At 32.8% G+C, this 69386-nt stretch overlaps 12 protein-coding genes and 1 long non-coding RNA gene across 17 annotated transcripts in view; 4 read left to right on the top strand and 9 right to left on the bottom strand.

Moving 5' to 3' along the window:
- Positions 1-1426: 1426 nt before the first annotated feature.
- LOC105108405 (acyl-CoA--sterol O-acyltransferase 1-like) lies at positions 1427-3014 on the bottom strand. The gene has a single exon (XM_011002703.1). It carries the CDS (start codon positions 2670-2672, stop codon positions 1515-1517), a length of 1158 nt encoding a protein of 385 aa, XP_011001005.1. The 5' UTR covers positions 2673-3014; the 3' UTR covers positions 1427-1514.
- Positions 3015-5516: 2502 nt separating this feature from the next.
- On the bottom strand, positions 5517-6953 carry LOC105108406 (acyl-CoA--sterol O-acyltransferase 1-like). Its single transcript, XM_011002704.1, has one exon. It carries the CDS (start codon positions 6717-6719, stop codon positions 5559-5561), a length of 1161 nt encoding a protein of 386 aa, XP_011001006.1. The 5' UTR covers positions 6720-6953; the 3' UTR covers positions 5517-5558.
- A 2811-nt stretch (positions 6954-9764) lies between these two features.
- LOC105108404 (anthocyanidin 3-O-glucosyltransferase 2-like) lies at positions 9765-11530 on the bottom strand. Its single transcript, XM_011002702.1, has one exon. It carries the CDS (start codon positions 11452-11454, stop codon positions 10012-10014), a length of 1443 nt encoding a protein of 480 aa, XP_011001004.1. The 5' UTR covers positions 11455-11530; the 3' UTR covers positions 9765-10011.
- A 5654-nt stretch (positions 11531-17184) lies between these two features.
- Positions 17185-24277, bottom strand: LOC105108403 (anthocyanidin 3-O-glucosyltransferase 2-like). Of its 2 annotated transcripts, none has more exons than XM_011002700.1 (2): positions 24198-24277; positions 17185-18806 (listed from the first exon to the last, which is right to left on the bottom strand). In XM_011002700.1, the coding sequence occupies exon 2, from the start codon at positions 18789-18791 to the stop codon at positions 17364-17366; it is 1428 nt and encodes a 475-aa protein (XP_011001002.1). In that variant the 5' UTR covers positions 18792-18806; positions 24198-24277; the 3' UTR covers positions 17185-17363. The 2 variants fall into 2 exon arrangements, with proteins under 2 accessions (XP_011001002.1, XP_011001001.1); XM_011002699.1 differs by having other exon boundaries at positions 17185-18800; positions 24192-24273.
- On the top strand, positions 23997-24766 carry LOC105108447 (putative UDP-glucose flavonoid 3-O-glucosyltransferase 3). Its single transcript, XM_011002766.1, has 2 exons — positions 23997-24252; positions 24390-24766. Exons 1-2 carry the CDS (start codon positions 23997-23999, stop codon positions 24764-24766), a joined length of 633 nt encoding a protein of 210 aa, XP_011001068.1.
- An 8910-nt stretch (positions 24767-33676) lies between these two features.
- Positions 33677-35221, top strand: LOC105108402 (anthocyanidin 3-O-glucosyltransferase 2-like). The gene has a single exon (XM_011002698.1). The coding sequence runs from the start codon at positions 33709-33711 to the stop codon at positions 35134-35136; it is 1428 nt and encodes a 475-aa protein (XP_011001000.1). The 5' UTR covers positions 33677-33708; the 3' UTR covers positions 35137-35221.
- A 1770-nt stretch (positions 35222-36991) lies between these two features.
- Positions 36992-41503, bottom strand: LOC105108401 (U4/U6.U5 tri-snRNP-associated protein 2-like). The gene is made up of 10 exons (XM_011002697.1): positions 41352-41503; positions 40761-41125; positions 40022-40266; positions 39734-39818; positions 39373-39558; positions 39106-39273; positions 38808-39005; positions 37869-38040; positions 37612-37783; positions 36992-37534 (listed from the first exon to the last, which is right to left on the bottom strand). Exons 1-10 carry the CDS (start codon positions 41422-41424, stop codon positions 37441-37443), a joined length of 1758 nt encoding a protein of 585 aa, XP_011000999.1. The 5' UTR covers positions 41425-41503; the 3' UTR covers positions 36992-37440.
- Positions 41504-42035: 532 nt separating this feature from the next.
- Positions 42036-46574, bottom strand: LOC105108399 (DEAD-box ATP-dependent RNA helicase 10-like). The gene is made up of 12 exons (XM_011002696.1): positions 46173-46574; positions 45872-45941; positions 45202-45267; positions 44832-44906; positions 44624-44743; positions 44047-44088; positions 43891-43965; positions 43396-43542; positions 43115-43252; positions 42645-42759; positions 42453-42544; positions 42036-42325 (listed from the first exon to the last, which is right to left on the bottom strand). The coding sequence occupies exons 1-12, from the start codon at positions 46451-46453 to the stop codon at positions 42215-42217; spliced, it is 1332 nt and encodes a 443-aa protein (XP_011000998.1). The 5' UTR covers positions 46454-46574; the 3' UTR covers positions 42036-42214.
- A 3564-nt stretch (positions 46575-50138) lies between these two features.
- On the bottom strand, positions 50139-53129 carry LOC105108398 (rho GDP-dissociation inhibitor 1-like). Its single transcript, XM_011002695.1, has 5 exons — positions 52137-53129; positions 51944-52010; positions 51205-51423; positions 50981-51105; positions 50139-50453 (listed from the first exon to the last, which is right to left on the bottom strand). The coding sequence occupies exons 1-5, from the start codon at positions 52413-52415 to the stop codon at positions 50370-50372; spliced, it is 774 nt and encodes a 257-aa protein (XP_011000997.1). The 5' UTR covers positions 52416-53129; the 3' UTR covers positions 50139-50369.
- Positions 53130-55829: 2700 nt separating this feature from the next.
- On the bottom strand, positions 55830-58272 carry LOC105108397 (uncharacterized). Its single transcript, XM_011002694.1, has 3 exons — positions 58045-58272; positions 56495-56716; positions 55830-56406 (listed from the first exon to the last, which is right to left on the bottom strand). Exons 1-3 carry the CDS (start codon positions 58219-58221, stop codon positions 56185-56187), a joined length of 621 nt encoding a protein of 206 aa, XP_011000996.1. The 5' UTR covers positions 58222-58272; the 3' UTR covers positions 55830-56184.
- A 3275-nt stretch (positions 58273-61547) lies between these two features.
- On the top strand, positions 61548-64868 carry LOC105108396 (SWIB complex BAF60b domain-containing protein). Of its 3 annotated transcripts, none has more exons than XM_011002693.1 (6): positions 61548-62255; positions 62700-62811; positions 62913-63084; positions 63185-63372; positions 63626-63770; positions 64476-64868. In XM_011002693.1, exons 1-5 carry the CDS (start codon positions 61690-61692, stop codon positions 63749-63751), a joined length of 1164 nt encoding a protein of 387 aa, XP_011000995.1. In that variant the 5' UTR covers positions 61548-61689; the 3' UTR covers positions 63752-63770; positions 64476-64868. The 3 variants fall into 3 exon arrangements, with proteins under 3 accessions (XP_011000995.1, XP_011000993.1, XP_011000994.1); XM_011002691.1 differs by having other exon boundaries at positions 62697-62811; XM_011002692.1 differs by lacking the exon at positions 64476-64868 and adding an exon at positions 64112-64442 and having other exon boundaries at positions 62697-62811.
- Positions 64869-65351: 483 nt separating this feature from the next.
- LOC105108395 (uncharacterized) lies at positions 65352-66018 on the top strand. The gene is made up of 2 exons (XR_839060.1): positions 65352-65859; positions 65909-66018. It is a non-coding gene; the product is annotated as an uncharacterized LOC105108395 (long non-coding RNA).
- Positions 66019-67229: 1211 nt separating this feature from the next.
- LOC105108394 (probable beta-1,3-galactosyltransferase 20) overlaps positions 67230-69386 on the bottom strand; it is a 6341-nt gene continuing 4184 nt past the window's right edge. For both annotated transcript variants that reach the window (XM_011002688.1, XM_011002690.1), the window contains 4 exons: positions 69264-69386; positions 68957-69130; positions 67921-68028; positions 67230-67780 (listed from right to left, as the gene is read on the bottom strand). The exon at positions 69264-69386 is cut by the window's right edge and continues 6 nt beyond it. In XM_011002688.1, coding sequence (XP_011000990.1) covers positions 67574-67780; positions 67921-68028; positions 68957-69130; positions 69264-69386 — 612 coding nt within the window. In that variant the 3' untranslated portion in view covers positions 67230-67573. The remainder of the gene's footprint in view (positions 67781-67920; positions 68029-68956; positions 69131-69263) is intronic.

Below are 69386 nucleotides of genomic sequence, written 5' to 3'. Positions count from 1 at the left end.
ATAAGTATTATATTAATAATTATAAAAATATAATTTAGCTAATAAATTTTAAATTTATTTTTTAAACGTTACTGACTTAAATTTTATAAATTTCAGAATTATTAAAGAATTATATTATCATTAAATTTAAAAATTATAGGATTAGTTGGAATATATATAAACTAAACAAAATATCAATATTAATCTAAATTTTTTTATTATTATATCAATATTATTCTCAAATAGGGTTTTCTCAAATAATTCATTAGTCTTAAGAAAAAGAAAAAGAAAGTCAAATTTATATGGAATCTATGATCAATATGAATGGAAACATAATATTTCCAGATTGCTCTGAGATGGTAAAGAATGGACGAGACAACTCCATTTTCTGCAGCTTCATGTCCTGACCTTGAGAGGATTCCATCTGGTGTTGCTCTTGCGAGGAATTCTGCTAACACCATAGAAGGGAATGCAGACCTACCGGAGGTTGAAGACAAAGTCTTCTTCTTCTTTTTTAATCCACTCCGTTCAGACTTTACCTCCTTTGGAGACCAAGAAGAATCTCCTTTGGATTCATTTTCAAATGACCTATTTCATATAGCTTTTTACTCGTTGAGTATTTGATATGGGTTTAAGAATCTTAAATGAATTATTTCTTAAAATCCTATATTCTTAATTAATTCTACTCTTATTATGTTTTGTTTTTAATTCAATATAAAAATTATGTTTTGTTTTTAATTCAATATATAAGAACATGGTGTCTTTTATTTATTTTTTAAATTAGTTGAAATGTTTTTAGAAAATATTTGATTACTGTCTTCCAAAAGAAAAGGAAATAATAAGATAAAGAGGATGATTTCCTGCAAAAGAAAATTTATTTTAGATACATATTATTTTATGTATATTTTTTAAAAAAATTAATATAAATTATATCTTGAAATTTTATTTAATAATTTAAATTTTTATATTAAATTAATTTTTTAATATAGCATCAGAATTTTAATAATTTAGTGGTTACAAATTCAAATTTTATTATTTTTATTTATTTAATAAAAATTAAGTATAAATTAATATAAATTTGTATAAATTTTAAATTTTTTTACTTGAGAAATGTTTTAAATATTAATATAACTCAATTAATAATTTAAATTTTTAGATTTATTAGATTTTATTAGTTCTTTCATAACCTTTTCTCTTTCTCCCGACTCTATCAATTCATTATTTTATTTTATATCTTTATATTTATATTTTTAATTTTTTTAACTAACCATATTTTTATCAATTCAATATAAACTAAATGTTATTTTTTGATGCTACTTAGACGATATCCTAGGGTATGTTGGAATAAAGTACTGGAGATATGAAATAAATATCTTGATCATAGTTTTTATCGAACAGCTGTTATATTGCCTTAAACTATCGTAGCAATTATTAAACAAAACTCCGTACCAGTCTAAGATTTTTATAAATGTGCTTGCCGATACAAGTTCTGGCTTCAACTACTAATGATTTTTGTGACAAAATTACTAGCTAGTCTAAAATTTATGATCATTATGATCTATGAAAACATCTTTCAAGTAGATATAAACACCTTCCACAAAATTAATGAAAGCAATAGTCTCCATCCGTGCCTCAGCATCAATCTTGCAACGAACCACGGTGGGCATGAACAACCACATGGCAGTAACCACCACAAACCCCACCACAAGAGGTGCTGCCACCACTCTAGGCAACCCCCATGTACCCTTTATTACTCTCTTAATACCTATTTCAATATCCAAGCAAAAACCATGCAAGAGAAAGAAGCATGTGACCTCCCACTTTGGCTTTTGGCGTCCAATGTGGTAGAAAATCAGCTCGTGCATGAGACCAGAGACCAAAAATGTACCCATCACAGCTGGTAATGAAGCCCACGTTTTTGCAATCCAATGGCTAAAAGTTGACCGGATTGGACTGTATACAGTTGGATGCAGGATGCTAGTGACCATTAGGTTCCATCTCTTACCCCAGAAGTCTTGCAAAGAGCTGGCGAGGTATGGCTCATCAAATTGTGGCTCGAGTTCTACACCGAGACAGGCTCGAGCTAGGGCTCCAAACATGGCCAAGATTAATTCTAGAGCAATATAAATGTGGATAACATAGAGGAACAGTATAAATTTTGGATGGACATAGTCTTCCTTGGTATAGATGAAACCAAATATGACTAGTAGGAAAAACTTCAAGGCGTAGTTTAGATGAGATTTAAGGCCTTTTGGGGCGATTTTTTGAGATGGGGTGTCTTTGTTTTCAACATTCACGAGCTTCTCAAGATCTTGATTATCATCAACATTTACAAGCTCTTGATCATGAGGTGATACTGTTGGTGTAGGGTCTTGTTGAATCTTGATAGGAAAGCAAGCAAAGGCAAGGAAATGTGGCAAGGAGAGGGGCGGGTTGGATGATAGAGGGCCTTGATCGAAGACAAAGAGAAGGAGCTTGAAGTTGGCAAGCCAACAAAATAAGAAAGAAGTAATAGCTCTTAGACTCAGATTAAGGATACTGAGAGGCATGACAAGAAAGATGCATACGACTGGCAAGATTGCAAGAAGCCTGGTTGTGCCTTTGTGGGCTAATTGACCTATCTTGTGACAGTAGCAGAGTAATGCCACAGCTGATACCCATACCAAGAGAAAGCTGCTCAAATCAGCTCCCATTTTCACTCTCAAGATGTGATTGTTAAAGGAGGCTCTTGCATTCTATATTTGTGAAGTTGCCAATGTTAAAGGAAGTGGCTCAACTCACCTCTCAGACTCTCTCATTAAACACCAGCTACCACTCCCAGTCTTTCTAAATTCTTGACTATCAGTAGTGTCCCTGCCTCAACCATATCCAGCGATATTTTGAACCACCTTCTTTAGCCGTCAGTTCCCTGCTTGACTTGGCTGCTGCTATTCGCATGGTCGATATTATTATAGCTAGCAATATAGGTGGAGTACTAATTGCTCTCGTCGACTGAGTTATGGCTGAATGAGACAACAGGTCAACCTGTACGACAGGCAGCCCAGCCGGGAATAGCTTGATGAAACGTACACGCTGCTGCTAATGCAAGTGATCAAACAGAACATGTGAAGCGCCAGTGAGCAGAAAGCCCAACACGTGATAGGGAGTTTTTAAAAGTTTATTTCCATTTGTTTTTAATTTGAAAATATTCTATACTAATATTTTTTTTATTTTGATATGTTAATATAAAAATAAAAAAAATATATATTTTTTAATATATTTCTTCTAGTAAGTTTGGCATTCAAGTTTCTTATTTGTTTGTGAAATTAACAACAAAAAGGGATAAAATATGAAGGCTTGTGCGGTGTGTTATTTCTAGATCTTTTATAGAAGCATTATTAGTCAAAGGAAGAAAAAATGAATTCTTGAGCATTTTTTTTCTATTTACAATAATAAGTTCTGATAGATTTAAAAAACTTAGCCAATTTAATTCCATTTTATATTTACTGATCAATTAAAAACAATAAAATAATGAATGAAAAAGTCACCTCATAATATTACCATTCAATACACAAATATGTTTTAAAATAATTTATTCGAATTTAGTTATTTTGTATGTTCAAATCCTAAGTTTCCATGTTCATGAACCGTCAATTATATGCACAAAAGAAGTTACTAAGTAGGAACGAGCGATGGAATCAATAAAGTCTAGATGGCTTCTAACAAGTTTTCCTTTATATTTTTCTTCCTTGATTATTATTATTATTATTATTATTTACACATAAATATTTTTTTTCCTAGTTAGTAATGACAAATACCAAAATATTTTTATACTAAAGCACTCCTATCATCTTTATTTAATTCGAAATTTATGCATCAATCAAAACTAAATCTCTATTCTAAATTAAATGGTATTAAAATTACAATCTCTACATTAACTCAATATATTTTAATAAATAATAAAAAATACACTAGAATTTTAAAATTTCAATCCCTTTTTCCTTTCCTTTCCTTTTCTTTTTTTTTTTAGAAAAGACACAGAATTTTTTTTCATGAATTCACCCTATTCATTTTTTTTAGTTCTATCCTCTTATCTTTTTAATGATGTGGTCCATGTTTGCTCAAATTATAAAAAAAGAACTCTAAAAAGAAAGTGTTTTATGATAGATTATGAAGTAATTTATTGTGGACGATCACCGTGTAATTATTACATTGCTATTCTCTGCACAGAGTGTTTGCCTTACTGGTCAAGGTAAAATGATATTTTTTCAGGAGTTCAAAAGTCATTTTCAAATTGATTGAAAATAATTTAATAGTTTATATTTTGTTACACAATTGAACTATATAAATATTCTTAAAAGTAAAGAAAAATGAAAGGCTAGGAGGTATATATTAGTATTTTCCATATGTTTTTTTTTTAATTTTCATGCTCTAATTGGATTAGGAAAAAATTAGTATTTTCATAAATAAATAATAATAAAAATAAAAATAAAACGTGCATGGGCTAGCAAGTGCATGCCACCTTTGTCATTTCAGGCATTATATGTCAACTAAAATTTTTTAACCATCGTGTCGTCTGAAATGTCTAGTCGAATCAAAATTGTTGGGGTTGTGTATGCTGTTCAAATCTTGATGAATGGTGGTTGGATTTTTTCTCACCCTTCTGTGAAATTCACAACAAGTCAACCAAAAATTCACATTATGGTTGTTCTTTTATTTATTTTATTTTTTAATTTTATTTTTTATAATTAAAAATTTTATTCAATATCTATTATTTTTTATAAGATTATCTTAATTTTATAATTAAAATTAATAATTTTACATATTAACTTAATTTGACTTTTTTTTTAAAAAAATTAATTTTATCTTATGACATTAAACTATGAAGTCTTAAGTTTTTTTTTTTTGTTTTTTATATGGTTATTCAGGTGTACGGGTTAGTTAAGTTACTTCAAATTTCTTTAAATTTATTGTTTTTTAAATTTTATTCTTTAACAGGTCTGGAGATTTTTGATTTTTTTGATTTTTTATTTTTGTAATATTATTTAATACTGCAGATTTGTTAAAATAACCCTACAACATACTGTTTTTTTCAATACTATTTTATTCATTTAACTTTCAAATTTTATTAATATTTATTATTTTTTTATATCTATGTGTTTTTAAAAGATACTTATCCTAATTTCATGTAATAGATAGCACGTGAATAAAGTAAACTCAATTTAACTTTTTAATAAATTTTTATCCTTTTAAATTTCATCTTTTAAAACTAATTTTATTGAGTAGCTTCCTAATTTTTTTGTTTTTGAAGTTATCCAGTGTTACATGTTAATTAAAATATTCATTGAAATTTTTTTTATTCAAGGCCAATCATTAAAAAATTATTTATTTTTTAAAAAATTATTTTCTTAAAATTCACTTTTCAATAAAAATTACTTTTCACTATGCAAATATAACCTAAATATTTGTTTAGATTTTGTTTTTTATGTTTAAAATAATGACAAGCCCGACACTACCGGAAAAAAATAGAGTACATAAACCATACTACAACGACCATGCTTATTTTTGTAATTTCATAATCAGAACCGCTATTCAATCAATCAATCAAATCTTTGGATATTTACAAGCCAACAGATTTTTTGAAAAATCCAAGGAAAACACGCATGACCAGCTTCCTTCAAATACCCGCGTACAGCCGCGTACTCATCAATTGCCCTAACACCTGCTTTACACGCAAGAAATGGTGGAAAAAACAGCCAAAAGCCGGTAGCTATCACAAATCCAATGGTCAATATAGTTTGTATCGGCCTGGGAAACTGCCACCTGCCGTTAACAGCCCTTTTCAAAGCAATCTCGACCGGTAAACACACTCCATGTAGCAAAAAGAACCAAGTGATCTCCCACGTGGGCTTCACGCGTCCTAGGTAGTAGAAAATGAGCTCATGCATGAGCGCAGACACTAGAAAGGTCCCCAAAATTGCTACGCCCTGGGCCCACCTACGACCAATGAAGTTCTTACACGTGTAGATGATGGGATCGTACACAATCGGGCGCAGGATGCTTGTTACCATGAGGTTCCATCTTCTCCCCCAAAAGTCTTGAAGTGAAGTCGAGAGATAAGGGTCATTGAATTGTGGCTCTAGCTCAAGCCCTGAAAGGGTTCGAACCACCGATGCCAACATGGCTAGGAATATTTCAAGAAAAAAATATATGTGGAAACAATACAAGAGCCACATGATTTTTGGATGGATATAATCACTATAGTCATATGTAGCTACCAACATTGCCAAAAGAAGACCTTTGGTTGCATAATTTAGGAATGATTTATGAGGGCCCTTTCTAGAGATTAATTTTTGCCTATCATGGCCATTTAGATGTGATTTTTGAGATTGGTTTCCATGGCTATGGCCATTTAGATTTGGTTTTTGAGGTGGAATTTGCAGGATTTTGATGGGAAAACAAGCAACAGAAACAAAACGACCAAAAGAGATTTTTGGGTCTAAACACAAAGGGCCTTTGCCAAACGCAAAAAGCAAGAGCTTGAAATTCGCAAGCCAAGCAACGAAGAAAGCTGTCATGCCTCCAAAATGAATAGAGGTGAGTTCTAGAGGAAGAACAAGAAATAGACAAACAATTGGTAGCACGCAGAGAAGTCTTGTAAGACCTTTCGGGATCATCTTTCCTATGATATAGCAGTAAGTTAGAGATGCAAAGATTGAGAGCCATACCTTCATCATGCTGTTCATCTCCCCATCTTCCATTTTTTTGTTTCTTCCCTTCCCTTTGATTTTTTGCACTCTTGTGCTCTGTACAAGAAGAGAAGGAGAGGCCAAACCTTTTTGGATCGACCCTTTAGATGAATAAATATCTAACTGAGTACAGAAAACATGGAAGGCAAAAGGATGTAAAACGGTTGATCCACGTTTGTCTACAGGCAAGCGTTTACATTTACATGAAAAAGGCGACTCTTGGAAGAAAGAATATAGTGGCTTCCACTAGTTTCTGGGAAGCACACTGTTTTCTTCTCCGTTTCTGTGCTTGAAAACCAACTGCTGGATGCCAGATGCGGTGCTCCACTCACTTTTGAAAAGGAATAAAGGTAAGGAGTCTTTTAAGCTGAAAAGAAGAGATGGACACGACGATTCATGTGCAAAGTGGAGATTGTCTATGAGCGACAAAGATCACAAATTAGCACTTGTGTACTCTCTCCTATTTGAGTCATTAATGGCCATGATTGTGCACCGACAATAGTCTGTTTCAGAATTAATTAAGAATTATTATTCCCGGAAAAACTAGAAGAGGTATTTCGTTTCACGGATTTTTTTTTTAGAATTTTCAAGTTGGTTCTTTTAACTTCTTTTTTTTTTTCATAATTAAATCTTTTTGAACCTAAATTACATCCAATCATTTTTTCTTTAAAGAGTCGAGTTGAAAGATAAAGAATTAAAATAACGAGACTTACTGGATTCGAAAATTGATTGTGAAAGTTGTCATTAACTGTAACTTTAATTATTAAAATGATTATTTAGATACATTTAAATTGAGTGTTTTTTCTTTATTTTAAAAACGCCCAAAAAACAGTTTTGGTCTTGAAAATATTTTTATTTCAAGTTAATTTAGGTTTTAAAACTTTTTTTTATGTTTTTGAAGTCATGAATTAATTTAGCAAGATTTATAATATATTTTCTAAATGTTTTGGGTCAAAATAAATTTTATAACTATAATATAAGTTTTTTAAATGAAATATCATTTATTTTTTTCAAATAATTGAGACGGATGAATTATTATTCACCCTATTAACTTAATAAGAAATTAAAGCTTGTATGTGTAGGCCTTTTCTTAATAAGTCAAACACTAGATTGACTTATTAGGCCGACAGTATTTTATTTTATTTTTTAAATGTATTTTATATGTATTAAAAAAAATTTAAATAAAAAATATTTATTTTTTTATAATATTTTTAATACAAGTAGTGTTGCATAGTATTTTTTTTATTTTATTTAATAATTTTATGTGTATATCGATTTATATTACAAATTCATTTTAATAAATAAATTTATTAAACATAATAAAAAATTAAAAAAATCAATAATTTTCTATTAAAAGAAGAAATAGCATGATTAAGATTTTCTTAGAGATACCCTGTGAAGAATTACTTCATGGGAATTTCTTTTGGAAAAAAAAAAAACATAAAACATAAAAAATGGTTGGCCAATTTTGTTTGTCTTGATTCATGATTAAGGAAATTACCAGGCTGATGTCACGCAGTCATAGTGGGAAAGGAGGAAAATGTACAAGTTTCCATTTCACAAGGAAAAAAAATTCATTGATAACAAGTTTGAATTCTTTTATAATTACAGGAGATTTAAATAATTTTTAATTTTAAAATTTAATGATTAATTATTAATTCAAATATTCATATTAATAAAAAAATCCATGTATTTATAGATTGGTTTGTCTTTATTACTTGAGTGCCTACATAAATAGTCGACCCATCAAAGGAAACACGTTTGTATTCCACATGATATGATTTGACTTTGGAACCATAGCTTGCTCGAGTGGTTCATCTATCTTTATTTCACAGTGGAAGACATCAACTCTCGGTCTAAATTTAGCCGTTGTCTCCTGTCGTCGTTGTAAAAACCTGATGACTTAAAAATTGTTCTTTAAAGGGTATGAGAACCGCCCGGTTTTAATTAAGGTGCTGTTTGTTTACGCGGCTACGGCTGCGTTTTAATTAAAACGCAGTCTGCAGTCGTTTGGTAAAGAAAAAAATCAGTTTATTGTACATGGTCCTATATAACTTTTACGTTTAAAACACAGTTAATGAAAGACTGCTTTTCATTCACTGTACACGTTAATTGTACTGTTCAGTGAACAGTGCAATTAACATAAACAGTGCAATTCACTGCACTGTTCACAGTGAATTGCACTGTTCACGTGAACAGTGCAATTAACGTGTACTGTTCATATGGTTTTTATTTTTTTTTCATTTATAATGTAATTATAAAGAGTTTAATAAAATAAAAAAAATATTTTATATAAAGTATTATTTATTTCATGATATAATAGGAGTAATTAATTCTATAATAGTTAAATTTAAAATCATCAATATTAATATATATTTTTAAAAATTATTTTATAACTTCAATTTAAAAAAAAAATTTAATCAAACACATTAAATTACTTTTTTTTCAACTTCAATTTCAACCACAGTTTTAATCAAACATCTATTTTTTCAAACCAACCTCAATTAAAAGTACTTTTTACAAAATAACTTTTTTCAAACCACAACCACAACATCTACCGCAATACCAAACACACTCTAAAAAGAAAATCTTCGGGTTTTGAGTTTCTAACAAGTCAATCTTAAAATTAATCGAGTTAACAAGTTAATCTGATACTTTAATTAGAAAAATTAGATTTTTTTTTATTTTCTCTCTACCCTGAACTGATCAAGACTGGCTAATTAACTATTAGATACAACTAAAGTTTTACAACTAAATTTTTTTTTTTCAATGAAAGCTTTAAAGGACGGTGGATCTAATATGGATGGTCTTATACATTATTTAATTATAATGGTGAAAGAGAATCTTACCTTATTTTATATAAATAAATAAATAAACAAATGGATACAGAATTGTTCAATTAAATCTCCTGTTTTTTGGTAGAACTTAAATAAGAAAAGATTTTCATAGAGGAACTGCAATGAGGTTTATTTTAGTGATTTTTGTACAAAAATAAACAAGACAACGACTGCCCCCCTTCCCCGATACATGCACAGAATAAAATCTGAAACAACTCCCTTTCTTGATAACTAAATAAAGAGAAAATTTTATTGTAGGCTATTGAGAGAACAAGAGGGGGAGGCATTTGGGACCGACCATGAACTCATCATAGACAAAAAAACAGGAAAAAAAGGAAGATCGACGAAAACCAAATCTAATAGGGTTGAAGCATACCACTAGCATCATCACCCAAAAGAACCATGACAAGAGGTAACATACGTAAGTGCAGAATCAACCTCAGATTTTAACATGGTGTGTAAGTTCTTCAAGCCTTGTTCCCTGACAAAACACCAACCAAGGTTTCAAATGCCACATATGAAGATCCACCCTCCAACAATGCTTTCCTGCCAGTTTCACTCATTGCTTTAACCTTGCTTTTCACGTCACTAGCACCTTCAATCACATCCTTCACTGCTTTTGCTACTTGGCCTGCCTTCACAACCTCACCGCCATCCTTCCTGTAATCCATTTTCATTTCAATTGCCACTCCGGCGTCCTTTACCAATTGGAATGCATTGATTTGTTGCTCACCATACAAGGGCCATGTTACAACAGGCACACCATACCAAGTACTCTCCAAAATTGAGTTCCATCCACAATGGGACACAAACGCACCTGTGGCTTTATGGGCTAAGACTTCAACTTGAGGAGCCCACCCACAAATAAACCCTACATTTTTTGTCCTGCCCAGAAACCCTTCTGGCAAAAGCTCACTAAAATCATTAACTTCACCGGGGTTCAAAGATTCTTGAGAAGGTGGCCTCCTGATAGACCACAAGAACCGTTGGCCACTTTGCTCAAGCCCAAGTGCAATCTCTTTCAATTGAAGCACACCGAAGCTCCCTTGACTTCCAAAGCACAGAAACACCACTGATTTCTCTGGCTGAGCATCGAGCCACTTCATGATCTCTTCACGTTGGTTCCCATCAGCTACAGGACTGTTTCCCTTGTGATCAACCACTGGCCCCACAGTGTAAACATGGGGTACACCTGCCTCGCCATTAAGATAGTTAACAGCATGGGATTCTAGCTCTGCAAATGTATTGACAATGATACCCTTTGCCTCCTTGAATTTCCTAGCATGGCTTACGAAAGTTGAATACCCACCATCATGGAACAACAAACTTGGCAACACCCTGGAGGGAACTGGGTTGATGTAACTAGGGATAATAGAGTCAGGATCGGTTGGTTTGTAGGTGACTCCTCCCTTGTCAAATCTATCAGGAAGGTAAAGCATGGAACCAAGAAAAGCAGCACCAGAAGCAAAGAAAATATAAGAAGGGACACCAAGGTCTTTGGCAACATCAACAAAGGCAGTACAAAACAAATCAAGAACCAAACCAGCAAGTTTAACTGACTTGTTGGACAAAACATGGTTGACAATCATATCCTTAACATGGTTCTTATGATCCGCAATGAAAACTGACACAAAATGTTCAGGACAAGCAAGAACATCTTCTAGGGGTGGTGGGGTTACAGTAGGAAGACCAAGGAATTGAAATTCTGGGTGAGATGCATTAAGTTTCTCAACATAGGTCGTAACATCATGTGCAAATGGTGGGGACATAAGAAGCATTGTGATGGAGAAACTGTCATCTCTTTCAAGCAAACGTTTTGCAAACTCCATGACTGATACAAGATGACCAATTCCTGGTGCTGGGACGAAGACCAGTGCATTCTTGGTTGTGGTGGTTTGAGCGGGTGCCATTTTTGGCGGATAAGGAAGGTTTTTGGCTTCTGTGTGATTTCTTTTTTTTGGATAAATAATATGGGATTGGGTTATGGGGCACTATATATAGTCGGAATTCAATGCTCGTTTGCTCTGAAATTTGGTTGAGAATATATTGATCTTCAACAGCTCAGTGCTGCCATGCGTTGACGGTTAGGTGAAGAAAAAATAGGGTCCCTAGAGAGATTTTTTTATTAATTTATTTTACAATAATTATGTAAGGACTCTATCATATAATAATTGTTTTTGGAAAAGGTGACTGTAATTGATATTTAACCAAGGAGAAGCTAAAAGGTGTTGTCCCCACTTCAAGAAAAATGAGGATAAATAGCTGTGAATTATGTATTCCAAAAACATAATAATTCTTAAATACGAGAGTATAAAATTTAAAATATTTTATGAACTAAATTATTTTTTTATTGTTTCATGCTTCGAGATAAAAAAAAATTAAAAAGAAAAAAAAAAAAGCAAGAGAATGTAGCCCTGACCAAAACCCAGGCCACCAACCCAAGAGGTGTCGTTTAGCTGGGTTATTACCCATCAATTATAAAACGACAACTTGGTAGTGGTTGCCTCACTTACCATGTCAGTCTTCTCGTAAAGGCAAAAGATTTGTTTCTTGTCGTTGCCCCTCCTTGCATTTGCGTAACAAAATCATATTCTTAGAACTTTTATTTATGCGTTTATTCTGCTAAAAAAATAATAAATTATGATTTAATTCTTTTTCAAGATTTCTATCTCTCTCTCTCTTTTATGTTTGACCTCCTTTAATCTTACAATTTGATTAATCAAATTATGTTAGGATTACCGTTAAAAAACAGTAATTTACTATGGTATAAATTATTCATCAACTCCTGCTCATTATTAAAAACTCGGCCAAATCTACTCATAATTAATTTTTTTTTTTAAGATTTCAGTAATGATTTAGACAAATCAATTCAAAATAATATTATTTTAAAAAAATTAAAAACTTAAAATGATATTATTTTTTATTTTTTAAAATTAAATCTTGTTTGATCTTAATTTCAACCTGTAGTACTCGTTAAATAAATTAAATTTAATAGATTCAATTTAAGATTAATAAATTAAATTATTAGCGCTATTTCTCATTGTTCATAACAAAATGTTTCAGATTAAAAAAAGAACTTTAAAAACTTTTAAACGTGCATGTTTTGCAATCCTAAAGACAATAGTTTTTATTGTGTTTATAGAAATTGAAAAAGTAAACATTAAACGAGGTTGATAAATGTTGTTGGACTAAATGAGTGAAAAAAGAAGAAGATATATTAAAGTTGATGAATAATACCCTCAGTATTAAGCTATTGTGCAAACAAATAGCTTAATACTTAAATGAACAAATTGTGAGGATATGAATATTTAAATAGAAATATAAAGGAAAGACTCTCAGGTAAAAAGGACTTAAGAAAAACAAAGTTCTTTCAACACCTTATTTTCCTAAGAAATCATAGTTAATTAACCTTTAATTAGAACTAAATCATTGAAAAATAAAACTAAAAAACTAATAATTTATGAAAATGAACAGTGCATCAACACAGTACCATCCACAATAATACATAAACAGTACCTGCCTTTATAGTAAAAAACAAAGCCCACACGTTTTAAGTTATAGTATAATAATTTCGAGTAACTTCTTCAAACCTTGTTTACCAGCCATTGACTAATCAAGTATCCAAAAGTAGCATGCTCTAGCAGAGCTTGCCTAGCCTTCTTACTCACTTCTCTAACCTTGTTTTTCACTTAACTAGCGTTTTCTATCAAGCATTTCACTGCTTCCTACATCATTTTCCTTCATAAGGTTACTTTATTCCAAATCATATTTAAAAAATTTAATTTTGGAATCGAAGTCTTTTTTTTAAAAGGTTCAAAGTTAAGATGATAATTCAATAATAGATAAATATAGCTTATATTTATATCCAACATTTCTAAACTTGGTAAAATACCAAGTCTAAATAACATCTCTCACTTTTAGACTCAATATTTTTTAATGTAGTTAAAAGTAGAGTTTTAATGAGCATGAGTTTAACAAGCTATCAGATCCAATATCATTAATTTCAGCTAAATAATAAGTCTAAGTAAACATGAATCAGATAAAATGTCAAACTCAATATCTTTAAATTAGGCTATGCGTTGAGCCTAAGCAGATATAGGTTTGATGAGCTACCAAACTAAATATCCTTGGGTTTCGTTACACATTAAACCTAAGCAAACATGAGTTTGATAAGCTGGGAGATTTAATACATTGAGTTTAACTATGTGTTAAGTTCAATAAATTTAGATCTGATAAGCTGTCAAACCCAATATTATTGGGCTTAACTACGTGGAGAGCCCAAACAGACATGAGTCCGATAATCATTATAGGTCTCATATTAGGCCATAAGACTTTGATTATTTATTCTTATGACTTTTAATATAAAATATTAATGTCAATGATATTCATTTCTCTATATTTTTAGATGTATAAAAGTCTTCTAAAAACCTATCATATTTTCTTTACCATTAATATTGGCTAAGAAATATTTTATTATTTATTAATGTTGTGTAAATGATATTTATTCTTTATTAATATTGTTAGGAGAAAATGACTTTCTAGTATATATATTCCAATAAAAATAACAAGGTTCAATGGGTTATAAATAACTATAAAGTTTACAATCTCTATTTTGTACAAAAATATCTTTTTAATTTTAAAGCATTCATCACATCAAAACTAAGAATAAACACTAATATTTTTAGAATAAATATTTTTTTTTCTCATTTATGATTATCATTTGTTTAAAGATTACTTACCTTGTCATCTTTAGATCTCTAAATCTCAACAATTTTTCAAGTTATATGTTTTTTACAACAAGCTACAAATTTCATAAACCCATGAATAATAGAATATTTTGCTAGAACTTATAATTAACTAATAATTCAATTGCTAAAAAACCATATTTCTAATTACTTTGAATTTTGTAACACCGTCACCCAATTTATAATCCATTTTCAACTCAATAGCTAATCCCAAAAACTTGACCAATCTAAATGCATTAATTTATTGCTTATCATACAATGGCCGAAGTTATAAGAGGCACACTGTTACAGTGTTAAATGTGCACGGGGGGAATTGGGGCCTGCACGCAGATGCGAATTCGGCAGCGCAGGAATTTGGGGCCTGCATGCAGTTGCGAATTCGGCAGCGAAGGAATTGGGGCCTGCACGCAGATGCGAATTCGGCAGCGCAGGAATTTGGGGCCTGCATGCAGTTGCGAATTCGGCAGCGAAGGAATTGGGGCCTGCACGCAGTTGTGAATTCGGCAGCGCCAGATTTGTGGCCCGCACGCAGAAGCGAATGGGGCAGTGCAAGATTGGACAGCCTGCACGTAGATGTGCATTCGGCAGCGCAGACATGGGGGTCTGCACGCAGATGCGGATTTGGCATCGCAGTATTTGGCGACCGTACCCAGGGTGCGCACTCAGTAGCGCACGAGAGCTTGCGTAAGTCAGGGGCTTGACTTAGCAAGATCTAAAACTTGGACGATGGATTGTCCAAGGCATGTGGGTGATTTAGCAGCAGATGAAGCTAGGGCTGGCAGATGGAGCTGCCAGGCGAGCATGCAGAAAGTGGGAGCATAACTGGGGTGTTTCCAAGTTGCTGAAATCATGAAGCACATGGGGGGAGGAAGTTCTCCACTATATCCTAGAAATGGGGATATGGGTGAGCCACAAATGATCATGGGGATCATGGGGGAGTAAGTACCTATTATGTCCTGAAATATGGGGATCATGGAGGTGCCCTGCAGCTCACATACTTGGCTATAACTGATGATGGTAATTCTTTGCTGTATAGGGAGAATACATAGAGAATAGAATGCATAGAGAGAAAATAACGTATGTAAACTTGTTGGTGTAGCATGCGAATTCTGTGCATAGCACACGTTGTGTAATCCTTTGTTGATGAGATAAATAAAGGTTGAGAGGTATTCTTGTATTCTTAGTGTGCTTGGTTAAGAGCAATTCTACTTGTGTATTCCGCTTGTCTTTAACATGGGAAAGTGGGGAAACCTCTCGGGTGAGAGAAACACTTAGTTAATAGGTAAACACGAGTGGATAGACGAGGGAAGGCTGAGTCTAGCGAGGGACTAGGCTGCCGCACGGGTTTATTCGCGTGGCGAAAAATTACCCCGTGACACGCACCATACCATAAGCTTTCCAAGATTGAGTACCATCAGCAATGCGATACAAATGCAGCTATTGCTTTATATGCCAAGAACTGTACTTGCGGTGTCGAACCTCATATATCACGCTGACATTTTTAGATCTTCTGAGGAATCCTTTTGACATGATCTCCTAACAGGAACTTGCCCTTGGATGGTGGTTTCTAAATGGATCATAAGAACTTGTGTGAACTCTGCTTGAGCTCATTTGGTATGTCTTTCAATTGGGGTTCACCAAGGTATGTGGTTTGCTAACTCAGTTGTGGACACATGGTGGCCAAATTTTGCTGCGGGAATTAACACTAGCTATGGTTTCTTCATTCCAGTAATAACCGTAGGAAAAGGTGAATGTTAAGTTTATTGGTATAAGAGTCAATCCAATTCGACAGGTTAGTCCAGTGATCTATTTATTCAAAGTTCAGCTTGATGGGTTAATTTGATGATCAGGTCATCATCATAACCCACTAACTCGAAGCCTGGCTTTGCCGAGTTAGTTAAAAAACCAGTTATATTTTTACCGAAACAACAAAGTTGTTTAAGTTTTTATTTTCTTAACAAAAGCTTTGGATGAATTGAATCAAACCATCAATCTATGACCCTGACCTTGAGTAGAGTAGAATCCTGAGTCATATATTATAATAATGGTTATGTGTGAATTATAAAATAGAAAGCAATGACAAATTGATCTCTCGAGAGAGAAAAGGAAGATGAATTGTCCACGATAATGAAGAATTCATGTATAACTTATGCTGGTGGTTTGAATTAGGTGTGGATTTGTTATGACTAGACTACATGGATTGTCTACCAAAGTTGTTTATTGATCAATAATTAAGTTCAAGAAGAGGCTTGATTAAAAAAAAAAAAAATCCCATAACTTTTGATGTTCTTGTACACACTATCAAATTTGAAAAGAAAATTCTAAAGATCGAGACCCAAAAGGCCTCCAGAACTTTTAGTTTTTCTTTCTTGTTATGTTGATTTTTATCAAGAAAAAATATTTAGTAAAAAATACAAACTATTGAACATAAAATATTTAGTAATAAATTTTTAAATTAAAGATTAGATGTACTTGTGTTTCTTTGGTTTTTTTTTTTGTCCGCATCACATACTTTCAAGTAATGGCGTCACTACGCATGTAAGCAATTTGCATTAGGTGGTGTGATAGATTTTAAGGCCAGTGTTGGGTCCCTTGATTTGTTCCATCACTTTTTGTTTGTCCATCAAGAACTATTGCTTGATTTGAATTCAACTCTTAATGTTTCGCTGTGCAGTACTGAATGATTTTTAAAATATTTTTTAAAAAATACATTTTTTTATTTTTATTTTTTATATTAACTCATTAAAATAATTAAAAAATATAATAATAATTTTGACTAATCTTTATTTATATGGCATGCCATTAAAATAGTTTCCTTTCATGCTTCCGGGGATATATATATATAAAAGATGAAAAAGGTACGGTCATTCCATAACGCCTCAACTTTAACAGTTCAACCAAGTTCATCAGAACTAATGTTGGATAAGAAATAGTTAACTACAACATGACCAAATCAAACAAACTATATATATGATAAAGACTATAACTTAATTTGATTAGAGGAATGAAATTAAGCCACAGTAGGCATTGATGATCATTGATGGAATCAACATGGTAGATAAGGCTTGAGCTCTTCAAGGTTTGCTTCCTAACCATTGATCAATCAAGTTTCCAAAAGCAACATAAGAAGATCCACCCTCCACCACAGCTTTCTTCGCCATTTCACTGGTTTCTTTGGCCTTGTTTCTAAGTTTACCACCTTGTTCCATCATGGTTTTCACAGCTTTTGTTATCACCTCCGCCTTGACAAAATCTGTAGGACAATCTCTCCTAAAATCCAACGTCAATTCCACTGCTAATCCCAAGTCTTTCACCAGCTGAAATGCGTTCATGTGTTGCTCACCATATAATGGCCAAGTTATAATAGGCACGGCATACCACAAGGCCTCCAAAGTTGAGTTCCATCCACAGTGTGATACGAAAGCACCTACTGCTTTATGTGCCAAGATTTCTACTTGTGGTGCCCATCCACATAGCATCCCAATATTTTTAGTTCTTTCCAAGAATCCCTGTGGCAAGATCTCTCCATAGTTGTCAAAAAAACTAGCTTGCAGCTTCCCCTTGGAGGGTTTCAACCGGAGGGACCATAAGAACCTATGTCCACTCCTCTCGAGCCCGATTGCAATTTCTTTCAGCTGAGCTTCATCAAAGCCTCCTCCACTCCCGAAGCACAAGAACACCACTGATTTTTCAGGTTGATCATCAAGCCATTTCAAGATCTCGTCACGCTTGACGGCATCGGATCCTGACAGACTCTTTCCCTTGTGATCAATCAATGGCCCAACATTGAAAATTGGTGGTATATCATCTCTAGCCAAAAGAGCACTAACTGCATGCGACTCAGCTTCTGAAAATGTATTAACAATGATACCGTTTGAGTACTTAAACTTTCTTCCATGATTTGCAAAAGACTCATATTCCACATCGGTGTGCAATAACGGCAGAACACGGTAGGGCACGGGATTTGAATAACAGGGGATGATATAGTCAGGGTCAGTAGGGCTAAACTTAGGCTCACCCATGTCTTCTCTATCTGAAAGGTAAAGCATCATGGCAAGAAAGGCAGCATCAGAAGTGTAAAAAACATGAGAAGCTACCCCAAGTTCTTTTGCAACATCAATAAAGGCAGTGCAAAACATATCTACAACAACACTAGCAATTGGCGCAGGGTTGTGGGCCATGACTTGGTTAACAATAGTATCTTTTACAAGGGTTTTGTGATCATTGATGTAAGAAGTATAAGCACTTGCAGGTCCTACAGCTAAAGCCTCTGGAGGAGGTGCAGGTATGGTCTCAGGAATTTCAATGAACCTGATTTCTGTATGAATTGAAGCAAGCGATTTGGTGTTCTTGCTTATGCTACCGGAAAATGGATTGTGGATGGCAAGCATGGTTATCAAGAAACTGTCATTTCTCTCAAGAACCATCTTTGCTAACTGAACAGCTGATACAAGGTGGCCAAATCCAAGTGCAGGGACAAAGACTAGCTGTGTTTTCTTCATTTTGGAGGTTTTGAATGTTCAATATGGTGATCCTTGTTTGCCTTATAAAGGCTCAAGGCCACAATGCCAGCTGTTATGATTTTTTTTTCCTTTCTAAATTGATCATCAAATTGGATATGACAACTATTAGATTGATTTCATAGAAAAACTTTCATGTGACATTTGTTAAATAATCTAAATTAAACAACAAAGAGAAATACAAATACGAGAGAGGAAAAGGCTAGTTTAATTAATCACTTTATTTTAAAATTATATTTTTAATCTAAATATAAAAAAAATTGTATATAAACTAAATTAAAAATTCTATTCAACCCAGAAAAGGAATGATATATTTATATTTATTGACGAAAAAGAGTGAAAGAAATCATAAGAGAGGTCAAAAACTAGGGGCTCAAGTCTGGACACCTTTAGACATGAAGTGGCTATCGATCAAATCAAGCGGGCATCTTTACTGTCTCCGACGTGACAAAAACTTGGCTAGTCTTTTCCCTTGCTAGCTGGTGGCTTCCATGCATTTAGTGCCTTCCCTGCCGAGGGTATTTCTCGCAATCTCGATCACCGGTCACTCCATTCCATGCTACGGCTTCCCCGTTTGCTGGACTAGATGATCTCTGGAAGCTGACACCTTGATTTTCTTATATTTGAAAGCAGGTATATATACCTTTAATTCAGGCTATAAGGTATAAATATCCCTGAACTATTGATATGGTTTAATTGTCACCTGCTGTAGTATTTGAACTAGAAATCTTTCTGTTGCTTTTCAAAAAAGCCACCATCAATCGTGAATTCGTTCATCACCAATGTTTTAAGATTTGAAATTTTCAAATTCAAAACTCTAATTTTTTAATTTGTTTTAAATTACAATATTATTTTTTAATAATAAAATTTACAAGGTTAAAATATTTATTTTAGTTATTTTTTAAATTGATTTGATAATCAAGTCGTGGTAGTCAAGTTTTAGTATTTTAGTGATAAGTGATTGATAAAAAAATTATAATCCAAACACATAATAGTTCGTGATATCTATGTTAGTTTAATATATATTTGTAGTTAATTAGTTGTTTATATGTGATATTATTATATATTATATAAATATTTATTTATTATTAATAAAAACTTATTTTTTTTAAATATTTATATAATATTGGATTAATAAATCAAGAGTAAAGATAAAGTTTATAGAACAAAAATGCTTTATAAATAAAATTATAAGGTTGTTGAAATTATGAGATTTCTATTGCATCAAAATATTATTTTTAAAATAATCATAGTTGATGCTCTCTTAAATACTAGAAATTCATTAAAATTGTAAAGACATATATATATATATATATAATGTTTTTTCTTTTATAAAAGAAAATAGTTATTTTCATAAGTTGAGATATAAATGATACCTAAAATTAATATATAATTATTTGTCATAAAACATGTACATTGAACTGATTTACATGAGAATTTCATATGAAAAAATTATATATATCTATGAAAAGATTCACGTGATGGTACTATAAGTGGTCATTAAATTTGAGATCACTAAATTATCTTATATAGAGAATGTTATGCTTTGATTATGTTATATTTTTATTTTAATTAAGGTAACAAAAAGATAGATATTGGGTATAATATGAACTATATAAATGTACTTAATTGATCAAGAAAGGATTTATCACTTTAAGTGAATTAGAAAGAATATTTTATTTATTTTCAAATATTATTGATTGAGAAATTCTTAGTCAAGATGAAATGAAATTTAAAAATAATATTCAAACGATCAATGACTATTATATAGAAAATAAACATGATTTAACATCGCCTATATACTTCATGTTTTAATGTTAAATCAAAATATTATTGATGAAATGATATTCATTACACTGAAAAATCGGGTACTGAAAGGTTAAATCAAATCACTAATGGCTTTTCTAATATTTAAAGGAATCAGGACCCGTTACTAGACGATACACTTGATCTTCAAATATAAATTAATTAGTTAATTATTGAATTGATAATAAATTAAACTATTTAAGTTATTTAATTAGAATTATAATTTATATTTGGACCAACATATTAGAAACCTGATAAGTCACGCACGTTAAGAATGATTAGTTATAAATTAAATTAGAATGATTTAATTAAGTATGATTTAATTAAACTATATTTTAGAAACAAGGAATAGAATATAATTAATATAAGGATTATATTTCTAGACCTAAAACAATAAAGTAAAGACTTGATTGATTAAATTTATAAAATTATTCTTAAATAATATATGGATATTATTTAAAGAGAAAATATATATTTTATTATTTATATGGTCTTTAGGGTTCCCTATAAATATAAACCTAAGCCTATTATTTTATAAGTAATAAAGGATGATTGTTTGTCAAACATAAAATCTATGAGTAACTATTTTTTTTAAATAAGAATTTATAAGATTTCTCACAAGTTGTTTATATGAATTATTGTTGAAAACTGAATAATTGGATGATTTATAATTTATGAAAATCTAATTTTTTAAAAATTATTCAAAATAAAATAAAAAATCAAATATTTAAATAATAAACTCTAAATAATTTTAAATTCATCTAACAAAATTCTAGTAACAATATCCTATTAGTGTGTGTGATGACAGCTTAATATATTGACTCGTGCGAATTCTTGCATGGTAGGTGTTATGGTTTTAAATTGAGGAAGGACATAGTTTTTAATGTATCGAAATTGACTTAATAATACATTACTATTAAAAGAAGAAGAAGAAGAAGTAACAAAAACAACAACGATTGATTGTGATTGCCTTTAATAGCTAGATAGTTGCATGGCCAGAAAGAATCCAAAGACAATAAATACATGATGATATTCTGTTGTTTAAATTTATTAATTGGCAATTTCGTAGGAATTTCTGAAGTGTTGAATTGTGGATGAAGTTTTTTTTATTAAATTTTAATTTTATTCTATTCTATTCTATTTTTCATTGGTAGTTATGAAAAATATTATATTGCTATTTATATTAAAATTATTGACACAAAAATTCTATTACTATATATTATGATTATCGTCTAAAATTACTTTACCGATGAAAAATTCCTCACCGACATTTTCAATTATTTATTTTTTTTTTTGATAATAATATTAATTTTATGCTCAGGTTTATAATTTTATTACGAGTTTTATATTAAAAAAAATAGTATCGATACATAAACTTTCAAGTCAAAATATCACATTTTTAAGAGAGAGAATACAAAAGGCAGCGCCTAACAAGGCGAGTCCATCTAAGCTATTACATGCCCAACTATTCTGATGGCTCTTGTTTTCAACTACTAATGAAAAACAAATTCTAAAAAGTAATTTTTTATACTTTTAATTCACTTTATGCATTAATTAAAATAAATTATACAATATTGAGATAATTCCAAATGATAGTCTCACTTCATGCATAAACTAATATAAGCTTAATTTTTAATGTATTTATGGATGATTTTATTGATGTGATCCTGAACTAGTGATTTTTAAAAATTAAATTTAAAATTGATTTTCACAAATTAAATTCAGAATTAGCTAGTTAAATGACATTCTTAGAGTTAAGATGACTGTTTTTACAGTGACGGGTGCCTGTAAATTGGGCCGTGAGGGATCGACAAGCCACGGCAATGACCAAAAAGATAAAGGACGAGGAGAAAGATAAAAAGGTGTGCATAATTTGTGTAATATGGTGGGACAGGGATAATAATTTAACATGAGACTTTTGAATATTAACCGCAGCCTACTTATTTATTGAATATATTTTAAAAAATAATATGATATATTTTTTTTAAAAAATACACACATTTATTTTTTGATTTTTCTTTTAATGTAATTATTTATTTTTATTTTTATTTTTATTCTGTTAACAAGTAACATCATTAAAACATTTTAATAATATTGTAAAGATATATTTCTATAATATTGATAAATGTTCATTTTTTATATTGAATTATTATTATTTTTTTTCATTTTATTTTATATTAATATTTTATTTTATTTTCTAATTATATTATTAAATTAACCAATTTTATTAAATTTATTTAAGATAATGACCTGAATATTATTTTTTAAAAAATAAATACATATATCATTTTAGTATCTTTTATGCAATAAAAAAAATAAGATTATCCGCTACGCTACGTATTACGGAACACCAATCTAGTTTTTATATATAGCCTCTGTGTGTGAGAGACCAAATTTGTGGACACGCTAATTTTGGCGTTGTTAATGACTTGTCTTGATGGTAGATTTTGGAGCTTTTTTGCGTTGAATGACGTTCAAAGACAACAAATTCACAAGATAGTTTCAGCACAGTGTTGCTACGAGATGAAAATATGAACAGAGACGAGCTGGTGATGGCGAAGAGACACTCGGCAATTAAAAATTGGTAAGAGCTCAGTTGACATGCAATGGTGTGTATGTTGGGCCTAAACATAGTTTGGATTTCTTATATTGGGCCTAAAATGGGCTTGGATTTTGCATTCATGGAAATCGGGCTTCTTATAAAGGTGATGCATTGGTGTTGAATGGTGTAAATTGTTCACATCATGAACATTAAACATGATGATGATGATAAAAAAAAGAAAAAAAAGAGTAAAAACATTATGATAAAAAATGATGAACATGGCTTGTTGTTTCCCTTATTGCTCTTACCTTAGGATATGAATGATGTTGTGCATTAAAGCATTGGACAGTGATGGTGTATGAAATTGTACATTGATATTCAAAATGGCCTCACCAAACCTTCTTCTTCTTGTCCCAATCAAACCATTTCATCTCCCTACCTAACCTTTCCATCTCCATCTAACCCTCTCATTTCACATACCAACCTTCATTGTAGAAGAACCCTGAATGTTGTTTTGGCTAGATGTAGGTATTCCTTACTTTAGACATTTAAATGTCATTTAATAAGAAGGATGAGTATATAAGATTGTCAAGAAAGTTTGCTTATTTTCATGAATTTTTACCAAGTAATTCTACCATCAATTCTTAAATTTTGTTTGAATGATTGTTAGGTTTTAGGAATTGATGGTAGAATTACTTGGTAAAATTTATAAAAATTAGTTTAATTTAGTTTATATATAATCTTTTTATATTTAGATTAAAAAATTGGATTGTGGCATTGACCCTGAGCCCTTATAAGGCAAACGAGGATCACCGTGTTGAACATTCAGAAACTCCAAAATGAAGAAAACACAGCTAGTCTTTGTCCCTGCACCTGGATTTGGCCATCTTGTATCAGCTGTTCAGTTAGCAAAGATGGTTCTTGAGAGAAACGACAGTTTCTTGATAACCATGCTTGTCATCCACAATCCAATTTACGGTGGCATAAGCAAGAACACCGAATCGCTTGCTTCTATTCATACAGAAATCAGGTTCATCGAAATTCCTGAGACCATACCTGCACCTCCTCCAGAAGCTTTAGCTGTAAGCCCTGCAAGTGCTTTTACTTCTTACATCAGTGATCACAAAACCCTTGTGAAAGATACTATTGTTAACCTAGTCATGGCCCACAACCCTGCACCAATTGCTAGTGTTGTTGTTGATATGTTTTGCACTGCCTTTATTGATGTGTAGAAATCTTGGCACATAAAGCAGTAGGCGCTTTCGTATCACACTGTGGATGGAACTCAACTTTGGAGGCCTTGTGGTATGCCGTGCCTATTATAACTTGGCCATTATATGCTGAGCAACACCTGAATGCATTTCAGCTAGTGAAAGACTTGGGATTAGCAGTGGAATTGACGTTGGATTTTAGGAGAGATTGTCCTACAGATTTTGTCAAGGCGGAGGTGATAACAAAAGCTGTGAAAACCATGATGGAACACGGTGGTCAACAAAGAAACAAAGCCAAAGAAACCAGTGAAATGGCGAAGAAAGCTGTGATGGAGGGTGGATCTTCGTATGTTGCTTTTGGAAACTTGATTGATCAATGGTTAGGAAGCAAACCTTGAAGAGCTTAGGCCTTTCTACCATGTTGATTCCATCAATGATCATCAATTCCTATTGTGGCTAAATTTCATTCCTCAAATTAAGTTATAGTCTTTATCATATATGTAGTTTGTTTGATTTGGTCATGTTATAGTGATGTATTTGCTAACCAACATTAGTTCTGATGAAGTTAATTAAAGTTGAGGCCTTCCGGAATGACCTTACCTTTCTGTTCTTTTCTTCCTTTTGTTTTATAGCATTAAAATCTATCACAGCAACTAATGCCAATTTTTTATTTTATTTTATTTTTAATATAAGTGTTCAAGTCAATATATATATATATATATATATATATATCTTAATTAATTTTATAGATTTTAAAATTAATAATTATATAAATCTTTAATAACCTTACAATTTATAAAACTCAATCTAAGAATTTCTAAATAATAACTCTGTAACCTTAGGTTACCGACTAATGCCAACTTCTTGCACGTGTAGCGGCGTGCGAGGGGATATACATCTCTCTCTTGACCACCACAAAAGCAAGTGATATTTGCTTCCTCCACCGGTAGATTATTATTGACTGGCTTCAACTGTCACACCATCATTTGAAAGTAAGTGATGCGGGGATGATCATAATAATAATAATAATAATAAAAACATGAAACACAAACAGTTAAATTTTGTAGAATAACGACATAAAAATTTTAATTTAAAAATTTATTAATACATACTTTCTCTTCAATGGTTTGTTTCTTTTGATATATTTATAATTATTTAAATAAATCTAAAAAATCTGTTAGACAATCAACGTGAAAAATATGTGGACGTGATAATTGTCTGATGCCTCTTCTTTATCATTTAGAGAAAACAAATACAAAAGGATCGAAATGGTTCGGTGCAAATGAAATAATCTATGTGTTAAGACTTAATGAATAATTTAATGTGATTTAAGTTTTTATTTAAATCAAATAAAATATTAATTCTGTTAAAGTTAGCCAAAAAACCAGTTTTTCTGTCAGTTTCTGCAAATTTTCTTCTATCTTTCTCTTTCCACCGTGGCCTTTAGCCACCACCACCATCTATCACAGTCTTTCCACCATCAGCTCCACCATAGAAAGCCAACGCAACCACCAGCCGACCACCAAGAGCCACCGTCGGTTTCTCTCTCTTTTTTGCAGCCCGTCCCGCGTGTTTTTTTCTTCTTCTTTCTTCCTCTTCTAACTGCAGCCGCTCCAGCCAACTCCACTGCCAGCTTCAGGTCATCCTCCCTGCCAACCAGCCATCACCTCCACGCCAGGTGGTCTGCTACCCTTCCGTTGGTTCTTCGTCTTCCCCATGAGAGTTCTATTGTTTTGAACAATGGAACGCGGATTATAATTCATGTTTCACTATTCATAAGTGAACAGTGGACGTGAATTATAATTCACGTCCACTGTTCATGTAGTGGACTATGCTTTTTTTTTTAATCTAAAAATTTTCAAAAAAAATCATTTCAAAAAATTATGATTTTCTTGCACATTTTTCTATCAATTTTGCATAATATCGGGTTGTGTATTTACATTGTAAAATATAAATTCAGTATTAAAATACCCGGTTTCCTATGAAATTATAAAAAATTTCAAAACATTTTCAAAACAAATCTCAAAGAATTTTTAAATCAATTTTCATTTTTTTTTTAAATATTTTGTTACATACAGCCAAATCCTGAAATTTTTCCAAGCATATTTTTCATAAAAAAATAAAAATTACATTTTTTTCATATTAAAAAAATCCAAAAATGGATATCATAATTAGTTTATGATTATCCATTAGAATTTGGTTAACATGTCAAAAATCTTTTTACAATCCTTTTTTTTTTAGAATTCAAATGTAGACTTTAATAGTTGTGGGGTGTAAAATTACACGATAAAGTACACCTTCAGGTATTAAAGATACAAGATGTAAATAAATGCAATGCTAAAATTCAGACTTTAGAATGGTTAGGATTTTACCCAATAAGGTAGAGACTCTCTCACGAAGATAAATCTACCTTGAGCCTTAAAAAAGACCAACAGATACCCAACTCAGAAAAAAAACATTAAATAACAATGCAGCTTACCTTTGGTAGGGTGCACTAGGGGTGATGTGTTTTCCCCTTGCACAACCAGTCCTTTACTCAGACTCTCGTAAACCATAGGTTCCTAGTGACCATAATACTAGGTGGCGACTCTTAAACATTAATTATAATTTTATGATTAAATCCAAAACTCTTTCCAATACATAACATCTCACACTGGAGACACGACAAAGAGCCTCCGCTATCGCCAGACAACGTCGCGCTGGCTCACACCCCGCGACAATATAAAAAATAAACATTATTTAATATGGTATATATACTCTATGTTTTAATGTTAAATCAAAATATTATTGATGAAAGGATATTAATTACATTGAAAAAACAGGCACTGAAATGCTAAGTCAAATCACTAATGATTTTTCTAATATTTAGGGGGGATCATGACATGTTGCTAGACGATGCACCTGATCTTCAAATATAAATAAATTAATTATTAAATTGATAATAAATTAAATTATTTAATTTATTTAATTAAAATTATAATTTATATTTGGGCCAACATATTAGAAACCTGATAAGTCATACACGTTAAGAATGATTAGTTATAAATTAAACTAGGATAATTTAATTAAATATGACTTGATTGAACTATATTTTAGAAATTAAGGACTTGAATATAATTAATATAAGGATTATATTTCTAGACCTAGAAAAATCAAGTAAAGACTTGATTGGTTAAATTTATAAAATTATCCTTAAATAATATATGGATATTATTTAAAGAAAAAATATATATTTTGTCATTTAGAAGGTTTTTATAATTCCCTATAAATATAAAGCTAAGCCTGTTATTTTGTAAGTAAAAAAGGGATAATTATCTGTTAGACATAAAAACTACAAAAACACAATATTATAGTTAGCACTGTAGGCATAGCAATTACTTTTTTCTAAATAAGGATTTATGAGATTTTTCACGGGTCGTTTGTATAGATTATTATTGGAGGCTGGATAATTAAATAATTTATAATTTTTGGTAACCTAATTTTTAAAAGATTATTCAAAATAAAATAAAAATCAAATATTCAAATAATAAACTCTAAACAATTTTAAATTTATTTAAAAAAATACTAGGAACAATGTAAGCAACTCTCAACGGAATATAAACAACTTTGCCAAATAATCATGGACATGAGATCATAGATGAGTGATACGTGTGCAACCTTTTTTTGGCTATATGGTCTCAATAATGACTAGCCTCATCCTCTCCTCTTCCAGCACTGTTATTGTTCTAGTTTAATTTTTATTTGAACATATAAATTTGTAATGGATATTTGGATTTTGTATTATTCAAGTTTATTTTTAATGTAACACCCTACCCCACTAATAAGATATTGTTCGTTTTGGCCTACGGGCCTCATGAATTTGTTCTTGAAAGCCACGTGTGGCTCCAATATGCGTTTTATTGGTCAAGGTGAGTATACTCATATAAGATTATTATATTTACATATTTCGTCAAAGCACGCGTGGCTCCAATTTGCGTCTTACTGGTCAAGGTGAGTATACTCATATAAGATCTTCTTCTAAGTCCTCACTTGCTGATATGGGATATTATATTTACATATTTTAATTTTATATAAATATTTTTAATTATTATTTTTTTGTTCAATTTTTTTTAAAAAAAGTTATTTTTAATTCTTACAAACAGATATATCAATGAACATAATCCGTCCATAACTTGGTATATTCCAGATGCGAGGAGAACAATTTACTTTATATGTCACTACAATACTGTTACATTACCAATGAAAATAATTCTATTGGTATTTTATAAAGGATTAAAATCAAATTATAATAAATACTATTGTCAATCACTAACAAAATAACTCATTCAAGATATTAACACATGTGATTTTTTTATGAAGATTTTTTTATACGTAAAATCAATAGTTTTTTTTTCCGACAAACAATATTTATTTATAAATTCATTAGTAAAAAAGGTTTTATCTATAAAACTATTAATTTTGGTAACGTTTCATGTGTGTGTGTGTGTGTATATATATATATATATGTATGTGTGTGTGTAATAATAAATATATCATTTTGGTTTTTTCCACAAAAAAAAAAAATATTCAATAAAGAAGTAGGTTTCGGTTAATATTCAAAAGTCTCCCTGTCCCATCGTCTTACACAAAACTTTCTCTCTCTCTCCTCGTCCTTTGTCTATCTGCTTATGGGCCATGGCTTGCCGACCCCTCACTATCAACTTTACAATCACCCGTCCCTCCAGAAACAGTCACCCCACTGCCTGCCCCATCAATACATTACATGGTTGTAAAATTTAGAATTTTAAAAAATTAACTGAGGTAGATATAAGGTACATTTAAAGTAAATTATATATAAAAAAAAACCCACACCAATAAAATCATTCATTATACATTAGAAGATAAGCTCATATTAGTTTATGCATAACATTTTGAATAATCTTAATATTGTATACTTTATTTTAATTAATATATAAATTGATTTAAAAAATATAAAAAATTACTTTTTAGTATTTTGTTTTTCATTAGTGGTTGAAAATTAGAGCCATTAGAATAATTCGGCATATGATAGCTTTAGATGGACTAACATTCTTTATATTCTCTCTCTTAAAAATATAATATTTTGACTCAAAAGTTTTTATATATATATATATATATATATATATATAATCATTTTGGTTTGGATTTCTTGTTTATCATAAGTGGTTGAAATGAAATGATGTATTTTTTTAACGTGGTAATATATTTTTAATATTTTATTTATATGATGAGTTAGTTATACTCGAGTTAATTTCTTTTTTATTTTTTATTTTTCATTTAATTTTTAAAAAACTAAAATTCATATGTATTTTTTTATTTTTTTCCATACAATTATTTTATTTTCATTTAATTTTTACTTTGTTAACAAGTAAGATTATTAAAACATTTTAATAATATTGTAAAGATATATTTCTATAATATTGGTAAGTTCATTTTTTATATTAAATTGTTTTTTTTTCATTTTATATGCTATTAATATTTTTTTAATTATATTATTAAATTAACTGAGTTTATCAAACTCATTTAAATTAATTATCTAAATATTAATTTTTTTAAAAACAAATACCTATATAATCTTAGTATCTTTTATACAATAAAAAAATAAGATTATCCGCTACGCTACGTATTACGGAACACCAATTTAGTTTTTATATATATAGCCTCTGTGTGTGTGAGACCAAATTTATGGACACACTATTTTTTAATGGTAGATTTTGGAGCTTTTTTGCATTGAATGACGTTCAAAGACAACAAATTCACAAGATAGTTTCAACACAGTGTTGCTACAAGATGAAGATATGAACAGAGATGAGTTGGTGATGGCGAAGAAATACTCGGCAATGAAAAATTAGAAAGAGCTCAGGTGACATACAATGTCTTGTAGTCGGTGCATATGTTGGGCCTAAACATAATATGAATTTCTTATATTGGGTCTAAACATTGGCTTGGATTTTTGCATTCGAGGAAATCGGGCTTCTTATAAAGGTGATGCATTGATGTTGAATGGTATAAATTGTTCATATCATGAACATTTAACATGATGATGATAAAAAAAAAAAAAAAAGAGAGAGAAAAAACATTATGATAAAAGATGATGAACATGGCTTGTTGTGTCCCTTATTGCTCGTACCTTAAGATATGAATGATGTTGTGCACTAAAGTACTGGAGAGTGATGGTGCATGAAATTGTACATTGATATTCAAAATGGCCTCACCATATATGAATTTCAAAAAAGAGAGAGAAAAAACCTTCTTCTCCTTGTCCCAATCAAACCATTTCATCTCCCTACCTAACCTTTCCATCTCCGATCTAACACTCTTCTCCTTGTCCCAACCTAACCTTTCCAACTCCGATCTAACACTCTTCTCCTTGTCCCAACCTAACCCTCTCATACCAACCTTCATTGTAGAAGAACCCTGAATTTTGTTTTGGTTAGATGTAGGTATTCTTTATTTTAGACATTTAAATGTCATTTAATCAGAAGGATGAGTACATATGATTGTTAAGAAAGTTTGCTTATTTTCATGAATTTTTACCAAGTAATTCTACCATCAATTCTTAAATTTTGTTTAAATGATCGTTAGGTTTTAGGAATTGATTGTAGAATTGCTTGGTAAAAATTTATAAAAAGCAAATTTTTAAATTTTTAAAATTAATTTATGCAATTCTACCATTAATTTTTAAATTTTGTTTACGTGATTGTTAGTTTATGTTTGATTGGTTGTATTATCAATATTTCATATAATTAAAAAATGGAAGGTTTAATCTTCTTTTAAGTTTCAGGTATAGATACTATTTTTTAAACAATAGGATTATAAACCTGAGCATAAGATTATTATTATTATCAGAAAATTAATAAATAAAATCAGAAATGCCAATGAGAATTTTTTCATCAATAATTTTAGAAGATAATAGTGATATAATTTTCGTGTCAATAATTTTGATATAAATAGTGATATAATATTCTTCATAAATATCTACCAATGATAAAAAGTAAAATAAAATAAAATAAAAATAAAAATAATTTTTTTTGAAAAACTTCATCCACAATTTAACACTTCAGCAATTCCTACGAAATTGCCAATTAATAAATTTAAACAATAGAATATCATCATATATTAGTTAAATGACCCGCGCGATACCGTAGGTTAATTTTTTTTACATAAATAAAATAAAAAAACTAAGATATAAAAATATTAGGTCTTTTTGTAAATTTATATTCAAGAGTCTTAAGTTTGACTGCAACGCCTGACCCAAAATTAATATTTATAATATTAATAATAACATTAAATTTGTATGATCTAAATTTAAGTGAATTTGGCTGAATTTGGCTGCAACACCAAACCTAATAGTCTTGAATGTGAGTTTGACTGCAAAGCCGTGTCATAAAAGTGCGGTAATTAAATAGATTAATGAAAAATAAAAAAATCAATAGGAAGAAAAAAAACTAATGAAGAAAAAGAAAAAAATCTAAATTAACCGAGTTAACCCTTCAACCTAGGTTAACTCATCAAACCTGATATTCGTGCCGTGAAAGTTTGATAATTAATTAGAAAAAGAAATTGACAGGTTAACTGGGTTAAATCGACAAACCAGATTAACCTGTCAAATCCGAGATACATGTCATGAAAGTATGATAATTAAATATAAAGAAATTTAACATTAATTAAATGAAAAAAATGATTAAAAAGAAAAAAAGTAAAAAAAATTCTAAGTTAACCAGTCAAACTCGGGATCCGTGTCATGAAAATCTGATAACTAAATAAAAAAATTAACATTAACAAACTAAATTAAAAAAATTATTAAAAGAAAAAAACTCAAAGAAAAAAGCAAAAACAAATTAAATAAAAACAACAAAAAAAGAAACAAGAAAAAAAAAGACAGCTCAGAGTATTTTAATATATGTTATTATTATATTATTATTATAAATATAATTATAATATACAAGTTATATTATTATTATTATAATTATAATATATAAGTATTGGGGAGGAAAACAATACCTAAGTTTAGATGAACATGACTGCAACATCAGATCTAATATATAGTGTATGTTATTATTGCTATATCATTATAAGTATAATTATAATATATAAGTTATATTATTATAATTATAATTATATAAGTTATAAGTACAGGCGTGCGTGGGGAAAGCTACAATGCTTTTCCCACGCCTTGTAGAGTATTATTGAATATATTATCTTTGGATTCTTTCTAGCCACAACTGTCTAGCTATCCTTCACAGTCAATCATTGTTGTTGACTTGATGGTGTTACTTCTTCTTCTTTTAATAGTAAGGTATTGTTAAATCAATTTTTATATATTTAAAACTCCGTCCTTCCTCAATTTGAAACCATAGCACCTACAATGAATTCGCATGATTGAATATATTAAGTTGTCAATCCACACAATCTCACACTAACAGCATATTATTTTTTATATTATTAGATTTAAAATTATTTAGAGATTTATTATTTAAATATTTTATTTTTGTACTTTAAATTATTTTTTAAAAATTGAGTTATTGCAAACCACAAATCATTTAATTATCCAATCTCTAATAATAATCTACACAAATTACTCATGAAAAATCTCTTAAATTTCTATTCATAAAAAAAAAATTGTTATATTGAAAGTATTGGCTCTATTATTATGTTTACGTAGTTTTTTTATCTAACAGACAATCATTATTTTTTACTTATAAAATAATAGGCTTAGCTTTATAAATAATAAAATATATATATTAGCCCTTAAATAATATCTATATATTATTTAAGGGTAATTTTAAAAATTTAATCAATTAAATCTTTATTTGATTTCTCTAGATCTAGAAATATAATCCTTGTATTAATTATATTATAATTCTTAATTTTTAAAATATATATTAATTAAGTCATATTTAATTAAACCATCCTAGTAAATTATCCGCAATTTTTTTCAATAAAGATAAATGATATCTTACGAGATAGATGAATGTTGTTCTAAAAATATATTTATTTAATTTTATTTATAAAAAATAAAATAATATTTTTGTTTAGTTTATATTTTTTTATATTTAGATTAAAAATATAACTTCAAAATAAAATGATTAATGAAACCCTAGCTTTCTTTTCTTTTATATTTATATTTTTTTTAATTTGAATTGTTTAAAAATATTACAAGAAAATTTTTCTATGAAATCAATCTTTGTAATAATTGTCATATCTAATTTGATGATTAATTTAGAAAAAAAAATTCATAACATCTGGTATTGTGGCATTGACCATGAGCCCACTATAAAGCAAACAAGGATCACCATATTGAACATTCTAAACCTACAAAATGAAGAAAACACAGCTAGTCTTTGTCCCTGCACCTGGATTTGGCCACCTTGTATCAGCTGTTCAGTTAGCAAAGATGGTTCTTGAGAGGAACGACAGTTTCTTGATAACCATGCTTGCCATCAGCAATCCATTTGACGGTACCATAAGCAAGAACACCGAATCGCTTGCTTCAATTCATACAGAAATCAGGTTCATCGAAATTCCTGAGACCATACCTGCACCTCCTCCAGAAGCTTTAGCTGTAAGCCCTGCAAGTGCTTTTACTTCTTACATCAGTGATCACAAAACCCTTGTGAAAGATACTATTGTTAACCTAGTCATGGCCCACAACCCTGCACCAATTGCTAGTGTTGTTGTTGATATGTTTTGCACTGCCTTTATTGATGTTTCCAAAGAACTTGGGGTCCCTTCTCATGTTTTTTACACTTCTGATGCTGCTTATCTTGCCATGACGCTTTACCTTTCAGATAGAGAAGACAAGGGTGAGCCTAAGTTTAGCCCTACTGACCCGGACTATATCATCCCCTGTTATTCAAATCCCGTGCCTTACCGTGTTATGCCGTTATTGCACACCGATGTGGAATACGAGGCTTTTGCAAACCAAGGAAGAAAGTTTAAGGACTCCAACGGTATCATTGTTAATACATTTTCAGAAGCTGAGTCCCATGCAGTTAGTGCTCTTTTGGCTAGAGATGATATACCACCAATTTTCAATGTTGGGCCATTGATTGATCACAAGGGAAAGGGTCTGTCAGGATCCGATGCCGTCAAGCGTGACGAGATCTTGAAATGGCTTGATGATCAACCTGAAAAATCAGTGGTGTTCTTGTGCTTCGGGAGTGGAGGAGGCTTTGATGAAGCTCAGTTGAAAGAAATTGCAATCGGGCTCGAGAGGAGTGGACATAGGTTCTTATGGTCCATCCGGTTGAAACCCTCCAAGGGGAAGCTGCAAGCTAGTTTTTTTGACAACTATGGAGAGATCTTGCCACAGGGATTCTTGGAAAGAACTAAAAATATTGGGATGCTATGTGGATGGGCACCACAAGTAGAAATCTTGGCACATAAAGCAGTAGGCGCTTTCGTATCACACTGTGGATGGAACTCAACTTTGGAGACCTTGTGGTATGCTGTGCCTATTATAACTTGGCCATTATATGCTGAGCAACACATGAACGCATTTCAGCTGGTGAAAGACTTGGGATTAGCAGTGGAATTGACGTTGGATTTTAGGAGAGATTGTCCTACAGCTTTTGTCACGGCGGAGGTGATAACAAAAGCTGTGAAAACCATGATGGAACAAGGTGGTAAACTTAGAAACAAGGCCAAAGAAACCAGTGAAATGGCGAAGAAAGCTGTGATGGAGGGTGGATCTTCGTATGTTGCTTTAGGAAACTTGATTGACCAATGGTTAGGAAGCAAACCATGAAGAGCGTAGGCCTTTCTACCATGTTGATTCCATCAATGATCATCAATTCCTACTATGGCTTAATTTCATTCCTCAAATTAAGTTATAGTTTTTATCCTATATGTAGTTTGTTTGATTTGGTCTAGTGATGTATTTCCTATCCAACATTAGTTCTGATGAAGTTAATTAAAGTTGGGGCCTTATTATGGAATGACCGTACCTTTTTCTTTCTTTCTTTTTTTCCTTTCTTCCTTTTGTTTTATAGCATTAAAATCTATAAGACCAACTAATGCCAACTTTTTTTTAGATTAGATTAATTGGTTAGATTAGATTAATTGGATGAGTGTTGAGGTCAACTTATATCTTCATTAATTTTACGGGTTTTAAAGTTAATAATTATATAAGTCTTTGATAATCCTAAAATTTATAAAATTTAAATTAATAACTTTTAAAAAACAAGTTTAAAATCTGACTAGTTAAATTATAACTTTTAATATTCCAACTTATAACAACTTGCTTATATATGTAGTGACATACAAGAGGAGATGTATCTTGTTCTTGACCACACACAAAAACAAGTGATATTTGCTTCCTTCACTGGTAGATCTATCACACTATCATTTGAAAATAAGTGATGTGGGGATAATAATAATAAAAAAAAAACATGAAACACAAACTTGTTAAATTTTGTTGAATAACGACATAAAAATTTTAATTTAAAAATTTATTACTAGATATTTTCTCTTCAATAGTTTGTATCTTTTAATATATTTATAATTATTTAAATAAATCTAAAAAATTGACATAAACAAGAAATGAAACTAAAAGTCCTAATCATAAAATACCAAGCAATAAAAGTTCTAACCACACTAAAAAATCTAAAAAAATAAATAAACTAACAAAACTAACTTGATGAACTCCTTCTGAGCCTAATTTAAAGGCTTTTGGGGTCTCCATCTTTGAAATTTCCTAACTAAATTTGAGAGTGATTAAAAGAATATATAAAAAATTATGGAATTTTTTTTGAGACGGAGCACTCTGCTCAACCCAAGCCTCTTCTTGAACTTAACCATGTCTTACTGATCAATAAATGATTCTGTTAGACAATCCACGTAGTTTAGTTATGAAAAACACGTGGAGGTGATATTTGTCGAAATGGTTCGGCGCAAATTAAATAATCTGCGTTAAGACTTGATGAATAATTTAATGTGAGTTAAGTTCTTATTTAAATCAAATAAAACATTAGTTCTGTCAAACTCATTCGATGAAGTCAATCAAACCCAATCCAAATTTAATCATACAAAAAAAAACAAAACATTATTATTTTAATACAAAACAGTTGACTCAATGATCTTTTTGGGTTCACCCGCCATCGAACAGATGGATTTTATAGAGAAACTTCCACTGAAACATTTATACTAGTTTTATACCTCCAAAGCTAGGAGATCGAGTCTCAACTTGAAACGTTTAGAAAGTGGCTATGAATCAAGGGGGCATCTTTACTGTCTCCGTCTCGACAAAAACTCGGGGATCAAGTCTCGGTTGCTGGCTCGTGGCCTCCATTCAGTGACTTCCCTACCGAGGGCATTGCTTGCAATCTCCATCACTGAGCAACTCCTTTCAATATTAGGGCTTCCCCGTGTGCTGGACTGCTTTATTCGAAAGGAGGCACATATACCATTTATGCAGGGCTGTGTGTATTTGAAAGGAGGCATACACATCTTCAATTCAGGCTGTCTCTGTCTCTGCGTGCGTGCGTGCGTGGATGGGTGCATTAACACTTTTTTCAAGTGAAAACTGCTGCACTTCAAAAAATCACAACAATACGAAACAGAATACTAGCAGAAAGAAATCTACGCAATGAAGTGATCAACAATAAAACAAGAGAAGCCTACGAATACTGCTTTTCATGACATTACTGCTACGAAAACTTGGTAACAATGAACAAACCAAAGCCTAGCATATCATTTTTTTATCCCTACAGATCAAAGTTGTACACAAAGCAGGACAACCAAACCGAAGTCACTATCTGAATCACCCAAGTAAACTTAATTATTTAAGTTTCCTGCTCTGCTACCATAGATGGATAGTTTTTTAGTAACAAAACTGTTCATCCTTTTAATGGTATGAAACAGACAAAGTACAGCCTTTTTTCTACAAAACCTCAATGTTTTTCTAAGCTTAGTAAATCTGCCAAGTGCCAGTCAAGCAATGGTGCCATCATGTTCTGATTTTTCCTCAACCATTTACAGAAGGTAAGACTCTTGTGTTGTACCCAAAAACAGTATGACAACATGCTGACAATAGGGCTTCTAAACTCCAGTGCTACTGCTGCTGCTCATATATCTGCAGGTATGCCTCAGAGAGAGCAACCATTTGAGGAAGAGTCTCAGAAACATGCAGATCCTGCATCTCATACCTGCAAAACATTGGCTATCAGATATGTAATTATAAGTTTCATTCACAACCATACAAGTGGATTAGAACTTGAATTACCATAGCTCTTCTGACTTTCGCTGCACAAAAACCCTGTAGAAACCCTCATTAGGCTTTCCATCATGGACAATATCAGCAATCAAATCATACTTCGAGCGCAATCTCTCATTTTCTTTAGGCATTGGCAAAGGAATAAAATCTTTCAACTCCAAGTTCTTCACAGGAAAGTTGACTGTAATCATAGAAACAATTAGCACAGGATAGTTCAAAACCAAACAAAGTTCTAAGTAAAATCCACTGTTAGTGCCGAGCCTTACCTAAGGTGGGATTCTTCTCGATGAAAAAGTTGTTCTTTTTAAACCGCTGCATATGTAGTATTAAATACTGTGGCAATCTGGTGACGCGATATTTCATCCGGGCAACACGAGGACGAACAACTTCAGTCACAGTCTCACCATCAAATTTCTTCAGTATATTGAACAGAGGAACCTGAAACAATAGCACATGTAAAATAAGTATCCACCAAGAAAGGGAATAAGTAGAATTTACCCAAGGAAATCCTTCATTTTCCACCCATGGATCAAGCCAAAACCTCGCTACCCTACCGTAGAGAAAACAAATCCCAACATAAATAAGCTCAAAAGTACACAGCCAGTGTTTCTAGGTCACATATGATCATCACATGCAAATACTGATAGCTGAAAACCCAAACTAGGATACTTAAGTTGATTCAGCTTTCATCTAAATTTCAGGTCAATAAGGTTTTAATTTAACCATTTGAGCAAAATATAGTCTTGTATGGCAACCAACAAAAGCACTAAACTAGGAGTTGAAACAGATGCAAAAATTAACACTTCCTCTCAATAGATGAATAAGAAGTGAGAAAAGAAGAAGAGAAACTGAACTATGTTCTATCTTCCATGGTCAATAATTAACCCTTGATTGCCCAGGAATACTGGAGGCATAAGCTGAGAATTTGAATTATTTAAAGATCTGAAAAAAAGAATCAACTAAATGTTCTATTACCAGAGCAGTGACATCTACATTCGCTCCTAGGGCTCTAACCAAGCATGTCTTTTGAACCCTTTCATTTGGAATGAGAATTAAACATGACTTGATGCGTATAACTAGGATCCCTATAACACAAACAATAATGCAGGATGATACCATGTAGCTCAGATAGAGAGCCTTTTGGCACTATACAGCAGACATAATAATAATATTTCCAACCTAGCTAAAACATAATGCATAAATACCTGAGGTATTATATTTTTCTCCATCACATCTTTAAACAGAGGAGGTGGTGGCAAATCCAGTCCAAGCATCAAGAATGGCATTCTAGACGTTTCTGTGAAAATATAATGACCAGCTCCACCATCAATCTGGCCATCACCATTTTCTTTCTTCTCAGTGATAGCTTTGTTAGGAATCTCTTTCACAACCTCCAACTCACCCTAACAGGAAAAGAAGTTTTAGACCAGCCCCACTGAGATAAATAATATCAACAAGCAAACTTGAAACAAACTGAAGAGCATTGGAACAGTAAAAAAGCACCTGAAAGCACTCGTAAATGATGCTGTTATTTTTCTTTGAAGTTCTAAGATTTGTGTGCAATGTATTAAGAAGCCATGCCATGAATTCCACTGGATCAGACTGTTGACCAATGCGAAACCGTTTCTTACTAGCTTTCATTACAGCCTGGAGAAACTCATGTGGGCTCACCTGAAAAGTCCCAAGAGAATAGATGAGCAAATAAAATTAGGAAACAAAACTTAAACATTGGAAAACCATGACTTCGAAGAAGTAATCAAAGGATCAAACCTGTCCTTTAAAGTTCCGAGCATGCCATATTTTACGAGTGAGTTCTCCATAGCGTTGAACAAGAGGAGACTTGCAATGTTGATAGTTTTCAGGGATGAGGAAGAAATTCCTTAAGGGTGTAACTCTCATTAGCGACTGAATTGTGACGTTTACAAAATCAGTTTCCTTGATGTTATTCAGACCCACCTGATGATCAAAATCAAGCAAGATAGTAAACAATGTCAAAATGTCCAAAATATGCATCTTCTACATAAATAAGTAGGACCAACCTGCATCTTATTACACAAGGAAGTTTTATCATGCACAATAATTCAGTGATGAGTATGATAAATTGGTGATCAAGAAGAGGACAGATGGTTACCATTCCAGGAAGGTAATCAGACCCATCAAGTGCCCTGGACCATTGCCTGTTTTTATCAAGCTGTTTGACTTGCTCCCTAGTAAACCTGCATGGATGATGCAAAGTTCTTGGAAGTTGGTCAACATATAAAGTGAGTTAAAAAGAAAATGCAACCAATAACACCACAGATAACCATCCCCTGTTACCATCTCAACTATATATGGTCAGGAACTCTAAGAAAGAATACTAACAGGAACCCCATGCCCACAGGAAAAGTATAATGCACCACAGAGAGAGGGGGAGAAAGACCTTGGATTGAGAACATGCCGTATATCATCTAGTGATGGGTCAATAATCTCATATCCATCAGGAAGACAATAAACCTTCTCTGTCCTAAGATTGACGTAGACATGGTGTCCTGCCTCAAGACTATGAGTATAAGCATGGGATTTCTTCCCTCTTCCTTGGTAATACTTCCCACAAACTAAACACGCATACACATTCAAATTTGACAGGGAAACAGAGCAGAATTTCTCAAAATCAAAGTCCAAGACCTGCAAACCCCCAAAAAACAATAATCAAAACATATTTTAAGCACACAAACACAGACATATAAACCACAATCCTGATATATTCTCCAAAATAATGTTTACTGTACTTATTCATGTACACACATATCCACATAACTACACAAAAATGTACCCGGATATATAGCCCCAAAAAATGAAGCCTTTAACACATTTATGTGCACATAATTACACACAAAAACTCACATATACAACCCAGAAAAATGAATCCTTTAACACACTTATGCCTACAAACTACACAAATTATCTAGCAAAATGCATTCTTCCACACATTCAAGTACAAAAACACAAAACACCCCAAGAAAACATATCCTTAACGCATTTTTGCACAACAATATACAGATAACCTTATTTAAACAAAAATCCATATTATCATATCCAAAACCGCCAATACTTAACACATTTAAAAACTTATAAACCCAAAATCTATATAAATTATCCAAAAAAGATGCAATCTTTACCTGTCGATTAACAGTATCTAAATACGGGCAATCCTCACGAGGCTCAAATTGACTCTTCCTCTTCTCCATACTATTCTCTTGTCCATACAAATCCTCCTCCTCTTCCTCCTCTTCCTCCTCACCATTCCCTGCTGCAACAACTTGTCCCCTATTCTCCTCCCCCCTTCCACCACCATTAGCCGTTTTCCCTCTTTCAAAATCCTCCTCTTCATCATCCACATCATTGTAAGGCACAAGTGGGTTTTCAAAACCAGAAGCTGAAGACTGCCCATCCAATCTCGGCCTCTTTGAAACACCGCCACTTTCTTCAGTCCCCATATTATCTTCCTCTACTCTCTTGTTTTTCACAATCTTTTCTTCCCTCACTGTTTATGCACATTAAATATCAAAATACTAGCTCAGTTTATGCAAGATTTAAGCAAATTCCAAGCTCTAATACATCTAAAACTTAAAACTTTAACCAATAAAAAGAACATTTCATGATAAAAAGAAGCAAAGTTGAAGCTCTAAAACATCTAAAAACCAGAACTTTAATCCTTAAAAAAACACTTGGATAAAAATAACAAAATGGTTTTCAAGAAAACAACTTACCTTTGATCTGGTGATCTTGAAAAGAACCCAAAATATTTCCAGTTTCGAGACTGGACTGCTGCTTGAAAAGCATTTTGCCAAGCCGAGACAAAACGACACGTCGTTTCTGCACCTTCTGCAGCTTGGAATGACGTGTCTTTTTCACAATTTTGAATTGGTGGACTGGGTTGAAAATTATCATTTAGAAGGAAGTCCAGCCCATTACACTATAAAGAGTTTTTTCTTTTTCTCAAATCTCAAAAAAACCACACAACTCGTCTTAGACTTTACCTTTACCATCAAGTAATTATTTGTATTAATTTTATTTTTAAATTTTTAAAAATACTTGATTAATTTAAACTATTTAAGTAAGAAATGATATTATTTTGTAAAAAAATTAATATTTTTTATAAAATGATGCCAACAGAGATCTTTATAAAAAAAAATCGAAATAGCCAAATAGTAAAATTGATATAAAAATTTGTTTAGGATTAATGCTATGATAATAATTTAGGGTGTTCTTAAGTTACTAATATTGTTGGATATACAATTAGAAAACGATATTTTCCTATAATTTGGCCTTTTTTGTATCTTCCATGATTTGGCTTTTCATATACTGTAATTCTCAAACAATATTTTGATCTTCATGGCTAATGCACATGTTAATGAGTATGGGATAAAATTTAATATTATAAGATTTCATCATATGAAAAATAATTAATATCATAAAACCTATAATTTTACTTCGCCAAAATAAGTAGTAAACTAGTAATCTCACATCCCCTTACTGGATGATCAGAGTAGTGTTTGTTATGCTACAAAAATCTCTTGAGGAAGAATCCTCAGATGGTGAAACATTCAGACAGAAGAGTTGCTTGCTGGCCTCATTTTCTACTCAACTTCTTGTTCTTGAAGCCTAAATACTTCTCTATATCCTCCTCATCTTCGTCGTCTAGTCGGTCTGTTCTCTTGTTGCCTCCACCCTCTTTGATGCTCTATAGAAGTTCAGCAGACAACAGGAACATCAGTCAAGAAACACTCGCATGAGATTGTAATAAAAACAATATCATTATTTCACTACACTTAGTCCTATCAATTATGATGGAAAAATTAAGGGAATGCCTTTCTGGAAATTCTTTTGCCTTCTGTAACACGCTCTGCCAGTAGCAAGACTTCATCTTCATTTGCCGTATACTTGGGTATCTTGAAATCATCTGAAAGCATAGCAAACTGTTTAGTCTATGGGTAAGCACATTTTTTTCCAAAAATATTCCCGGTGGCTCCTAACAAGAAAACAGCATGTCTAAGTCTAACCTCCAATGTGCTTCTCTATCTGTTTAAATGGTCCTATATCGAATTGATTTACAAGTGAGATTGCAAGCCCTGATCGTCCTGCACGAGCAGTTCGACCAACACGATGAAAATAATCCTGTAAACAAATTAGAAAAGAGGAGGTTGTAAATATATGCAAAATACTCCACGAACAACTCCATCTAGTCATTCATCATCTAAAGGAATTACTGTGTTTGTCATGTAGATGTGAATGTTTGGATGCAAGATTCCAAGATTGTGGTGACAAATTCAAACTTGAAATTTGCTGAAAATAATAGAGCGTGTTGCAGAAAAGTGATGACAATGCAGAGAAATATCATGAATGGAAAAAGGGAAACAACCAAAAGCAATTCAAGCTCCACAATAATTATGACAGAAGATAGATCAGAAACAGGACCTTAACCATGGTGTACTCAGTATGAGTGAGAGTGCTGGAAAATTAGAAGGCAAACCTTGGTGTTTGTGGGGATATTATAATTAACAACAACATCCACAGATGGAATATCGAGTCCTCTACTTGCGACATCAGTGCATATCAGAATATTGAACTTGCCAGCTTTGAACTTATTTAACGCTCCAAGTCTGTTTGACTATAGAAAACATTGTTCTAACAAAGTGAGGGCTGATTTATAATCACAAGAACATTTAGGTAACAAAAATGAGCAGACGAGAAGAAATGTGAATAGATGGAGAGCGAGAAAAAATGCATTTATTTCAATTATTTAAGGCACACCTGGCTCATTTGACCATTAATGGGGATGGCCCCTAGACCAAGCTTTCGAAGAACCAAAGCCAAAAAGTCAGTTTCTCTGCATGTCCGAGTGAAAACCATGGAAGTAGCTCCTTTCTTTGATGATAGTACATGTACAAGATAGCAATCCTGCAGCAAGCATACAAAATGAAATGAACCTAAGAGAGAGATTAATTATAGAGTAAGAGAATGGAAGCAGTTTTTGCTTCACTAAGCTTCCACTGGGGTATAAAATGCTGCAGTCTCATGAATAATTCCACAACTAACATCTTCAAAAAAGTTCCTTGTAAGTGATAGATGCATGAAAGTTGATATTGCAGACAAGAAGTTCCTTGTAACCAGAACTTCAGTATTCTTGATGTGTATTTGGATACACAGCAGATGACAGAGAATATCAAATGGGCTTGTGGAATACATCATATATGTAAAAAGGGAAGAATATGTGTGAAGCAATGCAATAATGGAAAAGGAAGAAACCTTGAGCGCAGCTGGCATGAAGTAAAACCCCTGCTCCAGTGTGTCAACAATGGAATATTTAAATGCTGCTTCGATCTGGAAAATTGAAATTCTGGCTTGTGAGGAAAACAATTAGAAGAGGAAAGTGATAGATGCATGAAAGTTGCTCCATTGCACCTTTACAGGATTCCTTAAACAAGCCCTTTGGAGTTTCTTCACCTACAAAACCAAGATAAGATCTTGATCAAAATTTCAACCCTATCTCATTTCCCTCCATTCGGATGTACGGGAAATATTTCAATTGTCAACACAAAAAATATTTTGGATTTTATTACTTCAAACTCGTTGCATTTGTTCTAATTTCACTTTATTGCAAACCTTAAGAACTTTGCAATTGGAAGAACCACAAGGCCAAAAACAGATACAATCAGCAACAACAAAAGAAAAGATGATCTGATATTTTGAAACATTTTATATTTTAGCTTCCATTTCCTACTCATGTTAGTGAGCCAATTCAGGAAATTAGCTACAACAAACTATTTTAATCAGCATTGAATAGATAAAAATTGCAGAAACATTAAGTTCTTATCTGCAATTTATTTTGCAATGACTTGTTTTATGCTCCATAGCAACCACAGCAACATGAACATTGGAATCAAGAAGACTCCAGCATATTCATAAAAGAAAAAATAGATGAAGAAAGAAAGAAAAACAAGAAGAAAACTCTGGCAATCTCAATGTATATGGCACCTGCCTTATTTGTCATAGTGGCAGAAAATAAATAGGTTCTTCTATTCCTCGGAATGGCTTTTAAAATTTCATCCAGTGATTTCTCAAAATCCATACTCAGCAATCTGTCTGCTTCATCCAAGATCTGTTTACAGCACAAATAATAAAGCAACATGAACAATTTACAAAACCAAAAAAGAAGGTTCTAGGCCCAAGGATAAAATGTGACGTACTAAATATTTCAATGCATGAAGAGAGAAGCCTTTTGTGTTTGACAAATGATCCGCAAGGCGACCAGGTGTTCCAACCTACAAAGAAATAACAAACCGAGATAAATTGAGAGCTTTCTACAACTGAAAACATGTAGAAGTTTTAATGTATATCCACATAAATCTCCTTCCTACTCTTGCAAGCACCTTTAAGTTGAAATTTCCACTTTAGAATAATTCCAACCAAAATTGAATATAACAATCTTGTTCATACATTAGGCACCAATCCCACCCCACGCACCTATACAATGAGAAAGTGGGAGCCAACAAGCTAAGATATGCTCTATGACTTATCAGATTATGATAGAAAGATGCTAGTAAACGAAACTCTTACAATAACGTGTGGCCGCTTTTTTGCAAGGACAATAGATTGCTGCAACATGTCCTCTCCTCCAACAAGCTATTTCAAAAGAACAACAAGGATTATCATTCACATAATTTTGGAAAAAAAAATAACAAGATTGATTGGAAAACTATATGATACAGTTCAATCTTCAGAATCTACCCTTCAAAGTGATTCAAACCATAGCCTTCTTTTTTCTACTAACTCCAATACTTCTTTATTAAACATTGAACTTTAACATTTCACCATCATTTACTCCACAAAAAAAAAAAAAAAAAAAAAAAAAAAACCACCTACATAGCTTATACCCAGTCGCAAAAAATTTCCTTATCAGAATTAGTCCTGCTGCCAGGCATGATTTCAATACTACTCACCTTCAATGCTCAAAGCCAATTTTGTGTATTATATAATTAAATAGCCCAGCTCAATTATGTGCTTAGCACAGAACTACATGACCTGAGTCTTTAATTTGAAGTTAAAATATTCTATCAGCAAATCAAGATTTGTTTTTATTAATGTACTTATGTACCAACCCAAATGTCTCCAATAAATTTGTGATGGAAGTGAACAGATAATCACAAAAAAAAAAAGACTCTCAATTTACTTCCTGTCTATCTAACGAAAAAACAAAAAGAAATAAAGGGGCAACCTTAAAACTTACCACTACACATCTCACACCAATGCCAGATCCCAAAGCTTCAAACTGCTCAGCAATCTGAATTGCCAACTCCCTTTGAACAAGAGCAAAACAAAACCCAGTTGAAAAATATACACTCCATAGCAAAAAAAAATAAAAAAAATACAACCTTTAAAGCTTAAAACACTAAATACACATGAACAAAGCATCTGGGTTTTTCACATTCAAATAATTCAACAAAAAAAAACCTAACTTTAAACATATAATAAACAAAAAAAAATCATCTGGGTTCATATTCAAAGAAAACCAACAAAAAAAAGCCAACCTTGTAGGAGAAAGAACACAAACAAAGAAGGGTTGCACAGATTTTCTTTCTTGTGAATCTTTCAAAAGTGCTTCCAGTGTTGGAAGCACAAAAGCTCCACTCTTGCCTGAACCTGTAGCTGCTACACCAATCAAGTCTTTGCCTTGAAGTGCATAAGGTATTGCTTCTTCTTGTATCTTTGTTGGCTTTTTCCATCCAAGATTTTCACATGCTTCTACTAGTTCTTTACATAAACCTAAATAAGCGAATGTTTTCTCTGTTTCTTGCTTGACTTCTGCCATGTTCTGTCTGACAACGTTAATGTGCAAAAGGTTGCTTTGTTCTGATTTATCTCTCTGGCCAGTTTTTTTAGCTGTAGGGATCGTCGCTAGCTGTATATATATATGTACCTTCTGTTTATGGAAATTCCAGGCCAAGACGATAGTTATGCGACCAAACACAGGTGGACCCGGCAGGTTGGGCAGGCTAATTCATTGATTCACGGGTCATTGTTTAGAAGGAAAAAAAATCGAAATTAAAACCAGCATAAATTAAGCTTCAAATCCACCATTTCCAAGTTAACTTATTATACTGGTTTTATAACTACAGTTAAAGACATAAACTTGTTTATTTATTTTGATTATTTTTATAGATTTAATTAACATTTAATCGTTATGATTTATCTAGATAAATTAATTATTTTTTATAGTATAAAAACTAATTAAATACTTTTTTTCAGCACTATTGACTCTATTTAATTTAATAATATTTTATTAAAAAAAAACTTCCTCTTCTTGTCAATTTTTTCGTCCTATCTATTTTTTCAACCTTTTCTATTTTTTTAAAAAATAAGTTATAAATGAATATATATACACGCATACGCACAAATACCAAGTTATAATGAACTTTTTTTGGTCTAATCTTTTTTAACAAGCATCCTTCTACTGATGGATCATTTTTTAACAAATTATCTACACATGGTCTAATTCAATATTTAATCATGATTTAGGTTTTTCATTATGTTCATTTAATTTGAATTCATGCTTTTTCATGATTCTCGAATCATGTTTTTTACACAAAAACTATTTTACTTATTCTCTAATTAGAAGCTTTCATACAATAAACAATATTTTTTTCTCATTGTTTTTGGTATCAAAATAACATTTATTTACAATCTCCAGACAAGAAAAACAAAATAAAAAATATATATCTCCATGAACCTTAGTTTTGTCAAATTTCAATTATCGACCACAAATAAAACTCTCAGATTTAGTCATATTTCAATTCCTTAGCAATCTAACTAGGATGTTTTCTGTTCAGATTTCGTCTAGTACTAAAATAAAACTCTCAAATGGATTGATGCGGTGAGTCCCAAGTAATATTAGTGGCTGAGGCAGCGGATCTCTTGTGAGTTGTGAGATATATGAGTGAGGAAATGCTACTCTCAGAGTGTAATTGAAGAACTGATTGGATGGATGAAAATGGAAAATCTCAGCTCAAAGACAAGAAGAAAGATGTGTGAAGATGCCAAGGTCTTGTTCAAACTTTACCACCATGTCTTCCTTGGACAATCCAATCCATTCTTCTATTCCCTCACCATCTTTTGTATCCAAGAAAATGGCAACCTGTTAGGCTTCAAGGCAGGACTTAACCCAAAATAAGTGTCATGAAATGGAAACTTATACCAACTGCTGAAACGAAAAAAATCCTTGAGCTAGGAATCTTTAGAGCCTCCTCACCGGCTTTAAACACAGTTATCGGACCTATCTCGATGATTCATTTGAAAAAGAGCCTCCGTAATCGATGGACTTCGACGGTCTAAGTTTGGAATGAGTTTTGTCAGGTTAATCAAGTTATGGATCTACATGTTTCACCAAATCAATGTTTATTTCTAATTCAACTTGAAACCTGATTTAAATTAGATTTCAGACTGCAGATTTTCTAACTCAACCAACCTGATTATGCTGGGTTTAACAACTCTGTTTTAGAGGAAATATCCGCCAACAACATGAAGCTTTCCCAAAGATACTCATTGTTCATCCTCGCTATTGACTCGTGAAATTTGTTTTCCTCCTAAACCATTATAGTTTCGCACATTACTTTCACTTTCTGGTCAATTTGCTGTTGCTACCAGGTAGAAGTTTCCGATGGATTGTTGTGGCACTGGTGGTTTCATTGTCCTCCGAACATGGACTGCAATTGTTGCAGCATTTATCCTTGTAGCTTCAATTTCTCCGGTTACAGCCGTCATAGCCCCCAAATAAGAGCTGAAACAGCATCGAAAAGAGGAGGACAATCCAAAGATGGTCCGTTGCCCACTTCTTCTCCTGGAGAAACTTTCTTGGAACCATCAAACAAGAACCTTTTCATCAAAATTTCATTTAACACATCCTCTTTCATGAAATTGCTTGAAGAGAAGCTTGGTAAATCTTGTGGATGGAAGAGGGTTGAGCAGTCAAAAATCACCTCCTCAATAATGTTTTGGGAATCGCAAGCCATTGCAGCCCAGTTATTAACAAAGGTTGCCATAGTTGATGCATCAGCAACTGCATGTCAAATGCAATTACAAATTTTCAACCCCCTACAATTGAAGTAATTTACTTGAACTGCTAGCATTACCTGATCAGTGCTTAGCCCAAATGACTTCATTAGGGCTACATGGTCGCAGCTGATTTATGTCTGCTTCTTGAAATACCTTTGTTACGTCGCCACCATCCAAGGCTTCAATAAACACAGCGCACCATCATCGTTGCAGTCGATAGAAAAACCATCTTTTATCCGTCCAGCAAGAGGGTAGAGTTAAGTTAATGACTGTGAGGACTTTCTCAGGTGATAAAAGAGGCTTTGCGGAAACTTTCACTGGATAGTGAGTAAAAGAGAAAGCTTGTAGGTTCTTAGATGGTGCAGCACGGCGGAAGGTTTCAGGATTTCCTTAGAAATGATTTGAACTTCCATTTTCTACTTCTTCTAAAAGCGAACTGCTAAGTTAGTTAATAGTTTTGAGGCAATACAATACGGCCAATCAATACTGAATTATATAGAACCCAATGAAAGTAGCACTACGTAGAATGATGTGAATCTGAAAGATACTGTTCATGTCCACTCAATTGGAAATCACTATCAATACTGTTTAATTGAAGAAAAAAATTAGGGATGCAGATGATCAAAAGTGCAATGATGCCTATTCTAAATGTTTCTTTAAGTCGGTAAGGAGATATTGTGAACCAAGTTTTTGTCAATAACATCAAGTGCCAGTGGGTGTTCGGCTTCCAAAAATCAACTTACAAGGAAAGATTTCATGTTAAAACAACCAGCAGCAACCTCAACTTCTGAACTCTTTATGAGTTCGTTGATTAAGATTTCATTGGCCGATCACATCTTTCTTGTTGATTCAAAACCCTAGTACTAGTAGATCACTACCACCATCACCATCAATTGAATGAGCAACCATCATGGTGTTCAAACAAAACCAGTAGCAGATGGCACTGCAAAATCACACCTATGTTGTTCCAACTTAAATCGTAGCGTTAATTCTCTCCAAAATGGTTAAATAATGCATTCCTAGTCCAAATATTCAGAATTCTCAGGTGGAAAAGGAGCTGCATGGCTTTGATCATAATGCAAAGATCTGAATGTCTAGAATCACAGCTGTCATTTTTTTTCCACTTACAGCAACTCTTTTTGACAGTCCAGGCAATTGCCGTTGCGTTCACCTCCACAATGATTAAAGGTTCCTAGTCCCACCAAACATTGTCTCTAAAAAGTTTAGCCAATTAACCCCACAAGACATCCATTTAAAACATGGTAGTTCTAAGACTAGAAGGAGAGTCAACAACGGTACAAAATGGAACCGTTGCAAAAGAATTCCAACGAAAAGAACAGAACAAGAAAGGTGGTTAAAGTAGAAAGATTCGGCCAACGTTGAAAGCAAAAGCAACATTCAAAAGGGAAAAAGAATGTACTAATGGAATGATGATCCGGGAGATAAAAAGGGAAGTGTTCAATTTAAGGTAATGGTGAATTTTATTAACCAACAAACAACTACCAAATGAATATCTAGCTGCAAATTTTCAAATCCTCTCTTCATTGTTCAAATGACCAGTCTCAAATAGGAGTCATAAATAAGACAATAAAAAGAAGATATGTTAAACATCAGAAGCATTTTCCAACTTGTAAAACAATTATATGGAAGCTGCAACTTCAAGGTAATAGCAATTCTTAGTTTTTAGTTGGCAGCCAATCTTTGCGGATGTCAAAGGTGTAGTTGATCTCAAGGTAGCACTTGTTATCGTCATCAACGAACTGGAGACACAGAAAGAAGAATACAAAGGAAATCAGTAGCAGCTTGTGCAAACCAAAAATTCTTGATGAATCTAATAATTATCCTTGAAATCTAATCACTAAACAAAGGATGACCCACAAGTTTAAATGTTCACATGCATGAATTATGACACACTTGATTCCAGAACTAATTGATAGGAACATTACCCTGCTTGTCCTTTTGAAGCAGATTAAGTTAGGCCTTGCAAGATGTTCTGAAATAATAACTACATTGTTGGGACTTTAAATAGTAATAGATTTAATGTTAGCATATTTAAAATTATTTGAATTTTTGAAATTTTTTTTTTATAAATCCATGCTCTTAAATGCAGGTGCCCCTCAAGTACTATCACATGAATCAGCAGAACAGATGAAAACAACTGAACATGAATGTGCGCAAATGCGTTGAGAAAAGGTCAGTTAATGAACATATATTTTGAACCAACACATCTGTTGCGTGAAAAGATCAAATATCAAAGGGGTGAAGAACAAGAAGAACTGGAACTTACTTTACTTCTAGCAGCATATGATCCTCTAGCAAACATACCAGATGGAGTGGTTTCTTCAGGCATTTCATGAGTATAAGGTTCTGTCTGAGGACTAAAGGTTCCTATCATCTCCTTTGAGCTATCAACTATCATGACAAATCATCATTCAAGGGAAAATCATTATTTCAGTGAAAAAGAGATGTGGGGATGGAGAGATTGGAAGAGATAAATGGAGAGACTTTTACCCTTGATACCAGTTTTCCAAACCGTGTTAGTATACTTGAGGCCGGAAACAATGTTGTTCTTAACCTCAAAAGTGAACTGCAGACTATAGCGGCTACCTTCTTTTAAGGTGAACCACGAGCCTTTAGGCTTTCCATTCTCAGGAACTGAAAGAACAATATCAGGTCTGCCAGAGGATTTGATTTCAAGGCTCAGGATTTTAACTTCAGGTTCAAGAGTCTCTACATAGTTATAAAACCATTAAGAAAATGTCAGAGATCCAAACACACTTCATCTGCCATGAAGGCTAACAGAGGAAATTTTATTCAAATTCAAGCATTTACAAATCTAGTCAATGAAATGGTATGCTTGAATAAATGGAGATGATGAAAGAAGGGTCTAACACACTATCGTAACACATGAGCTCAGACACAATTGCTATAAATTGTGGGAAGAGAAACAAAAATTTGGCATATAATCCATAAACTATCAACCCTAATTAACAAACTTAACTTTTATTAAAAATTTGACATATAATCCATAAACTATCAACCCTAATTAACAAACTTAACTTTTATTAATTCCTAAGGTTTCTCAGGTGAATTTTAGTTTTTCTCACAGCAGACAACATGCAGAGACTTGTAAATCCACAAAAAAATCATCAACGGGCTACATAAAACATAGCTCCATTACCACTAATTGCAAAGGAAATCTGAATTGTACTACAAATTAACACATTTTCAAAATGTTTAAGCAGATTACCTCCAGCAGCCTCAATATCCACAGCCCCAAGAAGCTGTTCCTTCCACCTCCTCAAGCTCTCATCATCCTACATTCTCAAACCCCACAAAACAGAAAAAGATTGAACATAAACAAAACAAAAAATGGAACAGTAATTAATAAAAAGAAACAGGAATGAGAAAACACAGGTAGAAAAGAAGGAAGAAAAACAAACCTTGTCTTTTTCAAGTTGTTCTTTGAGTGTGTATTGAGGACCCAGCTCTATCTTCCTTTCATTAGTTTCTTCATCATCCTCTTCTTCTTGATCAGTTCCATAAAGAGAACTCTCACTCATCTTTCTACTAATCCCACCACTTTTAGGTTCATCAACATTATGTTCTTCTTCATTTGGAGGTGTTTTTGTTGTTGCTGCTGTCTCAGAAACTTCCTCTTTGTTTTTCTCATCAAAACCCATGCTTTTAGTATTTGAATTCACACCAACCTCCAAAGACATCAACAGCCCATCAACAGTAACAAAAGAAACAGCAGTTGTGTCTGCGCCTATATGTGTCTCCCTTAGGGAACAAAACAAAAAACAGAATGCCCCCAAAGCAAAAGAACACAGAAACCAGACACCAACAAAAGAAGGGTCAAAGAATCTTAGAAAATAGAAAGTTTAACACGGGACAAAATCAAGAAAACCCACAACCATAGCCCTTCAAACAACAAAAAGACACACTAACAACCCAAGAAAGAACGATAGAGAAAGGTCACAAGTTCAGTTTTTAGAAAGTTCAAACTAAGGAAAAAGACAGAGTCATGTGGTGATCCTAAAATTGTGTTCAACTAAACAACAATGGCAAAATAAGAAAAGAGAGGTGTCAAGATCGTGAAGGTCACTCCTTCAGTAGGATCCACGAATACCTTGATTCAAGGACATGGGGGCCTTTAAAATTAGAGCACTCTTTTGATTACAACCAAAACAATATACAGAGAGAGAGAGAGAGAGAGAGATGTGAGATTAAGACAGCCTAGGATTGTCTGGAGGCTAGACTCCTCCTCTTTGACTTCTTATAATGGAAACTCTGATTCGGACATGAAGGAAAGAAAAAAAAGCTGCCTGGTATTCTGATAGTTATAATTGGTTTGGTTCAGCTTGCTGTTTTTAACTTTAGATAAGCTCTCAGTGCTTGGTACTTTGACCTTAGGTTTTTTGTTTGGACATTTTCTTGTCCTTGTCAAAAAGATTATAGGCTTATGCAAAGTCAATTCAGTTAGCTGAGTCCCACTAATTTGTTCATTTTCTCATGTATTTAGGACATCAAAAAACCATAGCTGAGGAAAGTGATAAAGAGTCCGCGTTAAAGGTTGTTGAGTTGATTTTCTCAGATTAATTGTTTATCAAAAAGATGTCATTTTGTTTTTTTTTTAAGGAAAAACTTTATTAGTTTTGACTCAATCCAATTTGAAATAAGTTTATAGGCTAATCAAAATTTAGGTTACTTGAAATCTTTAGTCCAAATTGAAATTTAGTTGATTTTATTATAAAAACCATTAGGTGAGGCTTTCAGGACTAGTGTAGAAAATTTTCTAAGTTAAATTATATGAACTAATTAAGTTGTAATTGTCATTTGCTAAATGGAAATGGGAATTTGTAAACGATGATGATCTCATTAGCTTAGCCCTATTGATGCACTTAGTTTATATATCTATATATATATTGGAGTGTTTATAGTGGTTTGGAAATGGTAGAAATGGGTGCACAACTTCCTAATAATTAGTAATTATAAGATTATAATGTCAATTTCAAGTTTAGAAAAAGGACCCACGTTACTATTAAGCTTAGTGCATGTCAAAAAGATTCATGGATGACATTAAATTTGGTATAGCTAAATAAACTAATTTATTAATTTATTAATTGAGATTTGATTTGAGATCAGATTTCAAATCAAATCAAGTAAAAATTAATTTAATTTATTTAAGAAATAAATTAAAATTTGATTTTTTTTAAAAAATAAAATAATATTATTAAAACTTTCTTTTATAAAAACTCTTGTAAAAATAACCCAATTTAACTCCTTTTTTTATATAAAAACTCTTGTAAAAATATTAATCTACTCAACTGGTGATTCAACCCTGAAGATAATCATGGCCTTCAATGATGTACAGGAAGGCCGTGGTAGCAATTCTCTGCATTGAATTGTTCCGATTTCTGTAATGCATGTGCCCCACTAATTATTAAGGCCACTGAATAGATTCTAGGAGGGCCACTGTGTCAAATGTACATGATCATCATTCAATGGTCATGATGGTGGAACAACAATATTCTGCTCCATTAGCTGATGTAATAAATTATTTTCCATAGGAGGAATGGTCAGCAGATGCATGAACCTCAGCTTAAACTTCTTACCACCTTCATGGAATCCTTGGCAATTTTGGACTGTTTGCTTGTACCTTATCCCTTGTGCCGATGGAGCCAAGAACCAGTTTTCACGCTGACAATTTACCACACAAACCACAAAGGAAGGCAGAGATATCTTCCCAATGTCAACATCAGCAACCACCGCAGATGGTGGCCAAATTTGCCATTTACCGAACCTGGTCCTCAGCTCCAAGATAATTCATCGTCGTTTCCTTCGGGAGATGATAAAACCACAGTAAATCAGTAGAGTCATCTCTGGCAGCATTTATAGGGTGTGCTGTACAGCAGACTGGAAGCGAGAAATTTCATATACACGAGAATTTTATAACAGCAAGAATCATCTTGGATTCTTTTTCGCAAACAAGAAGATAGATTTCTTGGGAAATATAACACTCGTGAAGCTATTTTGTAATGTATGGATGGTGAGATTTTCTTAGTAGATTTATTCAGATAATATCTGAATAATAATAAGAAAATGGTGCCATTGGATCACTCGAAAAAAAAACAAAATTTTATTTTGTTTTTGTTTTTGTCCAATTTCTCAAAGTGGGAATTCCTATAATTCCTTTCTAGGTTTTACATTTTTTCTTTCTTTCCATATTTCTCGACATATATGATAAATAGCATATCTGATAATGTCTACAAGAACATAAGAAATTAAAGTATCTTGGCTCTTCTCATCAGTAGATATACATACATATCTTGTTTTTATTGCAATATCTATAGCATTCCATGTAAAATAAATAGTGGATTTGTTTGTTATTTGTTGAGTTTTTTTCATGGTTCAATGAATAATTTGATAAGCCTATGATTTTTTATATATATTTTATAATACAATTAATCAACATGAATCAGTTATGATAAATTAGATTAGATTTTATAATTTTTACTTATGAATTTGCAGTTTTTCTTCTGCTAACATGACCATACAAGGGATTCTCAAGAATCAGCTTTCCTTTTATCAAAGCTAATAAAATCATTTATGTTGGCTTTTTAACCTATATTAAGGGACGGGTATTGAAATCAGACCTTCTTCCAAGTCATGCATACAATTGTAAGCAAATACAACTTTTCACATAATTTTATATGTATATATAAGATTGATTATGAAATTTTATTTCTTTATTTTAAATTAATTATCCATTCCCTCATTTCTATGCTAAGATTGGAAATCTTGTATTTTTCATATTGCAGGACCTTGGACCCTAGAGTCATCTCTAGCTGCATTTATAGGGTAATGGTAGAGCAGACTGGAAGTGAGTTATTCACCTTCTAAATCCCCTCTTCAATCTCTGTATTACTTGATTCCTCATTACTCCAGGCAAGTATGCGCAGTAGTAACTAAAATGGGGAAATGGAAGATTATGCAGTTCAAATGAAAAAAACCTAAATTTGGAGCGTTAAATGGCTTTTGCTCCACCTTGCTTTGTGTTTATCGGATCCTTCTCTGCCAACTAAGTCCATCCAATTTGCCTGATATAAATTTGAAATGAATCAAAACAAGTCTACTCAAAATCAAAATTAATGTATTATCTAGTGATGATAAATGATGCATCTTACAGAAGAGTAGACTTGGATGTTACTGACAAAATATGGATCAATTCTCTTTCCATTTGATGTTCAAATAACCCGTGACCTTGATGTTACAGGGAGAAGACAAACTAGATTTCAAATACAAATTGCCCCCAAAAAGATGGAAGCACGTCCCCAACTCTAGTGGCTGACCATGCAGCCAGGCTCGGTAGTCTTCACAATTTAAAATTGCGTTCTCAAGAATCCGTGATTCAGTTGTCCAATACAATTGTAGATGCACCAGCATCAAGTGGAGGGATGAAACAATGCTCAAGCCTGAGATAACTTATCAATTGCTTCCCCATTTTCTTTTAACACTCTCTTTAGCTGAAACTTCAACATAAACACCATTCTTTGACGCACCAGCAAAATCAGCAGGATCATCTGGAGATGCCTTTCTCAACATTTTTGATGATATAAAAGTTAGCCCATTTCTTGTCCCTCGCAAAGTGTATAGCAAAGGATTGACCATGACAGCAAGGATCAAATCACCTTTTGCAATTATGAGATACTGTACATGTAATATAACATCATAAGAAATTGGGAGAGAGCAATTAATTAAACACAGCATTCCAAGAATTGTGAAGGGAAAACCTAACCATGGCAATAATACCCAGGACAGCAAGACTTGTTTGCTGTGCTTCTGGCCAAAAATTGTCACCATTGGACCAGCCAAATCGTCCACCCCATCCAAACCAACCTCCTCCACCAGAATCTCCCCCTCCACCTGCTTCCTCCCTCCTCTTAATTTCCTTGTTCCATTTTTCAAATTCATCTTTCTTTCCACCAAGAGCACTTTCTAAAGCTTTCTTTGCTTGTTCCTGCAGCCACAAATAAGACAGCCTAATCACACCTGCAAACAAATTTAATCTTGAGCTCTCCTATTCTTTTTATCCCACCCTATGACAGGTCACCGTATAGCATAACAAATACAGAGTTCAACAATATCTAAATTCCAAGGCATGTCAAAAGACTGGAGTTGAAAGCCTCTAAACAGTTGGATTACAACACTCCCTTGCATATATCTCAGTTTTTCATCAAAACTGAGAAAGCCATTTCCAACAATTTTCATTAGCCATGTTTCCATCATCTAGACCTGGTTATGACCGTTGGTTTGATAGGACAGGCAATCACCAAGATTAATGGACACCATGCAAGTCAATGCACAAGAAAACGTGAAACCTTCACATAACCAGAAACACAAAGCAGAAGCCTCCTGCACCAGGCTACCCTTTTGTACAACCAAACGGACCATTAGTGAATTTAAAGTTCTAAGACATCACGATGTCATAAAGTTGTTGATGCTGAAGGTCCAGTTCAGTGATCAAAACCATCTTCAAATATGGGAGAAAGGGTAAGAGGACTGGTGGCTTAGTACAACAGCTTGAATCGCCTTGGCTTCTAGAGTTAAGCAACGAGAATCCTCCACATGAATTGCAGAATAAGCTATTCAAATTACCACATTTACAAAAACAAAGGCCTAGCATAACTATCAAATACATTACCGATTATCCTACTAGTTGGTCAAGAAGCTTGAGGTCCGTAATATGATAATGGTAATTCTAGTTGGCATGGCAACTAACATAAACACGTTCACATTATAGCCATATTAAATATTTCACTTTGTTGGAACTCAATCACTCGTAACTAGGATACAAACGCACACAATGGTTAGGCTAATAACTAACAATCGAAAGATCATTTTAACACCCAAGCATTCAAAATCTTTACAAGAATCACAGTTTAATCAGTAAACATCTGACATTAAAAACCATATCCCATTCAAACAACCAACCCTCACTCCATTCCAACTAAATAAAACACTTCATAAACTCTACAATTTGACAAGCAAACAACATCCTAACCCTCATCTTCCATAATTAAGCGGACAAGTTATTCACTTGCAAGCTCAGAAGCCCCTTAAATCCAATTATCACAGTCCATATCCACCATTTAAAACGACAGCTTTCAATCAACTCAAAACCCAAACATGGGTTTTTAATTTCCAAAACAAAAACCTTAAAGCTTCAATCTTTATCACTAGCTGATAAAATTTTCCTTAATTCGCATCCAAAGAGACAAAAATCAGAAACAATATATCCAAGAAAGTGATAAAAAAATCATATAGGAGCAAACTTTTTTTCTGTACCTCTCTGCCACCGCCTGAGAAAAGGCAAGTAAACTTGCCATTACACTTGAATTCTCTCTGCAAAGAGGTCCAGCTGTGCTTCACATCTTGCTTCTGGGTCTGGCTGAGGAATAGGGTACCGTTTGATTCGGGTCGGGTTGAGGAACGTAGAGGGTTTATGTGAAGAACTTGTGCCATGGTGGTGGTGTGTTACCCTTCTGCCTCCAGCTTGAGAGACATGTAGTTGATAGAGCTGAAGAGAACATGGGCTTGGGTATGCAAATTGGTAAGCCCGTTAGAAATTTTTAGGACAATATGTCCTTGGGGCTTTGAACTAATTTCAAATTTTTTTTAGCTCAATAATTTTCTTGTTTTCCATCGCTTTTCTCATGTCTGACTTTCTTACCACCAGAAGTTAGTCTTTGGGTTTCCGTAATGTATAGTGTTTTTTAAGTTTTTTTATTTAAAAATATATTAAATAATATTTTTTATTTTTAATATTAATGTATCAAAACATAAAAACTAAAAAACTATTAAATTAAATTTTAAAAAATCAAAATCAAAAAAATATTATTCAACTGCAATACAAAAGATGTCAAAAAAAACCAATGTTGATAACCAACTCCAACAACCTTGCTTATTAACTAAAAAAATAATATATAAATTTTAAGATTATCTGAAGTTTATTTAGCTATTAACTTTAAAGTTTTAAAATATTATTTAAAATATATATAAACTTACTCGAATATATATATATATATACACACATCAATACATATACACATATGCATATGTATGTATGTGCATACACTTACGCACACCTCAAATGGAATCAACACACATATATTTGCATGTATGCCCGTGCTCTCACATTGTGTGTGGTTTTTTATTAAAAAAAAATAAGGTTTAATTTTTAAAAACATGACTATTATTACATATTCAAGATCAGCGATACTCGTGTGTTTCTATTTCACATTTTGTATTTTTTTAATCACTAAAAATAATTTTCTTGAGCAAAGTTAATAGACAGCTTAAGGTTTTACAACGGCTGGCATTCAATGGCTACTCAACAACCTCACTCTATCTAGATAGCATCGAGCAGGGTTTCTTCAATGGCTTTCCTTTAATTAATTTTATGCCTGTGTGTTGCAGCGGCTGTGTTTCCCAACTATATATATATATATTGAAGAACAGGGACCACAGACAGGCTTTGCTCAAAGTTCAGGCAACAGGAGGAAAAAGGTGACAGGAGTCTACATCATTACATCGCATGCTCTTAATTTATCTTCTGTTTGTTTGTTTCCTTCGTTTTGTCTTTGTCTTGTGTGTAAAAAAATATATTCAAACCCTGTAAAAAGAGCCCAAATCCTCCCTTTGTCCATTTATGTTGCCAATATAAATAGCCTTTTCATCACACTTTGACAACTTCTACACTTGTGATGTTACATAATTGCTTCTTTTAGTCGCAAAGATATGATTGTGACACACAAACATCACAATTCATGTCCCCCCTTTTTCTAATATTATTTTCTTTTTTTGTAATTTTCTCTATAAGTCCAATGGCATGCACTTAGATTCGTAAGGAAATCTTCATGGTTTGGTTGAATTAAAAAAATAAATAAATTGATTTAATAAAATCTAGTTGGGATTGCTTGTGACCCAATCAAACTCAATAAGTCTACCTTTATAATTTTTTAAAAGTAAAACAACACTATTTTAATAAAAATAAATAATCTATGCTAATCGTTGATGGAGCAACCCGCATTCTTTTTCATTCTTGGCTGGTATGAAAATTATGGTGATTTCCTAAAAAAGAAGAGCAAGATAAACAAGGCAATACTTTTTTTTTTTTTTAGATTAACATGAATATTCGGACCAGCTTACGCGCACCACGACTAAATTATTTCTTACACCTTGATCAAAAGTGATGTTGTTGTCGAGCACATGCCATGTTAGGTAAATAGGCCTGATTTAATTTAAATTAATTATTTTATTTTATTTTATAAGAAAATAAAAAAATTAAAAATCAATGAATTTTTATCAAGTTTTCCCAGGTTTAACGTGATCACAAGATAATATAAATTTTTCATCGATTCCACCACATTGAGTCTTTTTCTATAGTTTATTGAAACCTGTATCTTTATTAAAACCTGAGTCCATGTTACTTAGATAATGGGTCAATCGTAAGCTTAAAAACAATGGTTACCGTAAGAGATAATTTGGTCATATTTGTTCTTGCATTTTAAAAAAATTAAATTTTTTTATTTTTTTATTTTAAATTAATATTTTTTAGTATTTTTAAATATTTTAATACATTGATATTAAATATAATTTTTAAAAAAATATTTTTTTAATATATTTTTAAATAAAACATATTTAAAAAACAACTCGAAATATATTAATAGCTACGCTAGTTATCTGGTTGAAGAAGACACTAATTTGGTTCTCTTTTAGTCTTTATCAACATTCTCTTGTTGTTGACCCACCCCACTAAATTCTTATCAAACTTTCCATCATCCTAATTCCAAACTCAATTCTCGATTACCAAAATACCCTTGCTCATTTCTCAACAAATCATCATCACCAAGCACATTAACTAATTTTGTGAAATTGTCTGCCCTCATTCTTCAACTGGCCTTTTTAGCCCCTCTCAATTTTATCTTTCTAATAACCAAAGAAAAATATTTGAAATGAATGCTACACATATACATAAATTTATTTCTAGTCATTTAAGAATAAATTTAATGTATTTATAATTTTATATTTATTTTATTAGGAATTTTTTATTTATTTAATGGTTATGTGAATCCATCCTTTGCTCGGGGACAAAAAAAAAAAATTGAGGTTGATTTAATATATAATTTTTTAATATTTTTTTTTATTTGTTAGAATTAACCCCGTGAATTCATTCATACCATTACATGAGTTTTTGCCAAAAACTAACCCATGATTCAAATCTAAAAGTATATTTATTCTTATTTCTTATGAGTATTTTTTAAAAAATAAAATTTTATATTTTTTTCTTTGCTTTAATTTTGTTGGGTTTCTTTAAATTATTTTGATATACTAGTATTAAAAATAAATTTTAAAAATTAAAAAGATATTATTATTTTTTTAAAATATTTATTTGAATATCTAACTGCTGTAATAACGATGGTTCAACCTCCTTTATTATCTCATTTCCCATTGTCAATTACATCTTCAATTATCCACTATCTTTCTTATCTCTTCCTTTTTCAATTTTAAAGCAAAATAAAACTCCCACAAATCTTCCCATTTTACCCTCCACACCTGCCGCCTCCCCGTGCCACCCCCACAAGCCCCGGCCTCAACCCCAAAGCGTCATTTCAAACACCCAAAATGACAGCTTAGAACTTCAAGAAACAGTGGACTTCCCCAAATACCCACTCTACCCTGCCCCCCTTCGCCCACCCACCCCGCGGTTACACAGGGCAAACCGTCTTTTCGGGTTAAAAACACGAGAGGTCATTTCCGTCCTTTCGAAAAATTATAAAGAGAGAGACTGAGAGAACGTAGAGAGAGAAAGAAACACAGAGAATTTTTCTAGAGAGAGAATTGTTTAGAGAGACAAAGACACATAGAGTTACCGTTTGTGTCCGTTTTTTCCGTTAAAAATATATGTGAAGAAAGAGAGGTAGCCAAGCCATGGTGACAGACCAGGAAATAGCCAAAGGAGTAGAGACGGTGCTGCGGCAATCCGACCCTAGCACCGTTACTTCATTAAACGGTGTCGTACAGCAACTTGAAGCTAAATTAGGGTTAGATTTATCACACAAAGCTGCTTTTATTCGTGACCAAATTAATCTGCTCCTCCGCCCCCACCCTACCACCACCGCCTCCGCCTCCGTAACCGTCACCGCGCATCCACAACTGGCGCCACAACCACCACCACCACCTCCATCACAGCAAGCTTTTCAATTCCAACAAGGACAAACTCTTCATTTGACCCCAAAAGACCATTTTGCCCTCCAATTTCAACAACAACAATTTCACCCTTCCCATTTTGCCCTTCACCCTCACCACCACCCTCACCAGCATCCTCAGCAGCACCAACAGCACCAGGTTTTTCCCCAGGACCTTAACTTTAGGCAGCCGCAAGCTGTGGTGGCTCCACCAGCGGCGCCACCTCAGTTGCAAGTTCAGCAGCAGCAGAGGCAGACGCAGCATGTGCAAAATGTTGGGGATGTTCCACATGAAGTGGCTAAAGAGAGGTAAAAGCTTAGGACTTTTTGTTATTTCTCGATTCTAGTTTTTTTTTAGGGCTCAATTTTAGGTGTTTAGGGGTTTACTTGTTGCATTTTTTTTTTCAAACTTTACGGTTTATAGTTTCCATTTATTTTTAATTGGTAAGTTTTGTTATATAGTCGAATTCTTTATAGTTACTAAAAGACAGAGAGGGTTAAAAAAATATTAGTAACTATCACTTTCAATGGTTAAAAGAGTGACCCAGTTGAAGGTTTAATGCTATTTTTTTGCTAAATTGAAAAATCCAAAATTTGGGCATTTGTTAGCTCATGGTTAGTGTGAAAGGGTTTTTTAAGTTGATGATAGCGTGAAGATTTGGGCCGTTGGTGATTTTGTTTGATTGGAGCTTGAATCTGTTGGGGCTGTTTATGGAGATTGAATGGTGTTTGAATTTTACTACTTTGCAGCAGTACTCCAGTTGGATCCAAAAGAAGAGGTGGACCTGGTGGGTTAAACAAAGTGTGTGGTGTTTCACCTGAACTTCAGGCCGTTGTTGGGGAGCCAGCCTTGCCAAGGACTGAGGTATGCTGTTGACCTGGCTCGTCTCTTAGCTTGGTTGAGCAGCTGCGCTGTTTATGGAGTGATTATTGTTTCTAAGAATTGTGCATTGTGTGTGTGTTCAGATTGTGAAGCAATTGTGGAAATACATAAGGAAAACCAACCTCCAGGATCCAAGTAACAAGAGGAAGATAATTTGTGATGATGCTTTACGCGTGGTTTTTGAGACTGACTGCACTGATATGTTTAAGATGAATAAGCTGCTAGCTAAACATATCATCCCACTTCAACCATCAAGTATGTATTGTGATCATTACAGTGAAGCATATTTTTGTTGCTCTGTGGTGGCTTTGAGAAGATTAAATTTATTTTTTTGTTCTTGTGAATATTTGCACAGAGGAATCTGGTCAAGCCAAGCGAGCGAAGGTGGATGTTGAGACCACAACTGAAAATAAAGAACCTGCTGCATCTCTTGTGGTAATATCTGAAGGACTTGCTGAGTTTTTGGGGACTACTGAGAGGGAAATGACCCAAACAGAAGCATCCAGACGTGTTTGGGAGTACATAAAGCTAAAACAGTTGGAGGTGGGTGATGAGTTTATATATTCATCCCTTTCCCTACACATGACTTTCCATATTGGGAGCACATAAAGTCTACTACATCCCTTTCCCTCAACTAATTTTCCAGCATATACCTCTTGTATAACTCTCTCTGTTATTATACACTGCCTTTTTTGTCCAATAAACCTTATTTGTAGTGCATCGATGTCTAAACACAGTTGTTTTATAGATAAATTAACTTTAATGTAAAAGTTCAATGGTTTTCATGTGTTTTTAGGATCCGTTAAATTCAATGGTGATACAATGCGATACAAAGCTTCGTGATCTTCTTGGATGTGAAAGCATATCTGCTGTGGGGGTAGGAGAGGTGTTAGCACGTCATCATTTATTCAAAAGGTCATGATGTTCTGTGGTGATGACTGGTTAGTATGTTCAACAAGCTCCCATATTGCCTTGTGGTTTCTGTGCTTGTGATTTGGTGGGAAAACAAAAAACTGATTATAAAACTTCTTGTATACATGTTCGATTTCTCAATGATGGATGTGAGTCCCTTCTCTTTTTATTTTTGACTGGGTATATAATACGGAGTTATTTTAATGCATTTTTTGGTCTTTTCCTGAGAGTTGAGCTGGTTTTCTTCATCAAACTATCCGTCTCATGATATCAAGCCTTTTTAAATCTTGTAAAATTCTCAAAAAGTTCATTTTTCCACGTGGTGTTTTCTATTCTGTCCTTTGATCTGACAACTTAAATATCATGTCAGGTTCCGGACCAAACCATAGCCCCTTGGTAGTCAAAGTACAGGTTTCTTCTAGTGTAACTTTCTTCCTGTTAATGATCTCCCTCCAGGTGTGATTTGATCACCCTGCTGCTTAGTTGTAAATCATCATCCGAGTAGTTTAGCTTTAGAATTTCTGTTGTTCCTGAATCCCTTTTGCTTCCCTTTATGTGTTGACGCTTCCTTTTGAATTATGTACGTTTATGGACTCTGTCATCCATTGGGTTTAAGACTTCACGTGTGCCTGCTATCTTTTCTGCTCCTAATATGCTCTGATTAATTTGCTTGCAATTTGATGTATACCAACAAGTAACCTTAAGTTCTTTTTCCCCTTTCTTGTTACTTGCAGGTGCATGGAACAATGACCACTGCTCACTTCTGATAGTAGAACAGATAGTGAAGAACCTTGTTTAGTTTATTGTTCGTTTATTTTTTTTTCATGTCCTTTGTGAATTACTGTGATTAGATGACATGGTGATTTACTCTACTATGATCAGAATGAAAATGTAACAACGGTCAATGGCAGGGGTTATCTTTGTAGTTATGCTGCCATAGCCTGGATGTAGTAGGGCTTTCTTGCTAATTTTGTTGTCAGTTTGACTTCCCAATGCCTAACCCCCTCATTGTAGAATGAAGGAAACCACAGTCAAATTGTAAAATCTTATTAACTTGAGAAAGACCAATATGTGTATCCTGTCATATAGGCTGTTGTTTACATACTGCAACTGGCTTTGTTCCCTCTTTTCTTTGTGGTCTGCTTGGAATTATTTACATGGAGTCATGTGTTCTACACCTTCTGACAGATCGAAATCATGTCGCTATTTATTTGTTCTCATTCACGAGTAAATTTATTCAGCTTTGGATGTTTCCTCCGAAACGACAGAGCAGAGGTAACTGTTAAGGTGAACGCAGCTGGAGGACAAACTTTTCCCTCGTTGAAATTTCACTTAACACTGGAACTGGAGGAAAGTCCAAAGCAGAGAATTTTGATTTTGATCATCATAACTTGTATCATAGGAGTGGCGTCGGTCAAGCATCCGACACTGTATAATAATGAGCAGCCTAATTTGGTGAAATTCAGGAGTTGAACTAAGAACTGAATGCACGTGAAAGATATGCCGGATCATTAAACCTGGCTTGGTCGATTAATGTAGGACTCGAATCCTTTTTACTTAAATCAGTTTCAGGTTCAGGTTTTTAGTCGAACTGGATAAAAAAGTCGGGTTTATACATAAAAAATAACAAAACACTATGATTTTAATAAAAACATACAAGCGAGTGGCTTTAAAATTGACCCGCGACCTGAACCCATTTCTTGATAAGTTCTGGATGGGTTCTAATAACTATTATCTAGACCAAGAAACAAATACCTGACGCAAAGATAGGAAAGCTGTCGAGTGGTTTCGCTGCAGAGTGCGGTGATTCAGACATTTTGTCTTTCGTGCCGGTTTCTCAGGTTTTCAATTCTGTAAGACCATGATAAGAGATTGTCATCTAGTTTGGATTCAAAGGTGCCCAGGTGGTGGTATTGACACCCACCAAGTAGAGCTACTACACGGTGTAAAAGTTCAAGAACCAGGCTGAGCAACAGGGCTTGAGAAGTCGTTTGTAAATAGACCTTAGCCATTACAGAGTACACCAGATTCAGAGCAAGCTCCCAGCTAGCTACATACCGCGTTAAACCATTGATAGCAGAACCTCGAGGAAAGTTGCAGAGAAGCAAAAATGATGGTGTTTGTGATCTGACCTTCCACATGTCTCTTCCTATGTATGCAACTAAAGTGGTCCGTCTTGAAGAGAAGTAAATGTAAGTGCTAGACAACCGTGCTGCAGCACGTTATAGTCTCAAAACTCCCATGAAAATGTTTTTGAGTGGATTATCCCTGATACAATAACTTGCTATATGAATCACAACACCTGTTTTTCTAGGTGTTCAGTTGAAGAGATAGAAACAAATGAAAAAAAAGAGTTGTTTATGAGATAATTTTAAATTGAATTTCTACTTTTTAATACATATCTTTTATCTTCACTATCTATGGCAACAAAACACTTTCTAAAGTTTCAAATTCTTATCATAAATAGTGCATCCACTAAAAAGAGCAAGCATTTCGCAATACAATCATCAATTCTAAGAGTCCAAGTAAAGCAAGGTCAAGCAATACCTCATCCTTTTCATAGCCTTCTTTTGCTCTTTCGGTGGTTGCTGACTGATAACAATTCTGTCATTATCATCAGGTTGAACAAGGGAATTCAAACATGAAATTCCTTCCAAGCGCTCTTTCTCCTTTCCTTTAATCACATTATCCACAACTCTTTTACTTTTTTCTAGTGTGCACGGCGCCACTTGAATAAAAAATATTATGATTGTAAAAGAAAATATTTATGCCATAAAAACCTATCTTGATATTATTATTAAATTCAGCTCAACGAACAATTTTAAAAGTAATCTCAATATAACCAAATCTACTTGAAGATTTTAAAAGCATGATTTAACTTGAAAAAAAAATAATCATTCTAATTTTTTTTAATATTAAAATTATAATTTTTTTTAATATTTTAAATCTATTCAAATTTCATGATTTAACTAATTAAATTTATAATTCAAGTAATGAACTTCACCAAGCTTAGAACTTTTTTTAGAAATATTATTTTTCACTTAATTAAATGATTATAAAAATAAATGTTTATAAAAGCAGATATAAATTAAACTAAGCACAAATCAAACCTAAAGATATTTATTTAAAAATACAGTAACCCTAAGCTATAGAAAGAAAACTAAAATAAATTTTAAAGCAAATTCGAAATCAAGGAGGTGTTGAATATTAAATGATGAAGTTTCTATTCATTCCTCAGTGTAATAATTCCTTTAAGGTTATGTTTTATAAAGGTTTAGCTTGCTCGCTATATATGCGCTTGTGTGTTGGGGATGGAGAAGCTGACAGATTTTTCAGCTTCTCCACCCACAACACACCACACAAGCGCATATAGCGCAAGCTAAACCTTTATAAACAAAACCTTAAAGGAATTATTACACTGAAGAATGACTAGCAATATACAATTTTATGCAAATTTTCCAACCTATATTTGCAACAGAAGCATGTAATGAGTCGAAAGGATTTTCTCACTTCAGCACCAACAGAATCGATAATTGTAATAGAAAGATAGGGTATATACAATTTCTCCAGCTTCTAGTTCAAGCCGAGATGTTTTGGCCTTGGCTAGGAGCCATTTCAATTACAAGATGAAATGTCTGTTCTTCAAAAATCAAAGGCTGCAATTAAAAAACAGCCCTCTCTAGAGCCCACTTCAACGAACAAAATCGGCGAAGGTGACCTGACCAGAGGCTCCAAGCATAAAATAAGGACAAGAATATGAACATGTGTCGACCAGTGTAATAAAGCTGCCACCATCATCCAAAGGCTCCTCGGAGACATCTGATAAAATATGTCATCTGAAGTTGCAACATTGAGCCCGACCTCTCGCCAACTTGTCCCATAGACAGATCATCTGCCTTGGGGATTGATAATGTGCAGTATAATAGTTCTCCATGCATCCATATTGACAGAATTTCCAGTTGTGGGAGTACTGGACAGGGGTGGAGCTGTTGAATTGTTCAACCCACATTCCCATACTAACATCTTCCATTTTGAAGAGCTGCAATGAAATTAACATATTTTACAATACAGGCTGATTGGAAAGATAGCTGTCAAAGAATTGCTAAAAGAAAAGGAGAGGAAGGGAGAACATCCTCCGACAGAAAAAAAAGTATTAAATAAGATTGTAGTATTACTAACCCTGAGGCTTTGTTTGCCATGTTGAGCGATGATAAATTTAGCAATATCAGTAGAAATTACATATCCAGGTCCATTAGCATAAGGAGGGTATACTGCTTCAGGCCATTCCTGTTACAATAGGCAATAACCTTCAAATGAAAGAAGTGAACATAGAAAAACAATTATATCATTCATGTCGTACTCATCCAGAAACACAGAAAAATCAAAATTTTGAATTCATTAAGAGCAGGAACATTGCGAACCACATCTAGAATACTAGTTTCTTTTCCATTTTACACTCCCAGTCAAAGCAACAATATGTATCGTATGTTCAGGACTATCTGATTCATGAAAGGAGCTTAACTAGAACATGGTCCCTAAGACCTGACGTACCAAAATCATAAAAAAGAACCAAGTTTAAGGATGACTCTGGTAGCAGATTAGGGATGATGTTTGAATTCTTTAACTACCAGAAAATTAAAAAAAAAACCTTTATCAACTCTAACCAAGAAGCACAAACAGCCTTCTCAAAGCTGTCTTCTGCCATTCTATGCCTCAAACAAGTTTCTGAACCTATACCCATTCCATTCCATGAATATCAATGCGGTAAAAAATTGTAAAGGAGAAGGGTAAAAAGGAAGACAAAGGTAGGCAACTCTTGCAAATAATGCAAGAATGTAGATAGTATTTCCAATAATGCTCCTTTAATGAGAAAGAAGCCGGTTAATTCATATGGTAACTCAGTCAAGTAATTCAAAAGCGCCATGATCAGTATCACCAAGGTTGTTTCTAGTAAAACAGAGGATGGTGTACCATATAAGCAATTAAAAATTCTTTCATTTCTTTTTCTGAATGTTCAGGTTATATGATCTCGCAGAAGAGATTGTTAAGAAGTATATTATGTAGAGATTTAATAATTTGCCTTTGTTCCCCCTTCTCCATATATTATAACATTTTAGTTTGTTTTTCAAGGGAAAAAAGAACAAGACAATTGAATTAATATAAGCAAAGATACTGCTGCCAGAGATTTTAAGAAATTGGAATTCACATGACATGCCTCAAATGTAACTGCCCATTTGCCATTTCTTAGAGGACGATGTAATAGATTGAGATTGCCCATATAAAGTGACTTGGAGGGAGAGGTACGGTCAATTTCTTTCAAGACAGTGTCAACCCTAACAAATGTATCATCATCACATTTCATAATGAACGCGGCAGAAACATTCTGAACCTGCATGAAATATATTCAGATGTGTTAAAAAAATATATTCGGGAGATATAAATAAATACACAATTACTAGTTCTCAAAGATCCTATTTAAAAGATTCAATGAAAAATGCCAACTGAATGAATCATATACTTACCCCAAACTCACAAATAGCGATAGTTTTAAGAACCACGAGCTCATATCGATCCATAAATGGCAAAATCACAATATCACCAAAGTATGCTGCCTCTTTTTTTAGCACTGCATTCACCTCCTTCCG

Source organism: Populus euphratica, unplaced genomic scaffold, assembly GCF_000495115.2.
Source record: "Populus euphratica unplaced genomic scaffold, PopEup_1.0 scaffold187.1, whole genome shotgun sequence".
NCBI classification, from domain to species: domain Eukaryota; kingdom Viridiplantae; phylum Streptophyta; class Magnoliopsida; order Malpighiales; family Salicaceae; genus Populus; species Populus euphratica.
This window is presented reverse-complemented; position numbering and strand designations above follow the sequence as displayed.

Coding starts and splice junctions, on each gene's coding strand:
- LOC105108405 (XM_011002703.1), bottom strand. CDS start 2,672: ATGGGAGCTGATTTGAGCAGCTTTCTCTTGGTATGGGTATCAGCTGTG.
- LOC105108406 (XM_011002704.1), bottom strand. CDS start 6,719: ATGGAAGATGGGGAGATGAACAGCATGATGAAGGTATGGCTCTCAATC.
- LOC105108404 (XM_011002702.1), bottom strand. CDS start 11,454: ATGGCACCCGCTCAAACCACCACAACCAAGAATGCACTGGTCTTCGTC.
- LOC105108403 (XM_011002700.1), bottom strand. CDS start 18,791: ATGAAGAAAACACAGCTAGTCTTTGTCCCTGCACTTGGATTTGGCCAC.
- LOC105108447 (XM_011002766.1), top strand. CDS start 23,997: ATGAAGAAAACACAGCTAGTCTTTGTCCCTGCACCTGGATTTGGCCAT. Junction 24,253..24,389: donor TTTAGCTGTAAGCCCTGCAA/GTGCTTTTACTT, acceptor ATTGATGTGTAG/AAATCTTGGCACATAAAGCA.
- LOC105108402 (XM_011002698.1), top strand. CDS start 33,709: ATGAAGAAAACACAGCTAGTCTTTGTCCCTGCACCTGGATTTGGCCAC.
- LOC105108401 (XM_011002697.1), bottom strand. CDS start 41,424: ATGCTTTTCAAGCAGCAGTCCAGTCTCGAAACTGGAAATATTTTGGGT. Junction 41,126..41,351: donor TCAAGATCACCAGATCAAAG/GTAAGTTGTTTT, acceptor GTGCATAAACAG/TGAGGGAAGAAAAGATTGTG. Junction 39,274..39,372: donor CTCGGAACTTTAAAGGACAG/GTTTGATCCTTT, acceptor GGGACTTTTCAG/GTGAGCCCACATGAGTTTCT.
- LOC105108399 (XM_011002696.1), bottom strand. CDS start 46,453: ATGGCAGAAGTCAAGCAAGAAACAGAGAAAACATTCGCTTATTTAGGT. Junction 45,268..45,871: donor TTGGTGTGAGATGTGTAGTG/GTAAGTTTTAAG, acceptor CTTTTGAAATAG/CTTGTTGGAGGAGAGGACAT. Junction 43,543..43,890: donor TCATGCCAGCTGCGCTCAAG/GTTTCTTCCTTT, acceptor TGCTTGCTGCAG/GATTGCTATCTTGTACATGT.
- LOC105108398 (XM_011002695.1), bottom strand. CDS start 52,415: ATGTCTTTGGAGGTTGGTGTGAATTCAAATACTAAAAGCATGGGTTTT. Junction 51,106..51,204: donor TTGGAAAACTGGTATCAAGG/GTAAAAGTCTCT, acceptor TTGTCATGATAG/TTGATAGCTCAAAGGAGATG. Junction 50,454..50,980: donor CATATGCTGCTAGAAGTAAA/GTAAGTTCCAGT, acceptor CTGTGTCTCCAG/TTCGTTGATGACGATAACAA.
- LOC105108397 (XM_011002694.1), bottom strand. CDS start 58,221: ATGGCACAAGTTCTTCACATAAACCCTCTACGTTCCTCAACCCGACCC. Junction 56,717..58,044: donor TCTCAGGCGGTGGCAGAGAG/GTACAGAAAAAA, acceptor TTGTGGCTGCAG/GAACAAGCAAAGAAAGCTTT. Junction 56,407..56,494: donor TCCTGGGTATTATTGCCATG/GTTAGGTTTTCC, acceptor TTACATGTACAG/TATCTCATAATTGCAAAAGG.
- LOC105108396 (XM_011002691.1), top strand. CDS start 61,690: ATGGTGACAGACCAGGAAATAGCCAAAGGAGTAGAGACGGTGCTGCGG. Junction 62,256..62,696: donor CATGAAGTGGCTAAAGAGAG/GTAAAAGCTTAG, acceptor ACTACTTTGCAG/CAGTACTCCAGTTGGATCCA. Junction 63,085..63,184: donor CATCCCACTTCAACCATCAA/GTATGTATTGTG, acceptor ATATTTGCACAG/AGGAATCTGGTCAAGCCAAG.